This window comes from Schistocerca nitens, chromosome 8, assembly GCF_023898315.1.
Source record: "Schistocerca nitens isolate TAMUIC-IGC-003100 chromosome 8, iqSchNite1.1, whole genome shotgun sequence".
In the NCBI taxonomy this organism is placed as follows: domain Eukaryota; kingdom Metazoa; phylum Arthropoda; class Insecta; order Orthoptera; family Acrididae; genus Schistocerca; species Schistocerca nitens.
Genome location: NC_064621.1, coordinates 32553657 through 32625745, shown reverse-complemented (window position 1 = coordinate 32625745; position 72089 = coordinate 32553657). Strand labels below are relative to the sequence as shown.

The following is a 72089-nucleotide window of genomic DNA, read 5'->3' as shown; positions in this document are numbered from 1 at the left end:
TATTTGGAAAAAAAGGGGTTGCTAATGTATGGTTTCGATCATACCTAGCAGTTAGGTTACAATGAGTAGAGATAACGCATACTTCAAAAAGGTCTAAACATTTAGTAAAACACTTACGAGAACCAAAATACATTAATATAGGGGTTACGCAAGGTAGCATATTAGGACCAATACTATTCCTGATATACATCAATGACTTTCCCAGTAGTGTTACTCATGGTGAAAAAATCCTTTTCGTTGATGACAGCAATATTATAGTCACTGAGAAAACAAGAGAACTCCTTGCAGAGAAAGCAAATGAAGCCCTTAAGGAAGTTTATGATTGGCCAATAAGCAATAGTGTCATTGAACATAAAGAAAACTAATACCATGATTTTCAGTTTGAAGAGGGAAAATTACAATGTTAAATTAAATGTAGATGGCACATCTATAGACTATGTAACAAATGTTAAATTTCTAGGAATGAATATTGATTCTCAGTTGAAGTGGTGTGAACACACAAAGGTACTTGCAAACAGAATGTATCAGCATGTTATTCCCTTAGAATCCTATCATCAGTATGTAACATGCAGTGTCTTTTAGTTACATACTATTCATATTTACAGTCAGTTCTTAGCTATGGCTTTCTTTTTTGGGGAAGAAATGCACAAAATATGAACACAATGTTCAAACTCCAGAAAAGAGCCATAAGAATCATAATCGAATATGGTAGTCGAGTTCATTGTAGAGTTCTGTTCAAAACACTTGGAATTTTAACTGTTCCATGTGAATACATTTACCAGTCAGTTGTACACATCAAAAAATAACACTGGTAATTACTGCACAAACAGTTCTTTCCTTGACCATGAAACAAGAGCTAGACTCAACTTACATTTGCTAAGAAAAAATAAGCATAAAACTCAAAACAGCATTTTCTACCAAGGAATAAAACTGTACAATAAATTACCAAGCACATAAAAGAAATTGCAAAAATACACTCATTTAAAAAGGCAGCTAAAAAGTACCTGTTATGCAGTACATTTTACACATTGAAGGATTACATAGGTAAAACAGAGTTGGGATATGGTAAAAAATACAAATAAATAATAATTATAAAACATCCAACATTCCACATACCACCTTCACACTATGTTTTTTTTTCCTTTTCTAGAAGTACTTACTCCCAAGCTATGCATTGCACAATACTAACACCCCTTCGTCTTTCTGAGCTCAACATCGCACTCATTATAGAGGGATGCTGACTCAGTTTTTCAGGATAGCAAATGAGAAGTTTATCAAAACAAGACATGGTTGTCTCACTGGGAATACCGCGATCGTTCATTAAGTAAAATATGGCGTTTCAGTCTTCGATCGCTATTCTTTATTTTCAATTACCGGTTTCGGGCTAGCTGCCCATCTTCAGATCTGTTAGACAATGTTAAAAATGTAATTAATAAGAGAGATACAGTTAGTGATAAAAATATCTTAGTTTACAAAAAGAAATTTTGGAACGTATTAAATGCCAACATACCATATGTTGTAGTTACAGAGTAACTTGTCCGTACAGAACACACAGTTCACTGTCATAAGTAAAGTAAATTTCAGTCTGTTAAAACATTATATCGCAGTATTTAAGAGTAACCTGATTGGTAACAGTAAAAAGTGCCCTCTACCTATAACAATTGTGCATCTGTTATTATTTCGCCGTATATATTAATGGCGAATATTCTTTTTAATAAAACAATTTTTTAAAGTAATAACATATGAATAATCATTTTGAGTGGACCATGAAACGAAAATTTTTACATTAATTTAAAATTTCTTTATAAAGAAAATAAAATATAATTAAAATGTAGATATTCTTCCGAAAATGTGCGTTTGCTCTTCCTTGTTTTTGATTGGTGGTGGAGTGGATTTCCCTACGTCAGAACGTATACAACGCCACGCCGAGTCGTCTTGCGCCGCGCCCAATTCACCTCGCCGCCAGTACGCTGAGGGCCGTTCCGCTGTAGCTGTTTCTTACTGGGGCGTGCTGTTGCATTCAAGAGTAAGCCTAAAACAGGTCTTTAAAAATCTCATAATAGATGTGCGTATATTTCAATCTCTTCTAACACGTTGAGATAGAGACTTTTTACTGTTACCAATCAGGTTACTCTTAAATACTGCGATATAATGTTTTAACAGACTGAAATTTACTTTACTTATGACAGTGAACTGTGTGTTCTGTACGGACAAGTTACTCTGTAACTACAACATATGGTATGTTGGCATTTAATACGTTCCAAAATTTCTTTTTGTAAACTAAGATATTTTTATCACTAACTGTATCTCTCTTATTAATTACATTTTTAACATTGTCTAACAGATCTGAAGATGGGCAGCTAGCCCGAAACCGGTAATTGAAAATAAAGAATAGCGATCGAAGACTGAAACGCCATATTTTACTAAATGAGAAGTTGTGGTACAGAAGATGACCCACGGACCACCAGTGTGTGTGTTTGTGAGGGAAGTGTTATGAAACAAAGTGTGTGCAGTGACTGATACTGAGATATGAGTGAACAGTGTGGCATTACATTATTTAATAAGTGATTTGTAAAAAAGGTATTGTATACCAGGAGCAAATCTAATGATTGTCTCTAACTAGACGTCTGTAAATGTATGTGTATACGAATTATCTCATTTTAAATTGGTCTAAACTTGTAAATACTTTGACATGTCCAATAGCCTTGTAAAAAGAGATCTACGGATGAATAAAGCTACTACTACTACTATTACAGCAGTATAAAGTCTTGCGTGTAAACTGGTGTCGAGCATCAAGGAGTGTGGTTGTGGAAAATGGCATGCAATCAGCGGAAGCTCCCTAGTGCTATCAGTTATCCAACCAATACAATGTCTGTGTGTAGGCAGTTTCAAAGAATGTGGTACAATGACCGCGCAGCTCCTCATAAGCCACACATTTCTTAACTGTCGCTCGAGCTGGTTTACAGAGCGACCCACTGGAAAGCAGAAAGAAGGTCACTGGAAACGAGTGATTTGGACTGATGAATCACGCAGTATCCTGTATGACAATGCATCTTTTCATAAACTTGCATCATAGAGGCAATGGTGATGAAGCAGAAGCACCCGCAAAAAATAGGACGGCTAAATGAAATTCAGAAAATTAGCGGTTCCAGTTAACGTAGTTGTGCATTCAGACACTAAGAGGTTTACAGTTAGTGTTGAACCAGTAACTCATCTACCCCAGTTTTTTAAGACATCCAACCCCACGTATAAACAACTTCAAATGTCTGATTACACACGAGTTAATGTGTTAAATGTTTCATGTTAAAGTTGTAGAATGTTTGTGCAGGTTGCCTATACAACGGCTTCCAAGGGCAACAAAGAAATATGATTTTGAGTACTTCATATAATTATTGACGGAAATTAAAATTTTTAAATACTGTCATGATATACTCATTAAGACGTATAATCTTACGTTTAAGGTTTAACATACTACGTCAAGTATTAAAGTTACGAACGGTGTATACGTCTTAAGGCAGCATAATTCTTAGGGTGCATTTAGCAAGACAATATTCATCCAGTATTTCAGGTTGAGGGCACTTAGCGACTTCGAACGAACTTGACACATAATTTCAAGTCTTTTAGAAACTTTATCTAGCAGGCACTCCCTCAGAAACAATGAAAGGAAAAAAAGGTTTTCGCTTACTACATTTTCGCTGTACATGAAGTAAAACTTCAGGCATGATGTTTTAATCTATTACTTCTTTACTGCAAACTCTATTCGCAACAAATTTTGTACAGAGTATCCACATGTAACACTTAATGAACTTGCAAAATTGTATCATTTTATGAGACAAAGGTCTCGAGATATGATGTCATAAACATTGAAACGTATGAAAATTAGCTTTTCATGAAACGGAACGCAAATTACTCTGGTTACACTCATCCAGTGAACAATATGAAACTAATAAAAGCAACACAATTGTGCCTTCAGAATAAAAGTTTTCTCTGGTTAACGTCAGATATTTAACACACTAACACATCTGCAAAGTAATCACACGTCTGAGACTGTTTTATGCATAGGAGATTGACTCTTTGATGAATTGGGGTTGTGGGAAGTTACTGCTTGAGCATCTAATTGCGATGTTCTTGTTCCCCTGATAATTTCTCTTCCCTGTGAAGTGTGGTGAACAGAGATGCGCGCTTGGGGGTGCCTTTGATATAACATATAACAAGGAGAACTTTTTCTAATAACTCCTTACAGCCCGCAACAGTCAGTTTCTTTTGTTCATTTTCCGCACTATCGTACAATTTAAGCCTTAGGTCATTTTAAAGTACCTTTGACGCTATGATCATACAACACTCTACTGATACTATGATTTTCTTGACAGTTGAAGGCCATATGGAATAATTCAAAAATTCTTAGCAACCATGTCCCTGTTCAAGAGGAATTGAGAAGGTGGTTTTTCTCCACGGGGGATGCCGGCGGTGGCACAGTTGTCTCTGAATGACGGTACTTACGGTATACCCTTGACATCGTACGTGAGACGGAATGGGCTATGAGTGGAGCACCCACGATCTGGCCGCGACCAAAAGTATCGATACTGCGTATCTTGCCAATTGTGCGATCTGCTGTCATCAAGTCGACGGCAATCACAGTGTCCCAACCCACTCACGTGACCAACCGAACTACTTCACTCGCCATGACGGGAAAAAAATACCCTAACATTTCCCTAAAACCTATTACTTCGAAACAGGGTAGTACGGACAAAAGCCCTGGAATGCCGTTATCGCGGCTAAGCAGACAATTGCATATCAAAAGGTACTTGCAGCATGCTCCGTCTCCCAAGAAACGTGTTTCACGGCCTGGTTTAATTTTAAATCATTTCGACTTTTCCCATCGCAAATGTTGTCGGCTTGGAAGGCTTGTTTATCACACTGCAGAAGTGTGACACGGTGGCTCAGCAGCAAGCAAAACCAACAACATAAAAGTGGTTGAGAGAAAGACTACGTATCCAGAGGTCTGGAGTTTGATCCTCGGTTAGTCTGTCACTTACCACTTCTTACATCCCCTGAAAGTGTCTGTTGATGTGAAAAATACAGTGATGAACTGTGTTTCGGAGTCCACGTTGAACTGTATAACCCCATAACCGGCTGGATAAGTAGGGGAAGGTAAGGGCACAGCACCAACAAGAGGGCCGTCACTAGTAAAGCACCGTGCTGCTCAAACCTGTCCCAGAGTCGATCACAGCTTTACTGTTTTTAAAAATTTTCGCTCATTATCACACAACGATATTTTAATGCGGCACTAAGCCGTTCCCAAACCCCTTTCGAGTAGTACATCAGATGTATAGGCACCAAAAGTTGGCGGACTCTGAGAAGAACCGCGGCACACATCTTAACCACACCCACCAGTGCCCAATCTTAAATCTACATCCTGGAAATCGGAAAAACTATTCACGTAAGAGCCCTACCTAATCCTGACAATAACCTCACCCTCCTCCAAGCTATCGCTATGTGTGTGTGTGTGTGTGTGTGTGTGTGTGTGTGTGTGTGTGTGAAGGATAGAAAACGTAGAAAGAGAAAAGCTTTTCTCGGCATCGAGGAAGCTCTTTATAAGGCCGACGTGGTAGTTCATTAACCAAGTGTGCCAGTTAAATATTCCAACACATGATGTGCAAAAGTAGCTCGATCTTGTTGGGAAGCCCAAACGTGCTATTAAGTTCCCATATCGTACATGCTCTTCGGCAACTAAGTTGGTTGGCACAGAGAGTTTGCTGCCCGCTGACGGCACAGATTTGTTTAAAAGTAGTTGTGACCTAAATTTTATTACTCGAAAGTTCCAGAAACATGTTGACGTTATCACAAATTGGTGCTAAATTTGTAGGTTCAAAACTGACCCCGACGAAAGCTTTGCTATCATATTCACTGTAAATCTGAGACCCCTGATTCAAAAATTCTGTTGGCACGCAAAAATTGGAATAGAGTGATTCCAGATTTATGAAGCTCCCTTCAGCTAGATAGGAAACTAACTTTTTGCAAGCATATTAACAAAGCGTAATCAGTTTCGCATTAACACATTAGAATATCTACTAAGTTACACAATGGATCTCTGTGAGTAACTAAACTTTACTCATAACCACCTAGTACGTCAAAGCTTGTCCACTCGAGATTATGTACAAAGAGAAACCTTCAATCAAGGCTGTGACATTTACCAAATATAACTGCGGTGCCATGGTTCTCCAGAACGTTTAAATACTGTACTCACATAATAAGCTACTAAATAATACCAAAATCTAATCATAATGCTCAAAATATTAAATGTAAAAAGTCACAACATAACCAAAGACAAATGAACTGACCAAGTACCAATTTAGTTGGGAAGAAGGTATTCCGATAGGATCTTTATTTCATTGAAACACTTCGCTCACCTATTTTCATAACACATGTAATACGAATGTAAACAAGGTCAAAGACAACGATGAAACGATGTTATACACACACACACAGATGAAACACCGACATCTCCTTTCACCACAGATCGCTGATAGTGCAAGAACATTAAATCTTTGCATCAAAGTACACTTATTCATCAAAATAAGAGAAGGTTTTGTGTACAACAAGACATACATCTCGTGAAATGAAAACCGCAGACAGCTGCATGTAAGATCCTTTACCTGGAACCACAACCAGTTTCGTTCGTTAAAGCCACATATTCAGGTGGGAGTCTGAACAAAAAAGGGAAATATCTATTTTAAAATGTGCAATATTCGCTATGATTATGTTGTAAGTAGCAGTTCGATTTTCGGGGAACGCTGATGGCACCACCCAGCCTATTTACAATTTGACAGTAAACTGGGATAGTGAATGTTGGCTCTTCTACCCATCCCCCCATTTGGGTGCCATATGACATAATACGCGTGAATACTTATTTGTCAGCATCGTTATTTGAGACTGGGGTAACACTGCAGTTTTCTAATAGATATTCCCCTTTTTCATTCAGATTCCCATATATGATCCCTAAAACATGACTGTGGACTCTCAAACTAAATGCCCCAGCCCCAATGCTATTTCGATACCTAAATTGTCACAAAAAAAGATCTTAAGCAGGTGGGAGACCCAGGATCTTTGCCTTACCTGGGCAAGCGGTCTAACTATTGAGCTACCCAAGCACGACACACGGCCCATCCTCACAGCTTAACTTCCACCTGTCTCTAATCTCGTACTTTACAAACTTCACAGAAGTTCTCCTGCATAACTGGCGGGACAAGCGCTCGTGGAGGAAAGGACATTATGAAGACATGGCTTAGCCACAGCCTGGTTGGTTATTTCCAGAATAAAATTCTCACGCTGTAGTGGAATGCGTTGTGATATGAAACTTTCTGGGAGATTAAAACTGTGTGTCAGACCGGGAGTCAGACTCAGGACCATTACCTTTCGCAGGAAAGTGCTCCACCGACTGCGCTACCCAAGCGCGACACACGATCTGTCCTCACAGTTTTATTTCGCCAGTACCAAATCTACTACGTTCCAAACTATTTACAAGTCCTCCTGCATAACTTGCGTGACTAGCACTCCTGCATGACAGGATATTGTAGAGAAATGGCGTAGTAATAGCGTGGGGGATTGTATTCAGAATGAATTTTTCACTCTGCAGCCGAGTGTGCACTGATATGAAATTACCTGGCAGATGAAAACGATGTACCAGTGGGACTCGAACCCAGGATGTGTGTGTGTGTGTGTGTGTGTGTGTGTGTGTGTGTGAGAGAGAGAGAGAGAGAGAGAGAGAGAGAGAGAGAGAGAAGAGAGTTTTTTGACAAACATCGTGTGTAACATAGAATAACTTATGTCGAAATACGTATTTTAGGATCCACTGTGATTTGAACCAAGTGTGATACAGAGATTGAACTATGGACATTCATAAGAGCTGCTTAATCTGCAAGTTAAATCACTAATACCAAGTTACACCAATACTGTCAATATCTTTACATATGTTTGTTACATAATCGAATATTTTTGAAGATGCTTTCAATTTACGAAAAATTAGGTGAAGATTACGTTTCTTTGACATGGAAATACTGCTGTAAAGGTATTACTTATTGTGCATCTGTGCAGTAAAAGTAGCGTCTGTTTGTAGATGACTTGCTGGATTTATTTATTCAATTGAGGTATCCACAGTTGTTCAACGCTATCACAACAGGTTATCCCTAGCGTTCCAATTCGCGAGTTGCTTTTATGACATTCTTTTTCTGGCTCACGTTTGAAAGATAAGGTGATTTAATCACTATTTGCAGTTTCCGCCACCATGACTTCTCTCTCACCATTCACAGCATCCTATTCAATGAAGTACCTCACTAAAATATCTTGAACTACCCTTCCATTGTACACCAACGTGGAAAATCGCACCTACTAACCAACCAACAAATAACCTACAATAAGTAGACTTAAACTATCAACCGGCCAGACATGTGGAATGAATCCCTCCACCATACTCCACATCTACAAAGCCTGTATCCATCAGTCCACTTTTATGCCAACGTCGCCTAAATTTCCGCTTCACCAAAATTTTACCATCGCCTGCAAAGTCTCAAACACTATGTAGCCTGCCTCATTGTCCATAACCGTCTACCCCTATCCACTAGCATTCCTCTCTTTTGCCACACTCAACACCCGATTTCCCACATTTGCCGCAAACTTAACACCAACGGCCCTACTGTTTCAACCCTGATCACCAATCTTCATATTCTGCTGTGCTTGTACCAACACATCTTCCCAACCTTACACTCAATCACTGTCCACATCCCATCCCAACAAAAGAGTAACCTCCTTCCCCCCGACCCTCCACCTAACCACAAGATCCACCCATAGAGCCTTTCAGCTTTAATGGAGTATTCCTTTCCTCGGTATTTCAGGGGTCTCTTTCCTTCCACGTTCATCCCTCACTTTCCGAAAACTTAGTTCGGTGCACTTCTTCCCACCTTTTCCACCCAACACCCTCTTTAGAACACCCTGCCTCTAACAGTCCTCTTCACCAACTGATCAGTCCCTCTAAGTCTCTCCGTTAAAGTAGAGTGCCCGTCTTTAAAAGGGTCATCATCAAGTTTGTTTCATTTAAAACACGTATATTTTATATTTTTCAGTTTTTTAGAAAATTGTATTTGAATATTTTACACACGCTCATAGTTGAAGAGGTGCGATGTATTACCGCCTGTCAACCCTCACGAATGGAGTAATTATAATGGGAAAAAAACTGGGAAGGATGTAGTCCTCGCTCGCAATTTGTAAACATTCTACCAGTTCAGTTACGCAAGAATAACTGTGTGCTGTGTTTTGAAATTAATGTTTGTACGTACGTTTTTCCTAGGTGTAGGAAACTTGATATTGACATTGGTGCAACTAAGATATGGCTATACGGAAAGCTGTTGAAGAGGATATTTTTTGTTGCTCCGCGAAAATTGCCATGCTCATTCTGCACAAGACACAGTCACACATGCTGCTCCTTTAGGCTATCAGATTTTACCTCAGATTCCTGTAGTCTCCTGACATGGCACCCAGCGACATCTCCCTCTTTCCTCTGGTGAAGAGACTATAGGGTAGCAGACATTTACAGGATGATACAGAGATGATTTTCGAGGTAGAACTTTCCCCGAACAGGCAAAATGCAGACTTTTCAAGTCATCCATCGCTGGGAAAAATGTGTGGCATTAAAGGGTTAATATGTACCAAGTTTCACGGTCCCAGTTTGATTTTTTTCGAGGTGATAACTGAAACTTTATGACTACCTCCTGTATATACATTATCTGATCAAAAGCACCCAGACACCTACTAGCGGACATTAATATCGGCCGTGTCCATCCTTCACCTTTATGATCGATGGGACTCTATTGGGGACATATTCAATGAGGGGCAAATGCCAGGATGATTCCTTTAAAAAGGCACGGCTGACTTCCTTCTCCATCCTTCCAGAATGAGATTTTCACTCTGCAGCGGAGTCTGCGCTGATATGAAACTTCCTGACAGATTAAAACTGTGTGCGGGACCGAGACTCGAACTCAGGACCATCGCCTTTCACGGGTAAGTGCTCTACCATCTGAGCTATGCAAGCACGACTCACGACCAGTCCTCACAGCTCCAATTCTGCAAGTACCTCGTCTCCTGCCATACAAAGTTCACAGAAGCTCTTCTATATACCTTACAGTACTAGCACTCCTGGAAGAAAGGATATTGCGGAGACCTTAGCCACAGCCTGGGGATGTGTCAGGAATGAGATTGTCACTCTGCAGCGGAGTGTGCGCTGATATGAAACTTCAAATGGTTCAAATGGCTCTGAGCACTATGGGACTTAACATCTAAGGTCATCAGTCCACTAGACTTAGAACTACTTAAATCTAACTAACCTAATGACATCACATACATCCAGGATTCGAGCCTGCGACCGTAGTAGCAGCGAGGTTCTGGACTGAAGCGCCTAGAACCGCTCGGCCACAGCGGCTGGCTATGAAACTTCCTGACAGATTAAAACTGTGTGCCAGACCGAGACTCGAACTCAGGACCTTTGCCTTTCAAGGGTAAGTGCTCTCCATCCTTGCCTACTCCGAGGGGACTGATGACCTAGCTGTTTGGTTCCTTCCCCCAAATCAACAAACCAACCAACCATTCAATGGGGTGCCTGAATGTCTGTGAAGAAATGGCAGCTCTTTCCTCCTCAAGAGCCAAAACTAGACACGGTAGTGACGTCGGACGGCGTTCTAACTCGTCCCAAAGATATTCCATTGGGTTCAAGTTGGATCTCTGGACAGGTCATTCCATTTCAGGAATGTTACTGTGCACAAACGAACGTCTCACAGATAATGCTTTATGACAAAGTACAATGACATGTTGATACCAACCAACACCATCTCCGTACTGCTCCTGTATTATACACAGCACATAATGCTGTGAAACCTGTTCGTGTCCATCCGAATTTAGCGTTTTCTTAAGAGCAATAAGGGGACAACATCATAACCACGAGAAAAAACCTTCACACCGTAACACCACCGCCTCCAGACTTCAATACTGGTACTGCACATACTGACATATAGCGTTCTCCAGGCATTTGCCAAACTCCAGTCCTTTCATTGGATTGTCACAAGGGTATAGCGTGATTCATCAGTCCAAATCACATATTTCCTGTCATCTGCTGTACAGTGGTGTCGCACTTTACACCATCTCAAGCGTGCCTTCACATTTTTTATAGAAATTTGTAGCTTATGAGGATCTCCTCGACCATTGTACACAATTCTTCGTAACTCCCTATGCACATTCACCTAGCTGGACTGTTGCCAGCACTTTGGAACTCACGAGTGATTCCTTGGACTAATTTCACGCGATTTTTATAGCCATCGTCCGCAATTCTCGACGGTGACTGACCGTCAGAACATGAGATCTGTCTCGGTTTAGCTGTGATTTTTGCTTTGCGTTTCCACTTTACAATCACATCACAAACAGTCAACTTAGGCAGCTATATTGTCCCTTATGGATCTGTTACTCTTGTGACATCCAGTGACTAGTCCACGTTCGAAGTCACTGAGCTATCCTGACCGACTCATTTCGCTGTTACTGCTTCTGTACTACCAACACAATACTGTCTGCTTAATTTTATACTGGCGGGTCAGTCTCTCGTGATATCTAATGGTTAATTTCCCAGCATATACAGAGTGCCGGAATACTTTAGGCCAGAGAGTGTAATAGCGTAAAAATCAGTTACAGTATGCTAGCAAGTTTATTTCAGAGCATCTTCATCGCAGCGAAACAGAAAGAGAGAGAGAGAGAGGCAGAGAGAAGGGGACGGGGAAGGAGAGGGATTTGTCACAGGGCCATTCCGCCGCACAGTCGAAGTTCCTGAGTCACAAAGGCGGAGAGTGTCAGAGATGAGAATATGTTCTATAAGCGTGGCGGCCGACAAATGAGCTGCATTTGGGCGTGCCGGTGCAGCGGCCGCACCTGCAGCGCCGTCGCTCTCGCCCTCCAAAATATCGGCGTCAGCGAAGGCGTCGGCGGCGGCGTCCCGGCGTGGTCCGCGCGGAGGCGGCGGCGGCGGCGGCCGAGTCGTCTATTCCTGGCGGCCGGGGGCGCGCCCCACCGCCGCCGCCGCCGCCGTGGTGCCGTGTGCAACCGGGGAAAGACTAGGCCGGCCGCGCGCCCGCCGCCTCCATTCGAATACGCGCGGTAGTCCAGTGACTGGAAAGCAGCCCCCTCGCTAGTTTCCGGCCTCGCCTACCAACGAAAGCCGAACAGGTACGTGCGCCCCGGCGCCCTACTAACCAGCCACCAGCCGCGGCGCGCTAGCCGTAGCCGACTGCAGACTCCGGCCGCCGCGACGCCGGCGCCCTTCGCAGGAGTTGCCGCTTTCTCGTGAATCCGACACCGACCGCGAGGACAGCCCTGGTGCTCCGACCGCCCTCGGCTACGCAGCGTCCGCGGCACACCAGTGTCTCGTCTGTTCCTTTTATTTTTTGGATGAGAATGGAAATCAGCACCTCTAACTCGACGAGCGGCAAAAGTGGTGACGGCGAAATCATTTTTTAATATTGCCGGTTTTTTTTAGACACTGCACTGTGGGGTGTGTGGAGGACATCAACGTTTTTTGTGTGTCTCGCTTGTGGGCTGCGAGGGAGGAGTAGCGGTGTGGGGAGATGAGTGACTCTATATACGCAGCAACGTCACAGCTGTTACCAGTCTGTGTTCCACGAATAGTCTGCTCGTTTCGTCCGCTCCTCCCATTGGTCGCCTAGAACTGGATAGCGCTCGAACTTCCCCCCCCCCCCTCTCCCCTCTTTTCCCCTCTCCCTGACACTCTACCCAAATCTCGCAAAAAAAGCGCCACCAACACTCTTTCTTGCCAACCATGGGGTTGGCCTAACTTCCGTAATTATTCCATGCACACAGCTCTTGCTTAAGATGTCGCCACCCTTGAATAACGTTCTTCATTTGCAGTCAGACTGATGTTAACAATAAACGTACGGAATACTTAAATTTTCTCAGTGCATTTTCCAGAAGATGTACGGGATAATTCTGTATAGTTCGATGAAATCTTGTCATTTTCAGAATAGCTGAATACGTAGTCCAGAATTACTGGTGCAGAGAACGTCACTTAAGTTATTTTTGAGTAATAGGAAACGGTAGACACACACGCCGGTTGGGATGTGCTGCAAAGAGAGAGCCCTCTAGCTATTTCTACGTGTTAGGTTCTCTACTTACTTGAGCCTTCGCGTAAGACAGCACAAATGCAGAATTGTTACAGAGCTGACTCTGGATGGAAGTCTGAAGTTATAAAGTGAAACAGAATAATACACCATTAGCAATCTCGACAAGAGAACGAAAGGGAAAAATAAACTTTGTAAGGGAAATATTCAGCAGAGTTTCTAACGTAGTGTTTACGCAGTGTGCAGCCTATGGTCTTTCCATAAACAGTTCTTCCTCTCGTTTTTGTTTCTCGCTGTCAGATTTATCCGTAGAGAAGTCGTGTAGTCTCCTCTCCTTTCACAGCATCACAGAAAGAAATAGCCACCACATACAGTGATCTAAAGGGTTCTCCACGGTCGTTTCTTCGTGCACCTTGCGAACCGGTTCTGTTTGCAGGGCGGCAGTGTTCGGATGAAGTCCATCCGAACAATCACACATCAAAATTGCCTATTCCATATTCAACACTTACTACTACGAATCTACAGGGCAAGATCGGTTCGATTTGTCATTTATTGGTTGCAATAATTTTCGTCTATTACACTTCCTTTCCCTCTAGAACACCCGTTTCTCTCTCACACACACTTCCATTTGTGCTACTGCCTTCCTTCCAAAATTTTATTCAGTATAGAGCAAATGTGCCGTCTGGGGAAAACGTTCACCATGTCTTACCTGTTTCTTTGCTCTACTACACTTCACGATGGCATACCCTAGCTATCTGAAGACATCGCTCTTATATTCGCAAAACACTGGACACTTCACGAAGGGAATAACATTAACCGATAAAGGTAGTGCAGTGTTTAGACAACACAAGCTTTCAGGGCAGCGGAGTCCAAATTCCCCTCTGACCATCATTATCCAGGCTTGCCATGGTTTCCTTATATCAGTTCACATAAATACCTATTCAACTACTTCTCTAAGCCGTTTCAGATATCTTTACCCATCTCTACCCATTACCAACTAACTTTCCATCTCTACTGTCCTCAATTTTGACAGAAACTTAACACAGCATATTCCTTCTGAAACAACAGCCCCGCCAGAAGTATAACTAGAGTAGTTTAGTTTCTGGAGACCGATTAGTAAAGCTCCATAACAGTGAACAGCAATCTCAGCCTCGAAAATACTAACTTCGATTATGACTAATTTGCGGCAGAGGTAGACCGCAGATTCAACATTATACTTATTTTCAGTAAGAGTCTACCGATAACCTGTAATAACTTTCACTTTTCTTTTAATAAAGACTTAGCAACACCTTAACAAGTGCAGGGCAGCCAATAATGGTAACTACTGGATTCGTTTCGACTTGTGAAGAATCTTGTGAACGCCTCCATCAGTAATTTGTTATTCAATGGGAACATACTACGTGGAAGTGCATTATTAGGTACTTCTAACGCTGACGAGATAGTGTCAATATTTATCTTTGAAGACTTGCTGCACTGCTACAGCAAAGTGGATTGTTGTTACGAATGGAAATGTAAAGTTCTTTTTACAACGTAGAATTTTCACGGAGAGGTCCCCAGGACACGCTGCTTCTGTAGCGCAGTGTTGCCTAACCTCCAGCACCCGTATCACATAACCGAAACCCTTAGACCGGGAGCATTGCTGAAACTCTGTAACAGCTAGCCAGCTGGTAATACACGACGTACAGAATACAGCGCTCTTAGAGGACTCGGTAGGAGGTGGTAATGTGTGATTTACTCAGCACGTTGCGGTAAAATGACAATGCCACGCCGAATATAACTACACACACTAAACACTTTCGTAAGCAACTTCTAAATGTAAAATATTTATGAGTCGGAGGGAAATTCTGGGAACGAAATGTTCGTTGCATCATAGGTGTAAAGTAAGAACACCTACGCGAGGAAGCAAGAGAAAGTACAGACACGTCGGGCAATAAGAAACAGTGTCCTATTTACGATTTCGGTTGTGGTTATCTACCAAGTCGTGGACAAACAAAGACGTTACATCTCATTGTTTCTGCTGCCTGCCTATGTATTAAACTGGATATTTTTGCTCTTATTCCGCATAGTTAAAAGAGATCGCTGTGATCTGCTGATATTCGTACTCAAAAAGTTTATATTACAATTCGTTAATAATTATAATATATTGCAATTAAAGATGAGTCTGCCTGGTACGAAATATTCATCGGGAACCGCGACTTGAGGAATAATTGAATGTCTCAGCTGCCTATTACTGGCTAGTCCTCTTGCTCCTTGAATCCAGGATAAAACGACTTTCAAATTTGCATTTGAAGAGGGTATCACTCCAAAATCATCAGAGATCAATTTCAGTATGTTTAAACAAGGGTGGAAATCGGTTATGGCGTGACATCCTTTCACATAGTGGTAATCATGAGATGATGAAACTATTTTACCAGAGGTGTTACGTCGTTTGTGACAAGAGAGCGGCAATTAGCTCAAAGAAAAAGTGAAGAAGTTCAGTACTTGGCAAGGGAAGAGTCGGTCGTGATTATCTAGTGGTACAACTCGGGATAAATATAGCTCGCAGAATTTATCACGTAAAAAACATCGTGCCTAGTGAACAACAGCTGTAAGCGAATATGAGTCAAAGCCTTGGCTACAGAACTCTGCGAGACTTGGCTCGCGAAGAAAAAACGTCGCAATGTACACAATAATGATTGCAAAAATCAGGTCCTCGTGTAAGTTCTTACTAGCGTCTACAAGTATATCAATGTATATATGTATATATCAATGGATATATATCAATGTATATATACAAGTATATCTATGTAATGAATAGCGGAAAGCACCCTGTATCTTTATTCGTTGCTTCCAGCCCCCTACGGATCGCTCGGTCCTCTTCAGCCCGAGTACGCAGCAGCATCCGAAAATGACGATATGCCACCGTAAACCTCTTTTCTAAATTTACACAACGAGGCTTCGCGAAGTGAGCGTCGTTTTCCTTCCACAGATTCCCATTTCGGGTCCCTGAGCACTTTTGCAATATATCCATCACGTTCCTCAGCTTATTCGATCAGATCATTAAATACTAAGCGAGTGAAACAGCGAAGAAGTTAAGACAACGAATCAAGAGCGTACCCAGGATCTTAGCAGTGGGGAGCGGGATACATAGTACACATGGTCCGAAAAATATTTCATATACCTTGAGCACATCCAAATTACATCATCCACCCTGGGAGCTAAAGAGGTAAGTTGGGTTGCCTACCTCAAAGTAAATGAAATATTTTCTGGGCCAGGTTTACTTTACCCACCCTCTACCTACAACGTACTTAAACGGGAGGTGGAGTTTGCATGAGATTTCAATATATTATTTTGCCGTCAGGCACCGAACTATCACGTACACGTGAATACTTTCCATTTCCATCTTTTAGTAGGTTTTGTGCAATCGCTGGTAACACGAGGAAAAACATTGTGAATTGAAAGTATAATGTTACTGTAACCTTTTAGAACTCCTTTTCAGTCAGAAGGATAATAGCTGCGAACGGCGAAATAATTTTGAAATTTCTTGACAAATGTCGCCATGTCCATTTGCTGTTCGTCGGAATCTATCAAGTTTGGCGTTCTTCAAACAGATATTGATTTCATATGTCTGTCCATGTGGTGTAGCAGGACGAAGCTTTCTCTAGCGCATTTTTTTTTTTTTGTTCGATGGAAAAAGGGGGCAATTGCCCACCCCTCCTCGTCGTTGGGCACGCACTGAACCCATATGTGGGAGCAACTAGGTCCACAGCATGGTCCGGTCGGGGTAAACTTGTGTTTCCGTGCTTTCCTTGTCATTGCAGCCAGACGCTTTCCGCACCCGCACTTTCCACCCTCATCCACTCCTTCTTTTCTCCTGTCCCTACCATAATCGAGCTAGTGCCCCGTCTCTAATGACCTCGCCGTCGACTGCACATCAAGCTGTAACCTTCCTTCCTCCTTCTAACAGATAGCACGAGAATCTTTGTCGGTGTGATGTGTTTTCCAAAATTTTCCTACAAAGGAAACTCTTCTTTTAGCTCTTGCTACAACCAGTTTTAGTACCTGGTTGCACATCACATTCTTTTGTATCAAAACACGCAGGTGTATAATTCATGTGTCAGAGTTCCTACTTGGAACTTTCATCTTCTAATTTATAGGGTGCCCAAAAATAGACTGGTCCAGAAAATATTTCATGCACCTTATGACAGGGTCCGCTTTCGTAACTGAGTAGGCAGCGTGGTTGACAGCCATGCAGGGGACCATGGTTCGATTTCCGGTATGGTCAGAAATTTTTCTTTCGTGGGAGGACTGGTACAGGATGCATTCAGCCTCATGATGCCATCTGAAGAGCTGCTCGACCGATTAGCAGCGGTTACAGCGTCAAGAAACCCGACAGCAACCGGGAGATCGATGTGGTGACGACATTCCCCTCCATGTCGGATTCAATGACGCCATTGGCATCGGATGACACAACGGTCGGTCGGTTTCGACTGGCCCGTCTAGGGCCAGAATTTGGAACGTTACCTTACCATTCCTTAAGATAGGCAACCCAAGTTACTTCATCTGCACACGGGGCGGATGATGTAAAATGGGTTGCCTATCGTACAGAGCACAAAATACGTTATGTGTCAGGTTTACTTTGCCCACCTTGTATTTTCAATATATTTCTATTTACCGAATGTAAGATATACCACCATTAACACATTTACAAATGCAGCCAGGTGGAAATTTAGCGGGTTTTTTGCAATCAATGTGAAAACCAACTTTTAATGTCAGAATGTTCTACATTGATCCCGTCCGTTAAATATACAGTATTCTGTACATGGTGCGAGAGACTGAAAAAGACGGGAGTGAAATGATTGAAAGTTGGACACCCTTAGCGCTTTGCTTTATAGATGGTGTTGTTTGTGAATTTTCATCAATCGAATCAATTGAGGTGAAATCTAAGGGAAGAAGGTTATAAAAAAATCTGCAAAAAACTAACGATACCCGAATAAGCCACACTTCTCTCACTCTTTTTTTTCATTACGTGCACATAAATGGACTTAATCAGTGCCCGGAAGTCAGATCCGAAGGTCGTCTCAATGGCTAGTGTCAGAAAGAGTCATAAAACACATAATATTTTGGCAATAAATTGCAGTCAAAACACGGGAAATTAATATAAAAGCATTTGCGTGGATCGTTAGTTTGGAAAGAAAAGATATGGGTGTCTGAAAATTTACGTTAATAACAGTATTCACTTATTTCATGTTGAAATTCATTTTCTACCATCGTAGAACCTTAAGATTAAATTATTAACACTAAGATTGTCCTTGAGCGATCTAAAGTCAATATTTTACTAATTTCAGAGCCATACAAGTTACAGAATTCCTGACGGTCTCAACAGATGGTTATCGTTTTATAAAGTAAAACTTTTAATTTTAACGGAGATGTAGTGTAACGTTTCATTTAGACGAGGAAAGCTGACAAGATGCAAATAAATAATTCAAAAGGCAGAGTCACGAACATGAAATAACTGCTTTCGAAGTTTACTCCACGCCACCTCGCAAGGAACGACGCAAACGTCATTTAAGCTTCCAAATCAACGTCATGCCACTACGCATCGTGTGCCCTATTTGAAGTGTGGAAGCGCAAAAAGATCAGTGTATTCTGCAACACGCCATATTAAAAGGTTATTAACGTCTCTCTAACCTGTAACGTCTTATAACCTGAAAATTATGCCGAGATTTGTCGTAACGTGACAGAATACAGATGAGTTCATAGAATGACGGTTGTGATGGCTATAAGACGCCCTCTCGGACGAATAGCTAAGGAGGGTGGCGGGGGGGGGGGGGGGGGGGGTGACAGAAGGATAGGTGGTCATATTTACTGCAACATGTCAAGAAAGCTTTTTAATGTTGTGCCATACACGGCAGTTGGTGTTTTGTAGCAATAAATGAAGAGTTTCCCATAAAATAAAGTGTTTACAATTGTGTTGTGTGTTTCGACAGGAACCTAAGGAATGTTCTATATGAAATAGGTAATAAAAACAGGAACTTACGGAATATTCTACATGAAATAGGTAATACTGAGATACTAGTACCACCGCTGGGGAAAAAAGTACCAGTTGCCATAATTTTTAAAAATGAAATATCTGGAGATGACGGTGCGCGGCGGAAAACTGCCAAGTGCTCTTTAGATTAACTTATTTCGGCCTTTACACGAAATACCTCCACGGCCAATAGGAAACGTAAACGACGTCTTAAATAAATCTGTTTTTTAAATAACTAATGCACTACCGCACTGCGACGCGATGACATGGTCTGGCAATTGTCTATGATCGAAAACGGGAAAGAAAATTAGGATTTAACGCCCGGTCACCTTAATCTATTTAGGGCAACTACTAAAAACCTAAATCATAAGTCGTCGGAAGCGGTTGTGGAGCCCACTGCTCAAAAATGCCGATTTAGCGGGCCAACCACTACGGCCACCTCGCTGTTATATGTGCAGTTTGCAGTTATAAAGAAGGTGAGTGCCAGCTAAGAGGGATCACGTTGCTAGACTGCGCTAGAATGCTAGGAATACTACATGTTAGTCTTAACGACTGAAGCATGCAGTATTTTATAACTGAGGTGCGTTCATTCGAAACAGTCGAGTAATCAATCACTGTGTGTTCCATGCTTCAACCCTATAAATGACATAATACTGCCGTCGACTACTGCGTTAAGTTTGTCAACCCTGAAGTATTCTTCGGGTTTTACGTGAAGTGTGCATACTTCCCTCTCAGCGAGAAGAATTTCCTTTTGCTCGTCTTTATGGTTGTTAAATATAAACATGATGTTCTCCGACAGATACAGATCCCCTTACCTCGTAAAGATTTACGCTACCTGCACGTGTTCATAGGAGACAGCGTCAACAAAACTAAATCACTCCTCAAATCGAAGTCAGAGCTTCACTAACACATCTCCTATACAAGAGAGCCTTCTTCCAATCTGAGAAGCACAGTTATGAAGAATTTACTTCGCCCTAAAATCCCAAAAGACAACAAAATATTTCTAGAGCCACAAAAATTTTAGCACTAACCGGGCATCGAAACCGGACACTGTCCCAACACAACCGTGGACGACACGCGATGTCGTATACTTTAAAAATAAATGCTGCTGCAACTTAATGAATTTGAGAGAATTTTTAATACCTGTGACCGTCCTCCAGCTGGTTCCAGTTGCGTAATCTGTGGTTAATAACTGAAATTTAATGAAACCTTCAGCCTTAATCTTGGTTTTAAAACCGTGATTTACTGTGTGTTGGAGGTACATTCTCTGAACTTACGACCAACCAGTATAACGACATGCAGTTGAAAACGCTGTCCAAGCCACAGCGTGTCTTGAAATTTTCAGATGTTATTTAATCATCAAAGCAATGTAGCTATCCACTTGAAGCATTTCAGCACTTGTTAAAGGTAAATTTACCACACTGTTACTGAGCGATGAAAGAACAATAGGATACCTGCTGATGTCGAATACCTTTGACAATAGCGCTCTTAGTCAAGACGTTCCTTAAACATTTATGACGGTAACCACGTTGACAATGCCTTGTGAGTTTTATACCACAATTTCTTACGAGAACGCAGTTTCTATCCATTTGTCTCAAACGAAAATAGGAAAATGAGGTTCGCCATGAATGGAAAATTACACGAAGTTTTAGACAGTGTTCAATACAAATTGTATTACGAGTAATTAAAAATTAGTTCTAACTACAGGATAAATGACTTCTCTGCGAAATTAAGAAGTTATGGCTGGAATTCCACTCAGCTTCTCGGAGAAAATCTTATCACCAGCAATTAATAGTGTATTATGCTAATATTTTAGTTATGGAAACGAGAAGTGATCGAAACAATTGTAAACTGAATACGATTTAGAAAAAACACGCGTAGATCAATGAACCCAAGAGCAGATATGGGATGTCGACATACAGCAACATAAAAAAGAGATGGCGAAAAAATTTGCCTTTGATTGCTGAGCTGGTATTAATGATGATTGATTTTGGATCTTTTCTAGACATGCATAAAAAAAGTCGTCACCGCAACTAACAGTTCTTAACAGTTCTACAAAAATAAACTAGCGCGATCTGTTTGGAAAAATGTGCCTTGCGTGAACGTCTCAACGAAGGACCACGCCCACTTCGTCGGCCTATTTATATGGGTCGCTTGGCCGTCTCGCACAATATCGTGGAAAGCGCTGTAACCTTACCTGCGGCGCGCCAAATTTGGACCGCGCCGATGGGTGGGGAACAGCCTGAGAACAGTGGTGGGGGAAGGGCCAGCCTGGCACGTGGCCGTCGCTTGCGTAACTCTGAAGCTCAGTTTCAAGTTTCCAACTGGCCATCTCGCGTTCCAATGTGTCCTTGCGACCAAATGGTTTCTCATCGTCCGAGGAATCGTGCTGTAATGGTTCACTGTAACAAAGCTTTACAAATAGAAAAACAAAATTCCCTCCATCCACTGATCGAGCTGTCATGACACTCTAATATCGCATGGAAAAGGGAAAAAAAGAATAATGTTCACTGCACATATTATGTATTGTACTTAACAAAAAAATTTCTGAATTTCATTGTTTTCACCTACGCAGTCTTTACGTAGCAACTAGGTTATAAATAAACTAACCCGCTATACCCCATTCTAGCATACACTTCACACCCTGTGCTTACTACCCAACACTTGTTTACGTTTCTGCGTGTTCTCAGTGGGTGGCAGCATCGACTCGAATAAAGTAAAAAAGAAAGATAATTTATCGATAAATCGCCAAACTGAGTATGATACAACCGGCCTTTGGCTGAAATCAGTTGATTTGGTTGCTATAACGAACACATTCAGTGTAGCCCGAGGCCTGGATTAAGTTGAAAGGTGGTAATTTGCTTGAGAGTTGGGAAAACAAACGAAGGTTGCGTCGGCAGCTGTGCTTGTGGCGTTGCCTTTGTTTACTTTCTATATTTAATAAGACAATTTCTGCAGAACACAATTGTACCGTACTCATTTTGGTTGCTCATGTTTATCGCAGTACTAGCATTTCTTCGAGAAATAAAATTAATTTTTGTTTTTTAGTAATTTAGTACTAGACTGTGTTTAGAATATGCTAATGTATCAAATACCCTTCTCTAATGAATATATAATTGCTTATTTCAACACAACAATACGATATATTTTTTCGATTTCGCACTGGCTTTGATCAGCCATGACCTATATTTTCACACTCCAGTGGCATTGTTTTCGAAATTTTGTAATGAAAGTATGGTTCTTCCACTTATTTACTGCTGTCTTGTCATATGCAATATGCTACTTCCACGATCTTGACAAATCTCTGTTCGTGTGTTTAATACACGTAAGCTCGAGGCTGTACAGGAAGTCGTGTGGTAGGTAACCTATTCCAATCTCCTTGGAGTTCACTCCCACCACATTGATGGAGTCAGGAATGCGTTTTATTATTTAAACAATTATTTCAGTAATACTTATGTGAGTAGCAATGCCATTAATCAGGATATAATAGAAAACTATATCCTCTGCGTAAACAAGGGCAAGCACAAACAGTGTAACGCGTACACTAGTATTTATTTACTTGGCTACTTATGGACGAACAACGTTTGGCTCGGCAACTATTAAGTGCATATAATGAAATTTTCACTCTACAGCGGAGTGTGCGCTGATATGAAACTTCCTGGCAGATTAAAACTGTGTGCCAGTCCGAGACTCGAACCCGGGACCTTTGCCTATTAAGTGCATGTTTTGTTGGGTACACACTTACCTTATTCTGCTGCAATAAAAACCATAAAAGCTTCTAGCAACAAAACCAAAGCACCGAATAAGACTAAGGCCACCTTTTATTGTAAACATTCGTTTATTTTGTGACGTCAACGCCAGCGGGATATTTGAAAGATAGCCCAAGAGGGTGTAATTATGGCATTATTGTTTCGGTAGCTGGTAGGTGAATCAGAATTTCAGAAAATTATTATTATTTGTGTTACAAGAGATAGTACAGAGAATGTTCTTTTTCCCACAAGTTAAATCTGCCGTCCGTTACGGTACTTACAGTATATGTACTTCTCAAATAGAAATGTCGAAGGCTAGGCTGTTTGACGCTCCTCCTAGAGCAGCAGCGACAATTTAGTATTTCGAGGTTATACAATGCCCTTTTCTTCCTTATACTTCAAGAAGAATTTTTAATTGTTAAATAGTGCTAACAGAGCACAGCAATTTAATATTATCTTACCGATTCTTGTTTGTTGATACTGGCTACAGAGGTGGTTCCAAAAATATACTTTTCTTCTCTTTTATAAATGTTCACAAGGTATCCAAAAAATTCGTCTCACGTGAGATTTGCAGCAAAAAGCTATATAATGAACTTGATACTTGCATTAGAAAGTCACTTGCATTGACTGTAGGAATTCAAATAAAAAAGCGATAATATAAAATGCCCTCTAACAAAATTAGGTTAACACTCTCTTTGCGAGGTCTTAAACAGTGTGTGATGATAAACATGATTAAACGTACAGTGAAAGAAATCTTATTTCAAACAGCACCAACCGAAATGTAACGATGTGTCCCGCAATTTAGTTATGTAAGTTTTCATAACTTTTTCCTTAAATAGCTTATTTAAATAACATTTTTTCGTAAATAAAACAATGCGAAGCAGATTTATATGCATGTATTATAATAGCACTCCCAGAAATCAAGCTTATATGCAGCATATCAGGAGGGGATGGAAATTTTGTGATTCCCAAGCATAAATGTGAATTAGAAGGCTGTTATGTAGAAAGTTGTATCATTTCATTAACTCTGTGTAGGAAGCACAAGTGACATGTCATTTTGTGTCCGCCTCCCCCTCCTCGTTTTCAGAAATTAGTTGCCTCTCCTTGGTTACATGATTAAAAATAAATCTAAATCCATTGATCATGGAAACGGTTTCCGTTTCCTTTTAAAATAAGTTCTAAATAGGCATTCCTCTGTAACAGAAATAAATTTCTGTTTCTTATTCCAGTGCCGAATATTAAAAGAAGAAAATTCATTTATATGTAAGATATTTCCTGAGATCTTTAAAATCTTTTAGTGAAAATTGAAAGAACTAAACCTATTGTATTATCCTAGTTTCAGTACTATGTGCTGTCGATTAAACTGAGTGAAAAGGATGAAAGAACAAAATTTCTTTGTTTTACTCTAATAAAATTTTTTAATCTTATGATTTGTAAATTATTTCACTTTCTATCAGTAAAAGTGGGACATAAGTACAAAAATATCACCTAAATTTGTGTTGAGGTATTAAAGATAAAACACTGTTTAACTGTGTGAGTTTTGTGTGTAGAAAACTCATCAGTAAGTAGTTAAATTTGAGAAAATTTATCATGGAATTTCCCCTTTCATAAAAACACCATATAGACATTTTTATAACCTTTAACTCAGTAAAATTTCTCATAATAGGATCTGAACCTACTGACATGAAGGCTTCACTTTCAGCAGCTAAAGTTGTCAGTCCACACAACTGTTCTATAAAAAAGTATTAACTTAATGTATACATTGAGTTTTGAAAAATTCCTCTCACTATCATTTACAGATGTAGGTAAAGTCAATAGAATTCAGAACCTTACAAAAATATTAGGAAATTTGTCAGTTAAAATTGCTTTTTGTAATATAAGATAATAAGCTATGTGAAGAACTTCTAGCAAAAAGCCTAGATCCAAACTTCTTCTGTTAGTGAAATTTGAAATCCATTAAATGGGACCTTAATCAAAAAAGTTACTTTTCAAATACATTTGTACTAACTAGGAAAATATTTGATATCGAAATTAGTGATGGCTCATAACCACACATCCACAGTTATCTCACAAATGACTTATTTGCAGATTCATGCATACTGGAAAAATTTTGCTTATATTACTGAATATTTTCACCCCTGTCAGTTTTCACTGTTAATTATTTTTCACCCAGTATACAAATTTTGCCCCAAGCAGCTGTTTATGTCATTTGGACCTTAAATTGGCCTGGGGTACTGTAGCACAAACCAGTGCCTAGTACTAGTCAACAGAACAGTGCATTTGAACTATAATTTTCACACAGAAAATTCGACACTTGTAGCCCGTACAAGCAATTTTTTGGAAATTATTTATAGGTAAATTTAAGGAAATTAGGTATCACTAAACTAATATGAATGGTACAGCAATATAATAATATTTTAGTTGTGAGATCTTCTTGGGACAAGCATAAAAATTCAGTTCATAAAATTTCCTGTTTATGACAGTTGTTTTTGATTTTAGTTTTTTCACTGTATGGTGTTAATAGGCAGCTCCTACTGGACAACTCAAATTCACTTGCCATATCAGCAGATGTATATGCAGCTAATGCTCACGTAATAATATTGGACTAGGCTGATAACCATTCACCCAATGGTATATTTTGCTTCTGAACTGATAACTGATGACTGCTCATAGATTTCCAACTACATTGCAGAGAACATGTGAATTAGAAAAACATTAAACTTATTTGACTTTATTTGTAGCAAATATCTTTCAATTAAAATGATTTTTTAATTGTTACAGGTTACGTGAGTGATACCCGGCCAGCAAAATGCCTTTCAAGCCTATCGAGAACCCAAAGTGCCCTAAATGTGGCAAATCTGTGTACGCTGCTGAAGAGAGAGTAGCTGGTGGGCTGAAATGGCACAAAATGTGCTTCAAGTGTGGTGAGTATTGTGAAATGGCCTCAGCTTGTCACTCGCCATTGTTTCCTGTTCAAGGGCTCCCACTTTCATCTCTCAGCTTTATTGGCCTAAAGTTTTCATTTTCATCTTTTATAAACATTCTAAGAAATACAAAATTATTGTGGCTTTTATGGCTGCTTGTTGCCATGTTGGTTGTTGGTTTCTGACTTGGATTCTTAAGCCAATGTTTGACAGTTTTTCTGGCATTTTGTCAGCACAAGTGCCTGAAAGTGGCAAAGCTTCAGTCTCCTTTGTAAAAAAAAATCTAAAAATATTTGTGTCATTGTGAGAAAGAAGTTCCCTGTAAAAAGGGAATTGCAAAAATTGCAGCAGTTAAATGTCAAAGCGAACATATCTCAATCCCTTAGGCTGTGATGGATGCCATAATAAGCCATATTACCATTCTTAAGAATGAAGACATTTACTGTGATTTAATCAAAATTCGAAGATTACTATATTCACCTGATTGGAAGTGTGAGATGAACATGGGACTGTAGGTATGAAAACAGAAACTTTTTATGGATAAAAATAAATGTTAAGTTATTTCTTTGAGTGACATTGGTGAGGCTGTGTATTATATCTGTTGCTGGTAGTGGACACTATTCAAATATTCTGTAAGCAGGAAACAAACAATCATTATCGTGTTAACAACACAGGAGATTAACCTTGTACAGTCAAAAGTGTTGTGCTTTTTATAGCTGACAATTAAGTCAGAAAGTTATCAGGCATATTTGAGGACATAACATTTGCTATCCAACTGTCGATCTCGACCATATGATCATAATAAATATGTTACTGTCATGCTTTCTATCTGGCTTATGATTTTTTGTGTACTGTATGACTTGGACACTGTTCATGCTCACTTGATGTTGGGACTAGTGGCTATATTTATGCCTGTGTGGAAATTTACATTTGAGACTTATGCCTGAAGCTGAGTCGTATTACTCACATCTGCAATTTCAATCAATAAGAAATAAATTATTTGATATCTGTTAGTAGAAACAAACATACTTAAGAATATAATAGTTGCATGAGTAAAGTTAGCCAAATTTTTGACCAAGCTCCTTTTAACTTGAATTTTATGGCATACTAAACCCATTTTTATGTGTGATAAGTACCTTATTTAAATAATGAGGGAAAATGAGATTCAGATAAAAGCAGATAATATTCTCTGAATGCAGCTGTAATTTCAGATCGAACTCACTTAGCATTCTGATATAAAAAGAACTAAGGACTTCAGACAGAAGCAACCTGTAAGCAACAAACAGAATATTCTACCATCCTTATGGGTGGTTGAACTTTCATTTTCTAAGAACTTGGCACACAGCGACAAGAGAAAATTTACTCTCAATATGAACTGTCCAATGCATAATATCTTACTTTATGCTTTTTATAAGTACAAAAACTTTACTGGGGCATCTTTATAAAGAACTTGAAGGATGAGTATTTGAGTTGGAAGTAAATGCAGCAACAAAGAGAAGGGTTTGGCACAGTATTTGTTTGTGATGTTGATAAAATTGTGTATTTGCCATCTGAGTGTCCAGCCCATACAACAAGGATAAGACATACATTTGATCATAGCCATATCATAATTGCTAGACACATGGGGCAGTTCATTTCTAATTCTATGCAGCCATGATGTCAAATGTCAAGCAATAATACTTTGCTTGGGTAAAATCATAATGTGTGGGTCAGTTGACATAATCAACAATATACTGACATCAGTTTGACTGTAATGATAGACAGATGAACCACAGTTCAGCAAAACACTGTTGCTAGACAACAGTAAAATTAGCAACCATTTAATTAGGAATTAATTCTACACTGAGGGGTACACAAGCCACTATCCTGTATGAGTAACTCTGTTGATGTGCATCACAGGTGCAGAGATATTATCATAGATATTATCATAGACTAAATAGGGATGGTTTGTCTTAGTAATGTCCAGTGTCAGGATATGACTGGGCCATAAGGCATGTGAGGCACTGGGTCAGTCTTGCCAGCAGGGCACATTTCAGACTAATGATGTTATCTTTAGGAAGAATGCATATGTAAGTGGGAAAATGAACTGCAGCATATCTGCCACCACTCATCACAGACAAATAATACAAAGGCCTGTTAGCGTGTTATGTGAACCCATTAATTTCCCTGCAACGCCCTATGTGCTCTGTGCATCACCCTACCCTGTAGTCGAGATATTTATAGAAGTATGAGAGCATTTGCCTGACCTAACAGATTACGTGACTGTTCAGCCTCAACTGTCACTGATCAGATCAAGTCACTTTTCCAGAAAACTCCTCAATTTCACTGAACATGCCTACAAGTCACCTACAATACTAAAGCCACTGATTACCATTCACAGGGTTAAAATGTACACTTCCATTTTACATCCATACACTTTCAGTACACTTGTCATTGGGTTCCATAGACTTTTTCAGACTTTATGTAAAGTTTTGTACCCCGGCAGCTGAAGTTGTTAGTGCATGCTTACACTACAACCTTTCTGCCCAATAATGGAACAAGCTCAGTGAGTCTTGCCAATGCACATAATCTCGAGTATCATTGCTGACCACATTGAGTCTGCACCAGGTGAGGATATCAAGCTGGTTTGTGTTTCGAGCACTGTTTCCTGAAACTTGGTCTGTGACTGACTTCTTTAAGATCAGTCTAACCAATCCATTGTTAACAGAACTGTTCTCATTATTTGTTTCCTTTGGTCATCATACAAACACATTAGGGGTTGTTATGAGCTTTCCAGATAACTTCAAGAGAGAGAACTGTTAATGGCTATTTCAACCCTTTTTTATCACAAAGCAGTCTTGAGCAAAGGCGTACAGAACGTCACAATTGTTCCCTATAGGGTAGTACATAGGTGTAACAATTCTTGTAAACTTATTTTTATTTGGTAAAATATCAGAACAAAAATCTAGTTGTGACATACATAGTACACGAGCCAGACATAGATAAAACCTGACAAATATTACCTCAAAGTGTGTACCAATCACTCTTACACAAAAAATGCATTCACAGTGTCAGGGTGAACATGTTTGTGGTTCAGTAATACATACAGTGTATCATAAAGTTTGTTGCAATATCTTTAACTGTCTGAAAAAAGTGCTGTTGATAGAACTTGTAGAAATATCTATAGTGTGCACTTTCTACTCTGAAAAGGTGTGCTCCATACTTCCATTTCCCACACCAACAACTACATTTTTGTGGTGAACGAATGAGATACACTCTTGTCAAATGATACAGAGCACATAATTTTCACTTCACACCACTGCACTTAATCCACTGAATTAGCAGTACTAACAGCTGCATGGTAAATGATCCCAACGAGCAAGCTGCACGAACAGCGATGTGCCTGTGTGAGCAGCAATATGCTAACAGTGAGACTACAGTGTGAATATACCTTTACTATTTATAGTTGTGAGCTATTTAATTGTTAGTATCTTGAATAGTACTACTGACTTCAAATGAATCCTAAATATGGGCATATGTGTCTTCTACCATTGTGCTAATTTTCCATACTTCCAGTACCACTCCAAAACAGTCTTGCATTGTACAAAGTAAAAGACACTTACTTCAACCACTCTTACTGCACTAATTCTGGTCACATGAAACACATATGGTAACCAGATTAAACACATATGGTAATTAATTTCATCTTCACTATTAGTTAAGAACTTGCCCTACTGCGCACCAGGGATAACTACATTTCATTTTGCTTCACAAAATTGGCTGTCAAATATTGAGAACATTCCTCTCCTTCCCTCCACCTGTATTGTCTTCTTTTTAATATAAGATTTCACAATAACGTTAATAATAAAGAGAATAGTCTCATATCAGATGTCATAAACACACTCTTCCAAACAGTTATTGGTTCAGTCTAGATAACACATAGTAAATTTAATATCAAAATGAGTGAAAACTCAAGGAAAACAGATCGTAAGACAATGTGAGCACCATGTTTGAAAATAAATATTTAGGTAATTGCTAGACAAGTGACCAAAAATATTGAAATCAGATAATCTTTTCTACTTGATTTTTTACTTCTTGAATATTGTTTCTCACAGGGGATAATACCTGATAAAAACTGTTTATTTTGGACATGGAAGTCACTGAAATTTACACACACCACCAATAGTAGAAAAATTATTTTGTAACAGATTAATGTTGTCCTTATCACTTGCACATAATCTAGATATATTAGGCTGTTATCAAGGTGCTAAAACAGAAATATTTTTTGTAATAATAATAAGAAAGCAAGGAAACCAAAACGTTTGGGAAAGTCTGTAAGACAAATAAATACTGTTGTGACTCATGCGAAGTTAATTAGTAATTGTATTAGTTTTGTTTAATGGTGCAGTGTTCTGACATCTTACTCGACTGCATGACAGGAATGTGTAACAAGCTGCTCGACTCCACCAACTGCTCCGAGCACGAGGGGGAGCTTTACTGCAAGGTGTGCCATGCCCGCAAGTTTGGCCCCAAGGGCTATGGATTTGGTGGTGGTGCTGGCTGCCTTAGCATGGACACCGGAGACCACCTGCAGAAAGATGCTGAACAGTAAGTTTCTCGTTTACTCTGCATGTGCATGTAGCAATAAATACCACACATATTTAATTGTGAGGCTGTCTTTCCAATTCATTATAACAGTGCTGGTACTTTTGAGAGTAAGCAGTTTTTTCCTTCTTATTCAGATATCTGTTGAATAGCTCTGTGAGACATCACAATGCTACATAGTTCTTGATTGTCTAAATGTAATGCTTCTTATTTTATATACAAAAAATTGATTTCATTCAGTTATTGAAATATTGTAGACAAGCAAAATATGCATGCCTGTCATAAGTTTCAAATACTCATCTACACACACACACACACACACACACACACACAGAATATTCTCAGCAATTTGCCATTTTTAGCTCCTACTCCCAAATTATCTTGTGACTGAAACACATCAGATTTAATTGCAAGTGAAGCACTATATAAATCACCCCATTAAGTAAGGTGTGTTGTGTCATCTACATATGTTTTTCTATGCAGCAATTTCAATATTCCCATGAAGCCAAATGTATTGTGAGAATTTTGTGCCCATTAACATGGTATTGTAAACAATGCCAGCTGAATTGAGACCATATTTTGTGCAATCAAATAAGCAAACACAGCCAATTTTTGACATAGGAAAAATAACTTTCAAATATATGATGAACATAAGAAGTATTACATTTAATTTATGTCACTGAACTCTTTGTTCTTCAAAAAAATATATAAAGTGTAAGTACAATGGTCAGTGACCTAAAAAGTGCTGTATTTAAGTTATGATATTAAGATGTTTACTGTTACAAGATATTTATTATGTACAGTTGACCGATACATGTATATATGTTTCTAAAGTGAAAGAGTAACAAAACTAACAAATTTACTTTGTAGGCTATTAATGAACTCATTTTTTTAAATGCTATATGCACTATGATTTATGCAGTGTTGTAAATTTAGAAGATTTATGTCATCAATTTGCACTGAGATATTCAAAATGCATGTTGTATAACAAATCAAAGTTTGCAGATCACAGATATTAAACAATATAAGAATAAAACCATGGGCAGTCATAAAATAAATATAAATTGCAGGGATTCAAATATTCCAGAAAGAATTTAGCAAATAGAGCATCCTAACACCTAAACTTCACATCAGAAATGAAGTTTTCTTGCAGTTCTCTTATGACTTCCTATGAATATACTGTATTACAAAGCAAAGGGATAAGATTTGAGTTTGTATGACTTTTTCAGTTTGAGGCAAAAATAGAGGGTTCTGGGATTGTATGTGTTTTAGAATGGAGTAATTTGAGGGCGCTTCCTTATCATTAACTTACTCATTTTTATTAATTGTCATTTTATATGGTTTATGAATTATTACTTGTTTTCATTACATGTATGAAAAGAGGACACTGGTTGCCACATAACTGCATCAACTTGAATAAAATGTAGCCTGGCATCAATATCAATTGTTAGAGGCTTTGAACAGCAACACTAGTTGGCTAAATGTTTCATGTGGCTACCTATGATCTCTTTATAATTTTTACTTCTTAAGTATCTGTAATAACCAACTTAGAACAAACAAAATTAACTAGTCAATGGCGGTACAAAATTTTATCTTTCTCTTTTAAGGACAACGAGAAACGTTTTTCCTTTGTTCCTTTTAAGTGTATATTTTGGGGAGAGTCATGCAAAAATTACTGCTGCTGTGGTATTGTTAGTAATTTATACAAAAAGTGGACCGTAAGAGTAAAAATTAAACCAGTTATGTGAATTTGTACTGCTGTTGTGCTTAAAGAGAGGTTTCTTTTTTGTCTTAAGGAGCCCTTTCTACAGCATGCCTCATTTTAACGTTGTGATTGGAAAATATGCAGTTAGATTCTCCAGTTTTGCCAATTTTTGTAAATAATGTATTTATTCATCTAGTATTTGTGAGAGAATTAACTTTCCTTAAACTGATTTGCAACTCTTATGGGCAGAATGTAAGTAGCACTAGTTTTTGCATGGCCCTCCATCATGTAAGAGACCCTGCCATTACTGTATCCTCCAGTTTTCACTTGCAGAGTTGACCAAACACCCTCCACTGTCTTTTTTTTCTCACGAACAGAAACTAAGTGCCCAAGTGCACTGTGGCAAGCAAGCGCCCACATCATGGAGGTCGGACCGTTCCTGTGAGCCGTGGGTCACCACAGTTGAAACTACACAAAAGAATGAACACAGACCCCCTAGAACCAGTAGCCTACAATCAGATCAAATGTTCCTTCATTATCAATTTTGTGACAACATTCCTAAAGATTACTGCAGTCTATGTCGTTGTACCTGTAGGTATACTGTACCTCCTGGTTTGGGATGAGACTGTGGAATATAATGAAATGTTCCTTTCTTGTGAACTTCAGGAACCATCTACAAGTCACTACAAATTAAGATGGATTCATATTTTAACATGTTCAGTTGGCCAAATCTATTGGCTTCCCTTAGTTTGTAATGTCTCTGGAACATTTGATCTAGTACAAATATGCCAGAACCTATTTCCTCTCTCATCAGTGGCAGAATCATTCTTAGATAGGAATAATAATGTAAGGAAAAAATATTTTAAAATCATTGACTGTATGTGTAATTTTCATATTTTTGGCATTTACACTGTCATAAGCAGTGCTGTACAAAGTCATGTGGAAACTTCTAAAGTTTTTGTGTCACATTCTGAAAGTAGTCTCTGCTTGTAGGCTAATTTCCACCAAACGAATTAACTTCATTTATTCCTAAATTTTAGTACAGTCGTCTGAGTTTTAACAAATTAAATATGAATTCATCACTAATTCCATAAATTTATATTTATAGATGAATATAATAATTTGTATTATTCTGTATAAAATGATGAAATTAATAAAATTAAGAAAAGAAACTGAAACTGAGTTAAATTTGATCAAGCTATTCATAAGTCCACTCCATCCTTTCATTTATAAAAAGAAATAAATGTATACTGACCAAATAAAGCAAGGTGCATTTGGCAGCTTGTTATTTCATTGTGCTGGCAAAAAGCCCTGTGCTGAAGCACCAGTGTCCCGTACTAGCTTCCAGTGTCCCATATTAGCTTCCCTCTACACACATAATAGCCAAAACTGCTAAATCATGCTTATCTGTTGAGAAGTACAGTACACGACTAACATTAAATTTTATTTGTGTATATTTCTTTGGGCAGAAATGGAAATTTGGAATCAGTATGATTGAATCTGAATGAAGATTGCAACCGTGAACTGATGACTTTTTCTTGTTTTCACTGCTCTGTGTCCATCGCATAATTCTCATTCTATTATTTCACTTCTTTGACATTCACAGGAAACTGACACAGAGCAAAATATGAGACAATATTTCACAATATTCTTACATAATCATACCTTAAAAATAAATGTTTATTAGTAATGTTTCAGTGTCATTATTTCATTTCATTAGTAATCATATAAGCTGAAGAATTGTCTGTTAACATCATACTGTCCCTTAGTATTCACAAATGGCTAAGCATGGTTTAGCTTCCTTGTCTGCAAATTCCTACACACACATATCCCATGTTACACATAGATAGGGACGGTGCTTTACCATCATAGCAGTTTCTGCAGTCAAAAGCCGGCCTTCGAGAATTGGTGAGGACACTATGGCATTGTTTGGTTGGTGCATGGACCAGAGCAATTGTTTTATCTCTACTTCTGTCAAACTTTATAACATCACTTTTCCATTTTTTTCTCTAATTTAGCAAAGCATCGAACAACTTAGATCGTGCAACACTTATTCATCACTTTATCTTGCTTTTTTTGTCTTATTTTTAAAATACTAAATTGCTTTTCCCTCCAAAGATTTGTTTCAGCAACATACTAATTCAGGCCAGCAAATGATTTTTGTTTTTTGCAGTATAATTATTTTTGTTGAGTAGCATTAGCAGTCATTTCTATAGATGATTTAGCTGTCATATGTTATTAACTTTTTGATTTTTGAAACCATTTTAATAAATGTGGTTTTTTTCCATTGACAGCATACATTTTTTACTCTGTCTATTGTTTAAGTTTCTATGCTTCAAAAATTAATGGCACTTCCAGGTTATGACCAATGGGTCGTACTTTTGCAGCTGAGTTAAGTGTTGCACATTATGAGTTACTGATATGGGAGATATAAAGGCTTGCTTGTATTAACATACTGTTATCTACACCTTCACCCATGCTGAAAAGTAATGGGATAAGGAAAGTGCCCTCAAAAGATGTAGTCATTTTGTTGACTTTTAAGTGGGGTAATCTTTGATAGCTGTCCAGTTTGCAGAACCAAAACTGTGAGATAATACGTGCGCTGTCCTAGTCCAAATAGCTATGCCTAGCAAAGCTGTACAGGCTCAAACCTTCTCCCATTGCTTTCACTACAGAGCTAATTTTCTTTCAGGTTGCATCCAGATGTGGTGGACATCCAGTCCTATTCTAATGCATTTCTCCAGATACAGCACTACTAATGTCATTAACAGCAGACGCAGAGTTCAAACAAGTGCTTAAACTAATACTGCTTTGTGTATTTGCAGGAGATGTGACAAAACTCACCTTAACTTTTGAATTCTAGCAGTTATTAACAAAAGTGCTATATAGTTATACTAAAGTCTGCTTGACTAAATAAGTATTCCTATAAGAAAATCTGGCTGAAGTGCTGTTGTTGGATATTTTTATTTACTGCATGCCTAGTTCATGTTTACTTACTTTCAAAGTAGGATAAATCCATAAATAAATAAGCAAATAAAATCAAAAATCTAAATTTATAATTTTCATAAAACTGTTTCTGAAGATTTTCAGTTAAATTTGGATCACTTATTTACAATCAGAAATTCTGCTGTTCCTTTTTTGTTTGTAATTCAAGAATTATGATGCAATATAGTAGGACTCATTATTATATTTACAGTTGTGACATGTCAGTTTAATTGTTTCTCAGGGCTGTGAGTAATGCAGTATATGCATTGAAAAACATAGCTAAGGCTCCAGAAGGGGAAGGCTGTCCAAGATGTGGTGGCTATGTTTATGCTGCAGAACAAATGCTGGCCAGGGGAAGGGTGAGTTACATACTGTGTGATGCTGTTATGCAGTTCTCTTACATAAAATTGAGTTGCTTGTGTAATTATATAGAGGAGAGACCAACAAAAGATAAAACTGAAAGGTGGTGCAAAATCCTTTACAACTCTTGCTGATAGATAAAAAATCTAGTATTGTCAGCACAATTTAGACTGACTTAGTATAAATGAGTACCCGTATGTCATTATAAGAACAACAACACTTCACTTTCCAACAGATCTGTGCATGAGACACTACTTTCTAACTAAAGCAAATTACTTTAGATTTACAACCTGTCTGTCAAACAACATGTCTTATAATACATGAGACATGTGTGCTATAAAATCTTTATGGGCTCAGTGGCAAGAGATTGTGGATTTTTTTCAGGCTTTTAACCAAAGCCTTTTGAAATAGAAGCTTGCATTTTTAGGTCATATAGCTAGAGTAAAAATTCCATTTGTATGCTTAATAGTTATGTTAGTTGTTTAAATACTGCTCATAAAAATTGACTTATGAGTGAAGCTTTAGACCTAAAAATATATTTGTTATAGAGAAATCTTCAGAGGTCTGTTGAGTTTTTTCTGGCTGAATTGTACTTTGATCAGTTTGCTACCATAGTGTTGCTCATACTGTATTTATAGAGCAGACTATTCGCAATCATACATATTTCAAATTAGCAGGCTATAGTCACTGCATTTACTTTTGCTGATAATTGTCCAAAATATAGATTTGACCTAAAGTAAAAATATTGCTGGAAACTTTCAATTTCATCTTTTGATGTATGTGCCCTATATTAGAGACAAGAATGAATAATGCAGTTCAATTTTCTCCTCCATTTTGCATATTTGTGTCAAATGAAGGACAACATTTGTATGGTACATTGTAAATTTGACAGCACATTATGTAAATAGGAAAGATTAGTCTAGACTAATCTATAAAATGACACTGTAGGCTTACTGTGTCCATTATGTAGCCACTGATCAAACCAGAGTGTACTAATTCATTGCTCAAAGTAAGTGTGCTGATTTTGAAGTATTAAATATTTGCATACAATGCTGTAAAAAAATTCCTGTCTGAAAACTTTTAGATGTGGAGTAACTGGAGTGACATCACACTCACAAAAATATTGTAAAACTATGAATCTGTATAAATGTAAATTCAGTAGGTGTATATGTAAGTCAGAAAATTAATTATATGTGGGACAAAAGAATACTTATACAGAGGAAAATAAGAATATTTATTTACACACTGTTAGAATCAGAGCAAGACTAGCAGACATCAGACTGAAAACAGCGTTAATTCTTGAACTTTGGAAACTGGCAGTTCCTTCATCAGGAAAAAAAGAAGATGTGGGAAGAGAAAAAGTTGGCAGAAGTCACAAGCTACACATAGAGCAAAATGTCACAAATAAGTTGACACAAGTATGCAAAAGTAATGATTAATGACATTGTGATTAGTTCCATTTCATTACAAGCCACTTACATCTCTCGAGCATAACGTTCTGGGCAACTTCCATTTATACGTTAAGTGATAATATGTTTTAAATCTTACTGTTCCCTCTCTTGTTCTGCTCTCTCATCACAGGAAGCCCCAGTTTCAAAAGCTCGGTACCTGATAGCTTCCCCTATTTATATTTCTTACAACGTCATTCTGGTTATTGCACTTTCAGCAAATGGAAACCATGCACTCTTATTGTGTACAATGCAGTGTTCCTTATTTTACACTGTATATTTATGTTATTTAATCACTTCTGTGTTATTAAGAGAAAGAAAACTCTGGAAACATTTGCTCTGTTAATAGGAAAACCATACATAACAAAGACAACGTGATGTTCATATACGTGTAAATCACATAAGATGTAAAGTGAACATTTGGTACCTAAAAGAATATACACCACAAATTTTGATAAGGCTTATGTCTTATATGCACTACGGTCTTGTGGGAGCAGTCCTCTGACACAGATATATACATACTACTAGCCAGTTTATTGTAGATAAAACACAAATATTGGTAATGGATGAATGTCAACAGAATATTACTTCTTGCACTGTAGTAATATGGTTTTCCTGATAATGTCTTAAATAGAAGAAGGAAACATAGTACAAACAGTTTTAACTGAATAGCAGAACATCTTACCTGCAAATACTCATAATGAGGACAGCACATCTCTAACTTATACACATACTATGTTTCATTTACTAGCTGTTGATCAGTCTTTAATCTTAATTAATTAATAGTCAGCTTACCCATGTATGGATTCAGATAACACTCAACCAAATAATTATTATGGTGTCAACTGTTAGAAAATTTTATAGTTCGCATTATTTGTAGGCCTATTATCATAATGTACCAGTAATTCGTAAAAAGAACCTACAGCTATTCCCAATTAGGAAGCCCAATGCTTAACAAAAGAGTTCAAAGAACCTGCTAGGTAGCAGCCAAGGTTGAGGCACAGAGAGTGCTGAGAGTTACACGAGCCTAAGATGTCCTTATCCAAAGTGAACATGGAAGGAAGGCAGATTTCTGAATGGATTGATATTATTTGCGTTGATCCATTGAGGATGGTACAATTATCACCAAAGTGGAGATTGAACAGTTGAATACAGCATATGAGATTCAAATTTCTGATGTCTTAATATTTATGTAGTTTCCAGTCTTGCCCAGCTTGTATATCCTCTACTTGGAAATTTTCTTATCTTCGGGTGTCAATTTCAAGAGTCTGATCTTGAGAGCAAAAGCTGTCTTTGGAAATAGAGTGTCCTAATGTGAATCATATTTGTAATTCTGAACAAAGAGCTTTTTCTATTGTGCAGTTCAACTTCAGAACTTTCTAGCAGCTTGAATAGTATTTTCCTGTGTTTAATCTATACTGTTTTTGTGTAATTCTTTGCAAGAAGTTGCTACAAGCATCTACATCTACATCCCTACTCCGCAAGCCACCTGGCGGTGTGTGGCGGAGGGTACTTTGAGTACCTCTATCGGTTCTCCCTTCTATTCCAGTCTCGTATTGTTCGTGGAAAGAAAGATTGTCGGTATGCCTCTGTGTGGGCTCTGATTTCTCTGATTTTATCCTCATGGTCTCTTCACGAGATATACTCCTCGGTAAAGGTATGTTCTCGAAACTTCAACAAAAGCCCATACCGAGCTACTGAGCGTCTCTCCTGCAAAGTCTTCCACTGGGGTTTATCTATCATCTCCATAACGCTTTCGCGATTACCAAGTGATCCTGTAACGAAGCGCGCTGCTCTCCGTTGGATCTTCTCTATCTCCTCTATCAACCCCATCTGGTACGGATCCCACACTGGTGAGCAATATTCAAGCAGTGGGCGAACAAGCATACTGTAACCTACTTCCTTCATTTTCGGATTGCATTTCCTTAGAACTCTTCCAACGAATCTCAGTCTGGCATCTGCTTTACCGACGATCAACTTTATTTGATCATTCCATTTTAAATCATGCCTACTCCCAGATAATTTATGGAATTAACTGCTTCCAGTTGCTGACCTGCTACATTGTAGCTAAATGATAAAGGATCTTTCTTTCTATGTATTCGCAGCTCATTACACTTGTCTACATTGAGATTCAATTGCCATTCCCTGCACCATGCGTCAATTCGTTCCCGATCCTCCTGCATTTCAATACAATTTTCCATTGTTACAACCTCTCGATATACCACAGCATCATGTGCAAAAAGCCTCAGTGAACTTCCAATGTCATCCACACAGCCATTTATGTATATTGTGAATAGCAACGGTCCTACAACACTCCCCTGCAGCACACCTGAAATCACTCTTACTTCGGAAGACCTCTCTCCATTGAGAATGACATGCTGCATTCTGTTATCTAGGAACTCTTCAATCCAATCACACAATTGGTCTGGTAGTCCATATGCTCTTACTTTATTCATTAGACGACTGTGGGGAACTATATCGAACGCTTTGCGGAAGTCAAGAAACGCGGCATCTACTTGGGAGCCCGTGTCTATGGCCCTCTGAGTCTTGTGGACGAATAGCGCGAGTTGTGTTTCACACGATCGTCTTTTTCAAAACCCATGCTGATTCATACAGAGTAGATTTCTAGTCTCTAGAAAAGTCATTGTACTCGAACATAATACGTGTTCCAAAATTCTACAACTGATCGATGTTAGAGATATAGGTCTATCGTTCTGCACATCTGTTCGATGTCCCTTCTTAGAAATGGGGATGATCTGTGCCCTTTCCCAATCCTTTGGAACGCTACCTCTTCTAGAGACCTACGGTACACCGCTGCAATTTCGAATTCATTGCACGCCTCTCGCATAGCCCTCCTCACATTACATTTCGCTTCGCGTAATTTTTGTTTGTCTGCAGGGCTTTGGCTATGTTTATGTTTGCTGTGAAATTCCCTTTGCTTCCGCAGCAGTTTTCTAACTCGGTAGTTATACCATGGGGGCTCTTTTCCATCACTTACGATATTGCTTGGCACATACTCATCTCATGCATATTGTACAATGGTTTTGAACTTTGTCCACTGATCCTCAACACTATCTGTACTTGAGACAAAACTTTTGTGTTGAGCCATCAAGTACTCTGAAATCTGCTTTTTGTCACTTTTGCTAAACAGAAAAATCTTCCTGCCTTTTTTAATATTTTTATTTACGGCTGAAATCATCGATGCAGTAACCACTTTATGATCACTAATTCCCTGTTCTGCGTTAACTGTTTCAAATAGTTCATGTCTGTTTGTCACCAGAAGGTCTAATATGTTATCGCCACGAGTCAGTTCTTGCTCAAGGTAGTTTTCAGGTAATGCACTTAAAAAGATTTCACTGGATTCTTTGGCCCTGCCACCCACTATAAGCGTTTGAGTCTCCCAGTCTATATACGGCAAATTAAAATCCCCACCCAGACCTATAACATGGTCAGGAAATCTACTCAAAATATTTTCCAAATTTTCCTTCAGGTGCTCTGCCACAACAGCTGCTGAGCCAGGGTGCCTATAGAGACATCCAATTACCATGTTTGAGCCTGCTTTAACCGTGACTTTCACCCAAATTATTTCACATTTGGGATCTCCTTCAATTTCCTTAGATACTATTGTACTTTTTATCGCTATAAACATGCCTCCCCCTTCGCTGTCCAGTCTGTCTCTGCAGCATACATTCCAATGGTGGAATCCATCTTCATACTATATTTTATTGCTTTCTGCTCCTGTCACATTCTGCCTTTTCCAATCCAACTCTGTGAGAACAAAATACTGATTTTGGAGAGTGGAAAATATTCAACCATTTTTCTTAAGTAAATGCCTATACCACAGTGGTAAGAAGATTTACATTCCTTAACAGAACAAAATACTGATTTTGGAGAGTGGAAAATATTCAACCATTTTTCTTAAGTAAATGCCTATACCACAGTGGTAAGAAGATTTACATTCCTTAACAGTTGCATCAGTATTCATACTTAAGTACTTTTTCCTATTTCATGCTATCCTATTTTATATTATGCTTCCCATGTTTACAGCTCCTTTCATATTCAATTCATTCTTGAATGCTTCTCTGTTAAGGAAAATTATTTACAGCTAATCATAAATTTCGTACATTTGGTCCTTTAGTAAAGTAAACATTGTTGTCTTAAAACCAAGAAAAAAACATGATTCTTTATCTTCCCCAAAGGAATATATTTTTACTACTTATGCTTGTATCTTGTAATTCTGTGCTATTATGTAAATGTCATTCAATGAATTTTAGGGTTACTCACATTTGTTCCAATTTTTTACTACCATTAGTAATATCAGGTGAAGAGTAGAATTACAAAATATCCAAAAATGTCTCTTCAACTTTAAGAACTGTTTTTTTCTGTAATTTTAAATACAGAGCAGAGGAAGGCTGTAATCATGTAATTTGAGAATTTCCAGTGTGTGAAGTGCTGCAAGTGTTGTTCATTATGTGCAATATAGATGTGAATGTCCCCCCACACAACAGGGCTGGCATAAGACCTGCTTCAAGTGCATTCAATGCAGCCGTGCCTTGGACTCCACCACGCACAATGATGGCCCAGACAAAGAGATTTACTGTAAAGGTAGGCTGCAGTCTGTGGCCTGTAATAAGCTGACTCAGGATACAGGTTGCTATAGAAAACACTTTGCGTGTTGCACATCATCAATGCTCTCATCAAACAGATAAAAAGTTGTTGATTCAGTTTCATGGCAAACATTCAACCATGTCATTTTTATGATGCATTTAATATTTCATGCCACTCAGACACATAATTTTTACTAATGTCAAACTCCTTTCCTGGAAGAGTTTCTATATTATCTTACAAACAAATTTGTTGCCTCAACAGCAACTCTTCATTTTTATGTTTCTACTTTTCATGTGTGAAAGTGGTGTTAGTATTTGTTTCCCAGTGTTTCACTTTACAGTTCTGAGACTGCTATCATTATACCATTCTAAATAAATATTGCAATCACATTTCAAGACTTCATATGCTGTACTTTTTATATCTCTTGGAACACCCTGTATATAAAAGAATGGCTTCCTTTGTCTCATCTGAAATTATGAGAGCAGGATATGTTTGCAAATACATTCACATTTTCTGGAATCACAAAAACTGAAGAAAAGAGTGTTTAGATACAATTTATTTGTGCTAAAATATTACTGCAAGCCATCTGTATCCTGACCAGCAGTGAACTGAAATTTTGGCTTGACACTGCATTCTTTATGCTTTGTGGTTTTTTTTAATTGAATGTTTTCCACTGAGGATTTAGCTGTATACCATTAAACTGTATCACAGCTTAGCTACAGTTTTTACACGTGAATGTTGTTTTTGTGTGTGCCACATAACTTTTTCCTTAAATTTTCTGCACATATTTCAGATTAAAAATAAGCTGGAGTATTCACATGAACCAGCCACAGATTTTATAACAGGGTGCTGATGCTTTTCTAATGAGTTCTTCTTCTTCTTCTTCTTTTCACTGTATTTTGGCCAGTATTCTAGGAGACAGGAAAATCAAGAAAGGAGATGACATACATGAAGAACTCATCTTACAAGTACATCATAACTTTCTATTTATTTAGAAAAAATTCAACAGGACAGTATTGGCTTTCCATTACACCTTTCCCTTTGAATTTATTGCATTACAGTGTGATTACCAGAAAAGTAATCAAACTGATTATATCTTGGCCACAACATAAAATTATCATTCCTGAATTCATTATTTTCAAGGGTTGGCACAGGGAATGCTTCAAATGTGCAGAATGTTCGAAACGACTGGACTCTGTCAATTGTTGTGAAGGACCTGATAAGGACATTTACTGCAAAGGTGTGTAAGGAGTAGGAGCTGTGATTCCCACAATCAATGTAAACTCTTTGTTCAGTGCTGAAATGACCTAATATTTTCATCTAGTGAAGAGTGTTGCTGTGCATTGTAACTACTAGGACCTAGAACTGTACATAGATTACTTGTGGGTGTTGTAGCTAATATTATTTACTTAATTGTGTAACGTAGTTCTGCAACTATCACACATCACTTTAATGAATGTAAAAGATGTGTTCACAAAACGAACATTGCTTCATATTTTTGACTAAATTAACAGAAATGTGTGATTTAATGTAGTAAGGCTACAATTGAGAACACAGCAGAGTGTAAAATCATTGTTGGTGTGCTGTTTGTATGATGTGCTTTTGTTGTTCTGTTTACAGTTTCATAACACTGGCTTCTGTGAAACTAACAGTTTGATATACACATTCTTTTAAATGGGTAGTCTGTTGCCTGCATTTAATTTGTTTTTGTAACAACAATATTTAAAGATATTATAAGAAGGAAAGTTGCTACTCATCATATAGCGGAGATGCTTACTCGCAGATAGGCCGACAAAAAACTCTCACAATTAAAGCTTTGGCCATTAAGCATCAACAATACAAACACACACACACACACACACACACACACACACACACACACACACACACACACACACACACACGCCATTTGTGTGTGTGTGTGTGTGTGTGTGTGTGTGTGTGTGTGTGTGTGTGTGTGTGTGTGTGTGTGTGTGCGCGTGTGTGTGTGTGTGGGAGAGGGGGGCGGGGGGGGGAGGGGGGGCGCATGCTTATGTATGTCTATTGTTGATGGCCTTAATGGCCAAAAGCTTTAACTGTGAGACTCAGCATCTCCACTATATGATGAGTAGCAACTTTCCTTCTCATAACATTGTTACATTCCATGCTGGATTTTCCATTGTTCAGTATTTGAAGATTAGTGATATGTACAAAAGTGTTACATTTTAGTGTCCAGAAGAACTTATTAATAATGTTAAACATCTAAAGCATAAATGCAGACTTATGAAAGGCCTGCTTTCGTGTTTTAAGTAAGTGCTTACAAATCTGTTCATAATTCTGCATGAAGTTTACTGTATAAAGGAATATCAGTGTATTAATTGGTTCTAATGTACATCATGTTGTCCTGCAGTCTGCTATGGTAAGAGATTCGGCCCCAAGGGTTATGGATATGGCCAAGGAGGTGGTGCTCTACAGAGCGATGCTGTAGCTAATGGGTATGTAGCAAGTAAGAGTGAAAAGTCCTTCACGGCTCAGAAGAAGATGACTCCAGCTGGGTAGCTCATACTTTTAATATTCAAACTTTCAGTTTCTGGAAACACGTGTTTGCAATAATTTCATCATTAATCATACACAACACTGAAGTTATGGCTGGAATGATCTAATCTGAACCTGAAGGCAGTTTTATTGCCAGTTATATTACAGTGCAGATTTTCTCTTTTTTGTCACACAGTTTGCTATGGGAAACGCTTTGGTCCACGAGGGGTCGGGCATGGAGGAGGGTTTACAATTGGTCTTACATCAGACATAACAGATGAGAGGTAGCTCATGTGATAAAATCCCCTAAAGGAACTTGTAGAAGCTGCATGGATGCAACATCACGATCTTCTCTGTAGATACAGCATTACTGAGACCCTGTGGTGCGTGCTATCAGAAGCACAAAATCACAGAAATTTTTGCTGTCAATACCTCTGATTGGTTTTCATTTTCAGTTTTGTTTTTGTGTATCATAGACCTCATGTTTTTATGAAGTTGGGCATTTTGTATGGTGCACAATTTTTCTTAGCATGCAGCCATTCCTTTTGCATTTTGCACTTCTCTTGTTATTTCCTCCCCTTTTAGTGTGTGGTAGTTTTTTGTATATATGGTGTACATTCATGTTTTCCCTATGGTAGCCATAAATTTTAATGATTTTTAGGACTTTTCACCTAAAATATATATATATATTTTTAAATTTCGCAACATACATCAACTTTCTTTTGTGATATAGTCATTATGAAATGTTTACTTATGTTTATAAATCATATTCTGTAATTTTAAAACTAACATTTTTGTAATTATATGTACATAAGAAACATTGTCCTCTTGAAAACTATTTTTGCAGTGTTAATCTCAGCTATTTCCAATTTATTATATTATATTTGCAAAGAATATATAAAGCAATGTTGAAATTTCATTAGAAATAGATAACATGATTTGCTTATGAAAATATTATGTAGCAAATGCAACTCTGGCAGTGCAGAAATTCTGAAATGTTAAACTACTAGAATCATATCTTCTAGTTGTAAAGATTAAGACTGAAATACCACACATTATTTCACAGATTAGAAAGCAGTCTATCACTTTTGATCAGTTTCCAAGTTAGATTATCAATGAATGTATTAGTGTAATTCGTACATGAGTTTCCTCAAGTGGCTTTCTAACATGAAGTTCTTCATATATAGTACCCCAAAACTGCATCCAATGCAATCCAACATATAGGCACATACTCAGAAAATTCAAACATATATGATTAGTCAGATTGATACTTTTCATACATTTCATATTTTGATACTTTATACATTTCGTATTATGCGTGACTATGATGCAGCAGAATAGAGTCTGTACCACCCAGTATAAGTATTATGTTTGTTGAACATTATTCAGTGACTATGCCAATTAAAAACTTGTTTGCTTACATTTCCAGTGAAATAACTGCACCTAAGACCACTGTGATTGATACTGCTGTGATCAAGGCACCTCCAGGAAAAGGTTGCCCTCGTTGTGGTGGTGTTGTTTACGCAGCTGAACAAGTGCTTGCGAAGGGCCGTGTAAGTATTGTACCATGGCATTATTACTATACTCACCTTAGAAAAAGCAGTTCAAATGGGAAGGAAAGAATGGGTGTAATAGTCAGAGGGAAAAAGAGTAGGAAACACACTATAATTTGTACTGGGACTGTATGTTTGCGCAATAGATTTATTCAAACCATTATAGGCAAAATTTGGCTGTATAGCCATTTTCATGAATATATGTCATGTTGCACTCAAACAACAACCAGGGCATTTACTTGTGCAATATATCTCTATTTAAGCACATGACTAAATCAGTAGCAGTGCAAGAACAATATGGCGTTCAAGTCAAATAATAAAATAATGAATATCACACAAAATTTTGTGCATGTCAAGTCATAAAATAAAATAATGACTGGTCACCATCACACAGTCCTCTGGGCCTAATTGGGAAGTTATGCTCACATACAATCTCAATGGAAACATTGTAGTCTTTCAAAGAAATTTCAACTTACTATGGAACCAAATCTGAAAAGAACTAATAGTAAAGTCACACAGTGCAGTTACAGTACAAAAAAAAGCTGAAGGTCACTTTCAAAATTTAGAGAATAACTGCTATATTGTATATCATCTATTTCCAAGGACATGAGTCTATAGTTAACTTTTTTACCAATAATTCATCTGATTTGTTTCTTTCTTAAAATATCAGGCGGGCTACAATGGTTTTGTGACAATCAAGTTCCAGAATCTATGAAATTCAAACATGAACATTTTTGCACAATATCTTTGATGTGTTTGAGAATAAAAGTTTTCTAAATTTTTGCTGATAGCATTAGGCAGATCTTAGCTCTTTCGTTTTTTGGGGGGGAGGGGGGAGGAATCAGTTACTTGACTGAGAGTATACTGGAGATATTTCCTGATAATGATTATTGTCCACCAGTTGTGTAATGACTGCTACTGATAAAAGTACACTTTTAGACTGAATAAGACTAATTTTCACAGTATGTACAGCAAATCCAGTTCCTTCTTGAGCCTGATTAATAGCATTTTGTGAGATTATACACCATCTAACCCCAGAACAAAAATGGAATTCTGGTATCGAATGTAAGAAAAGTTTGATTCTAGGTAGTCAAAATACATATTTAATTTCGTAGCATGGAAAGCAATCATTTGTTTGGAGCTTCCTCATCAAGATTCCTTTAACAAAAACTCATTGTTCAAGGATTCCCACAATTTTTCAAGGATAGTATTGCAACTGCTGTGTATTAATATAAATCATAACTAATATGATGTGTTGTGGACTGCTTGGGAGAAGTCATATTCAAATCCCTGTACAGCTGTTCTCATTTAGATCTTTTCCAATTTTATTAAATAACTTCAGGAAAGTGCTGGAATGGTTCATTCATTAGAATACAAGTGTAACTGAGATAATGCTTGAGCTTGAACTGTCTTGATTTAAAAAAAATTAAACACTAAAAATGAAAGAATATATCAAATGATTGCTATTTATTCATTGCTAAATGTCAGTTATACTGTCTTGTAACTAATAAACTAATGTTTCATTTTCTTTATTCAGGAATGGCACCGGAAGTGTTTTAAATGTCGTGACTGCACTAAAACCTTGGACTCCATCCTGGCCTGTGATGGGCCAGACCGTGATGTCTACTGTAAGACCTGTTATGGAAAAAAGTTTGGTCCCCATGGTTATGGATTTGCTTGTGGCTCTGGATTTTTGCAGACTGATGGTTTAACGTAAGCATTAATGATTTATTATATGAGGCACATTGAGAAAGTAAGTTTCCTGATGTTGTTCCCTTTAAAGCAGACGTATTTAGCTAGGAAAATTGGGCGTGTGCAACAGATCTATGACGTGACAATCAGATGCCCGTTGGGCACGTGCCACCTGGTGCCAGTAGCAGAGCAGCAGTGCCCTGAAATGGTGTCTGTTATTCCTTCTCTCACTGCCTTTGAGATTCGGTCAGTGATAAGGTTCCTTAATGCATAAAACATAGTGCCCATTGAAATTCATCATCAGGTCTATGGGTAGAACATCATGAGCAAACAGATGGTGTGTCTCTGTTGTAGGGTTTTTTTCTGAGGGTCATCAAACTGTTCATAGTGAAAAGTACAGTAAATAACATTCCTTCATCAATGATCACACGGCTGAGCTGGTGTGGCAGTGCAACCTGGAGCTCACTTCATGATAACAGAGCTCAGCAGCCATTTTCCACATATGTCATGACCCTTGTTGCTTGAAATTGTCATTCAGCACCTGCTGTTCAAGAAACTGTGTGCCAGAGGGGTGCCAAAAAGCACAAAACGAAACACTTTGGAGCAGCACTGACATTTCTGCAGCAGTATCATGATGACATGATGAGTTCCTCAACAGGATCGTCACAGGCAATGATATGTGGATTTCTCACTTGATCCCAGAAACCGAGCAGCAGTCAATGCATTGGCATCATAGTGGATCTCTGGTCAAAATGAAATTCAAACAGACTGTTTTAGTGCAGGAAATGATGTGCACAGGGTTCTGGGACAGGAAGGTCATTCTGCACTCATAGACTTCCTACCCAGAGGTGAAACAGTGAATGCTGACTATTACTGTGAAAACTGTGAAGTGTCATTCAGAACAAGAGGCATGCTTGCTGCAGGTGTTGTGTTGCTACATGACAATGCTCATCCCCATACAGATCAGTGTACAGCAGTTGTTTTCCAGAAGTTCAACTGGGAAGTGTTTGATCATCCAGTCCTGATCTTGCTCCCAGTTATTTCCATCTTGTCTTATACCTCAATAAATTTCTATCCTCTGGCCAGCATTTCGACAATTATAAAGAGCTGAAGATGATTGTCGCATGCTGGTTCCATTTACAGGTGGTAGACTTCTATGACACATGAATAAAAAATTGAAAATTTGTGGTAAGGTCATATGGGACCAAACTGCTGAGGTCATCGGACCATAAGCCTACACACTACTTAATCGAACTTAAACTAACTTACACCATGGACCACACACACACACAAACTCATGCCCAGTGAAGGACTCAAACCTCCGACGGGGGGGAGCCGCACGGGCTGACAAGGCACCTCAGACCTCGCGGCTACCCTGCACAGCTATGACACAGGAATACAAAAGTTGATCCCACACTATGACAAGTGTCTCAATTCTTTTGGTGACTATGTCAAAAAATAGCACAAACATTGCTGTACCTGTTTCCAATAAAGTTTCTCATGTAACTATGTTGTCTTTGTTTTAAAAAAATATGGAAACTTACTTTCTGGACATGCCTTGCACTTTATGTGTAGTATATCTGTGCAGGGGATATAACGCAATAAACAAAACTGCTACTTGTAAGGTAACAGCAAGCTTAGGCATGTACATGCGTGCGTGTGCACGTGCGTGCATGGTCGCACCCACACACGCACATGCGCACACACACACACACACACACACACACACACACACACACACACACACACACACACACACACACACAAGAAAGTGATGGAAATGATAATTTTTCAAACTAGGGGTTCCTTCTTCAGCATGTTGTTGTTCTTTTATATTCTCTCTACTTTGGCCATTGTCAATTTTTTGCTGCCCACATAGGAAAACTCATAAACTACTTTTAGTGTCTCATTTTGTAACCTGATTACCACAGCATTGTCAGATTTAATTTGACTGTATTCCATTGCCTTTGTTTTAATTTTGTTGATGTTGATCTAATTACATCTTTTCAAGACAGTATCTACTATGTTCAATTTTTTTTACAAGTCATTTGCCGTCTGAATGGAAGTACAATCTCATCGGTAAAAATCAAAGTTTTCATTTCTTCTTCACGAACTTTAATTCCCTTTCCAGTTATCTGCTTGGTTTCCTTTACTATTTTCTCAGTGTAGAGACTGAATAATGCTGGGGATAAAGTACAATCCTGTCTGACTCTCTTCTCAACAAGTGCTTCCCTTTCATGTCCTTCAACTCCTATAACTGCCATCTGGTTTTTGTATAAGCTGTGGATGATCTTTCACTTCTTGTATTTTATTCCTGCTACATTCAGAATTTTGAATAGAACATTCTAGTCAAGATTGTCAAAATCTTTCTCTAGATTTACACATGCTTTAAATATTGTTTTACCTTTCTTCAACATATCTTCTAAGGTAAGTCACAGAAACAATACTGCCTTTGTGTTCCTATATTTCTCTGGAACTAAGGTTGGCTTCTACTAGTAATTCCATTCTTCTGTAAATAATTCATGTCAGTATTTTGCAACCATGACTTATTAAACTGATCATTTGTTAGTATTCACACCTGTCAGCACTTCCTTCTTTGGTATTGGTATTATTACTTCTTGAAGTCTGAGGATATTTCGCCTATGTCATATACCTTCACACCAGGTGGAATAGTTTTTTTGTGGCTGGCTCTCCTAAGGATCGCAATAATTCTAAAGGAATGTCATCTACTCAAGAGGCTTACTTCCACTTAGGTCTTTAAGTGCTCTGTTAAATTCTTCTTGCAGCATCTTATCCCCCGTCTCATCACCATTTACTTTTCCAGCATTCAAGAAGGGAAAATTGGATGAATGAGACTATAAATGGATTAAAATGGATTGTAATAGAATAGGACAAGTTAGAAAGCAACAATGAAATCGTGTTTCTCAGTTTTATTTGCGAACAGTTAGTGTCTTACAGCCAGCTTATCATAGGAATAAAATACTAATTTGATGGATTTGTTGCAGGATATTACTGTTATACTTGTTTTTCACACATGTGCATTCTGTAAGACTGTTGTCTGTGGGTCATGTTTTATTTTTGTTAACTACAAGTATTTTTCCACAACAGGGAAGAGGAGATTTCTGCGTCAAGGCCATTCTACAACCCAGACACAACTTCAATAAAGGCTCCAGCTGGCCAAGGCTGTCCAAGGTGTGGAGGTGCAGTATTTGCCGCTGAACAACAACTGGCAAAGGGAACGGTATGCAACATGTTTTGAATTGAGATGTTTGTTGTCACTCAGTAACCATGATACAAATTTTAATCTGATGCTCAGATCCAGTGATATAACACCGTAGTAGTTTCAGAAGTTCCTGAACCCAACATTACTTGGAAAATATGTCAGATAAATTTTCATGAAAAACATTTTATTTCTATTTGATGTATGCATGTCAAAACACATTTCAAATGAAAATATTTTGTCAGAAAATATTAATTATATACATATAATTGAAAGAGTAAAGGCAACTGCTTGAGTCATTGAGTGTTTATTGTTGTTCTTGTTGTTGTGGTCTTCAGTCCAAAGACTAGTTTGATGCAGGTCTCCATACTACTCTATCCTGTGCGAGGCTCTTCATCTCCAAATAGCTATTGCAACCTACATCCTTTTGAATCTGCTTACTGTAAAACTTAGCGACCCTTTGATGTCTCAGAATGTGTCCTATCAACTGACCCCTTCTTTTGGTCAAGTCGTGCCACAAACTTCTTGTCTCCTCAATTCTATTCAGTACCTCCTCATTAGTTATGTGATCTACCCATCTAACCTTTGGCATTCTTCTGCAGCCTTAGCAAATTTCTCTTCTTCAGAAATGCTTTCCATGCTATTTCCAGCCTACGTTTCATATCCTCCCTACTTCAACTATCATCTGTTATTTTGCTGCCCAAATAGCAAAATTCATCTACTACTTTAAGTGCCTCATTTCCTAGTCTAATTCCCTTAGCATCACCTGATTTAATTTGACTATGTTCTATTATCCATGTTTTGCTTTTGTTGATGTTCATCTTACATCCTCCTTCCAAGACAATGTCTATTCCGTTCAACTGCTCTTCCAAGTTCTTTGCTATGTCTGACAGCATTACAATGTCCTCAGCAAACCTCAGAGTTTTTATTTCTTTTCCCTGAACTTTAATTCGTACTCCAAACTTTTCTTTGGTTTCCTTTACCTCTTGTTCAACATTCAGATTGAACAGCATCAAGGATAAACTACAACCCTGTCTCATTCCCTTCTCAACCACTGCTTCCCTTTTGTGCCCCTTGACTCTTATTACTGCTGTCTGTTTTCTGTACAGTTCGTAAATTCCCTAAGTCTACAAATGCTGTAAATGTAGGTTTGCCTTTCCTTAACCTATCTTCTAAGATATGTCGTAGGAACAGTGTTGCCTTGCATGTTCCTACATTTCTCCAGAATCCAAACTGGTCTTCTACAAGGCTTGTACCAGTTTTTCCATTCTTCTGTAAAGAATTTGTGTTAGTATTTTGCCACCATGACTTATTAAACTGATAGTTTGTTATTTTTCACACCTGACAGTAATTGTTTTCTTTGAAATTTGAATTATTACATTCTTCTTGAAGTTGGAGGGTATTTTGCCTGCCTCATACATCTTGTACACCAGATGTAATAGTTTTGTCAAGGCTGGCTCTCCCAAGGCTGCCAGTAGTTCAGACAGAATATTGTCTACTCCTAGGGCCTTGTTTCAACTTAGATCTTTCAGAGCTATGTGAAATTCTTCTCGCAGTATCATATCTCCCATCTCATTTTCATCTATATCCACTTCCCTTTCTATAATACTGCCTTCAAGTTTGTTTCAACCTCTGTATACCCCTTCCACCTTCCAGCTTTCCCTTCCTTGCTCAGGACTGGTCTCCTATCTGAGCTCTTGAAATTCATAGAGCTATTCTCTTTTCCCCAAAGGCCACCTTAGTTTTCCTATTGTGATATCTATCTTTCACCTAATGAAACATGTTTTTAAATCCTTACATTTGTCCTCTAACCATCCCTCCTGAGCCATTTTACGCTTGCTGTCAATCTGATATTTTAAATGTTTGTATTCTGTTTTGCCTGCTTCATTTGCTGAATTTTTATATTTTCTCCTTTCATCAGTTAAATTTAATATATCTTGTGTTACCCAAGGATTTCTACTATACCTTGTATTTTTACCTATTTGATCCTCCACTGCCTTCCCTATTTCATCTCTTACAGCTACCCATGTGACTTTTACTGTATTCCTTTCCCATGTTCTAGTCAACCATTGTCTAATTGCTCTCTCTGAAACTCTCAACAACCTCTGGTTTTTTCTACATCCATACTCTGCAAGCCACCTAACGGTGTGTGGCAGAGGGTACCTTGAGTACCTCTATCTTTCAGCATATCCAGGCCCCATCTCATTAATTTCTGACCTTTTTCCAATTTCTTCAGTTTTAATCTACAGTTAATAAGCAATAAGTTGTGGTCAGTTACACAACCTTCTTTTGTGAATCTTAAACCAAGTGTTAGCAATAACAACAATATGCGAATTGTGGGTCCACCTCAATGCAAAACAATTTTGTCATTTATTTAGACCCCAAACTAGTTTCAGCAACAAATATCACCATCATCAGTGGGTTCTTTAATTCTAAAACATGCAGAAATAACATAATTATACAACATTTTAAAACATTATTACATGTGTAGTGTCTGTTTTTTTCTGCAAATACTTTCATAATACATTATTTACTATACATCACAGCATGGTTTTAAAATTGTTGTCACTGTCTGAGACATATTTTCTGTAATTTTCTGTTGCCCCTTTTCTCGGCATACGTCATGTCATCTGCAACTTTGAGAGTGACTTTTAGTAAACAAATACAAGAAGGTGAACTTATGTATGTCAGTGTTATACACTTTGGATTGCAGTAGTGTTGCGGATACAGTTTTGGTGTGTACTAGGTTGTTACACAGTTTTTATGTGCTCATGTTCATTGGACAGTTTGCCACTACTTTTATATACAAAAAAACATAACTTTTGCATTTCGTTCATAATCCAAAACATTACAAGATCTTGCTGTTCGCATGTGTCGCAAGAAATGTATCGCATGTTGTAAGAAGGCTATGAAAATTGTAACGAGAGTTCTAATGACTTCTGCCCCTTATATATGCCTCTCTGTGTGATGGGGGAGTTTTCTGTTCTGTTTCATGTGTCAGTTCTCTCAGAATAGTAAATAGTATGTTATTGTAAAGTGTTGTGTTTGTGATTATTACATTTTTCCCTCCCACTATAGCCTTTTGTATGTAATAATTTTCTTCTATTGTTAGGTGTTGGTATAAACTGTTATTGCATTTCAGAATGTGTAGATCACTTTCTATATTAGTGGGGTTATTGTTTTTGTTCATTAGGAGTTCTGTGGAAGTGGAATGTGTGCTGTCACTCTTTAGAGCTCTCTTGTGCTCTGTGTACCTCTTTCAGGAATTTTTGCTTCTACACTCCTGGAAATGGAAAAAAGAACACATTGACACCGGTGTGTCAGACCCACCATACTTGCTCCGGACACTGCGAGAGGGCTGTACAAGCAATGATCACACGCACGGCACAGCAGACACACCAGGAACCGCGGTGTTGGCCGTCGAATGGCGCTAGCTGCGCAGCATTTGTGCACCGCCGCCGTCAGTGTCAGCCAGTTTGCCGTGGCATATGGAGCTCCATCGCAGTCTTTAACACTGGTAGCATGCCGCGACAGCATGGACGTGAACCGTATGTGCAGTTGACGGACTTTGAGCGAGGGCGTATAGTGGGCATGCGGGAGGCCGGGTGGACGTACCGCCGAATTGCTCAACACGTGGGGTGTGAGGTCTCCACAGTACATCGATGTTGTCGCCAGTGGTCAGCGGAAGGTGCACATGCCCGTCGACCTGGGACCGGACCGCAGCGATGCACGGATGCACGCCAAGACCGTAGGATCCTACGCAGTGCCTTAGGGGACCGCACCGCCACTTCCCAGCAAATTAGGGACACTGTTGCTCCTGGGGTATCGGCGAGGACCATTCGCAACCGTCTCCATGAAGCTGGGCTACGGTCCCACACACCGTTAGGCCGTCTTCCGCTCACGCCCCAACATCGTGCAGCCCGCCTCCAGTGGTGTCGCGACAGGCGTGAATGGAGGGACAAATGGAGACGTGTCGTCTTCAGCGATGAGAGTCGCTTCTGCCTTGGTGCCAGTGATGGTCGTATGCGTGTTTGGCACCGTGCAGGTGAGCACCACAATCAGGACTGCATACGACCGAGGCACACAGGGCCAACACCTGGCATCATGGTGTGGGGAGCGATCTCCTACACTGGCCGTACACCACTGGTGATCGTCGAGGGGACACTGAATAGTGCACAGTACATCCAAACCGTCATCGAACCCATCGTTCTACCATTCCTAGACCGGCAAGGGAACTTGCTGTTCCAACAGGACAATGCACGTCCGCATGTATCCCGTGCCACCCAACGTGCTCTAGAAGGTGTAAGTCAACTACCCTGGCCAGCAAGATCTCCGGATCTGTCCCCCATTGAGCATGTTTGGGACTGGATGAAGCGTCGTCTCATGCGGTCTGCACGTCCAGCACGAACGCTGGTCCAACTGAGGCGCCAGGTGGAAATGGCATGGCAAGCCGTTCCACAGGACTACATCCAGCATCTCTACGATCGTCTCCATGGGAGAATAGCAGCCTGCATTGCTGCGAAAGGTGGATATACACTGTACTAGTGCCGACATTGTGCATGCTCTGTTGCCTGTGTCTATGTGCCTGTGGTTCTGTCAGTGTGATCATGTGATGTATCTGACCCCAGGAATGTGTCAATAAAGTTTCCCCTTCCTGGGACAATGAATTCACGGTGTTCTTATTTCAATTTCCAGGAGTGTATGTCCTATGTATTTGGCTTGACAGGAGATACATGTAAGTTGGTATATTCCAGCATTGCTGAATTTGTCTGAGGTTCTTTTGTCTGATCTTAGCCTTTTTTTTAACTGTTTGTTCTGAATGTTACTGGGATCTCTTGCTTCTTCAAGATGTTTTGACTTTCTAATTCTATGAGATGTTTTATTATTGTATATCAGTGTGTACTTGTTCAGAGTTATCAAACAGAGACACAAACATATGTACACTTCCATTTTCGGTGTCATTGTGCTGAAATCTGACTACAGTGAGGGTGGTATCAGAGAGAATGAATATGAGCAACAAGGTAGTGGGGATGGGAAGGAAGCAGAGTGGAGGGCAGGGGTCAAGGAAGGGTGGCAGAGAGCTAGGAGAGGGACAGAAATTTTGGGAACTGGGCAGGAGTGTGGCACTAATGATCTATTGAAGAAGTGTCTCCTTCAGAGTTCCAAGAAAGAAGGATTCATTTGTGGAGTGTCAGTTCTGTTCCCATTGTCAGGTTCAACAACAGGAAGGAGGATACTAACAAATTGTGTTAAATGTGCAATGTTTACTCCTATCAGTTATTCAAAGAGTATTAGACAACATGCTAGTAAAATTGCTTAAAAGCAAATAATCTCTATTATCAGATGTAAAATAGTACTGTCATTAATATTACAATGAAATGCTGATGAAAGCACGTAATTGAAAAATGGAAACTGATAGTTATGGATAAGGAGTAAATTAACAAAACTGAGTAACTGTATGAGAGAAAAAAATAAATTAAGTAACAACAAAGAAGAGGTTAAGCTATCATCAAACTGGAGGTTGATTTGAACATCAAAGTGTGTATTAAGGGCAGATGGAAGTGATGAGCAAAATTGGTACTTGCAGTCTCAACCATAGAACATGTTGCCATTTTTTTAGACATACACAAGATTCTGAATCAGTGAACCTCATATTAAATGCTAGAAAAATCTCAGGATAAACTGCAGTTTGAACCCAAATCCTAAGATTTCCTTTACTGGCATGCCATGTCAATCACCTCAGTTTTACTGTGTCCAACCAGAATGTTATTCCCTTAATTGAGTACCAAGAGACATACAGTCAATATTTGCTGAAGAACTCTAGCACTTTCAAAAGTGGCAACTCAACTGCTTTCTCATGACCAAGACAACAGGAAATAATTACTTCTTGAATGCTGCTAGAGGAAGTGTCTTTTTTGGGAACTCAGTTTTGGGTGGTTGCTGTTAACAATTTCAGAGAGAAAAAGTCTTATTACAATATAGAAGGTGATACTGAGCCCCATCTATTTAGAAATATATACCACAAATTTCTTTAAAAATAAAAGAGAAGAGTGAAGACAAAAGCCAAGTTCCGGCTTCTTGTCTGCCACCTTTTTATCTTTGGAGACTTCTATTTGTGAAAAGGCTAATTTTGAACAATCTGTATGATACATTAAGTTGGTTTAAAGGCCAGAAATTTATTTTCCAATTTCATAATCTATCTGTATAACTTACAGTAAAATTTTGAATTTTATTTGTCTGGGCCCTGGTGTTTTACAGAGATTTTGTTTGTTAAGTGCCAGTGAAGGGTAAACCATTGAAGAATTTATTAATTTAAGATTTCATAGAAAATGGTAGTCTGCCTATAGCATCTGCTAAAATGACTGCAGAATCAATCTCTCTGCCACTCAAATTGCTCAGATTTTGGCAGCAGTACATAAATGATCTCTCTCTTTTCACTTCAATGACATGAATGCCTGGATGGGAACAATAAATTAAAATCAGGAAAAGCAACCAGATGTTGATGCCTGGAAGCTTTTAAGTTACTACTCTTCAAATTCATATTTTCTTACGAACAGCCACAGTGATACCCAAAGAACTGACCTGTAGGTGTTTGAGTGACTGTGTGGCCATTTTCATAAAGTGTGTGCATAAAGAGTAATAGCTCAAAGCTAATTAAGTCTTTGTACTGCTATGCTTTTCCTCATTTTTATTTATCATTGTTATGCTTCATAAAAACATTACTTTGTGCAGGAAGAGTATAATTACAATGAAACGATTCATCTCTAAAAGCTGACACACCACAAAGATCCTTATGCATGGACCTTGGAAGTGACTGATCAGAGATGGAACATATCCGCCAACTAGTGTATTCTATTCAGTTAACATGCATTCTCTTCTTTGAGTTACACAGTTATCTATATTTTCTAAAACTATGCTAATTTCATAATATACACCAATGGATTAAATGATATCCATTTTTTGTACACAACAGAAAGAATGACATATTCTTTCCTTAAGAAACATGTGTAGGCTGGAGAAATGCTAAAATTCTATCAATAACAGATGTACAGACTTGAGAAAGATGATTTTATTTTCGGGTGTTTAAATAGTCCTATAGAGATAAATTTATTTCTCCTAACAGATGTGGCACAAGAAATGTTTCAACTGTAATGCTTGCCATCGACCTCTGGACTCTGTACTGGCATGTGATGGACCAGATCGAGAAATCTATTGCAGAGCTTGTTATGGAAAGAAATTTGGTCCTAAGGGCTTTGGCTATGGTCATGCACCAACACTGGTGTCCGATGGAGAAATTACAACACCATAGTAAGTCACCGCTCATGTCATGCATCATCTAGTCTATATTTGTAGAATTTTAGAACTGTGCAGATGAATGAGATGTTGGTACTTACACTTCAAAAGAGAATCATAAGAAATGTGTTTAAAAAATTAAATCCTCTGTCTTAACCATTGTGTCACCTCATTTAATACTCATATACGAGACACAAAAGGAAGATAAAAATATGTTGTCTTGGACCCATCAGTGTTCATTGTGTATTTTATTGCCTCATTATCTCAGATGTAACAATTGCAGGAATAAAATTGCCACAGTAAACACAATTGGCGTAACCGTCTAAAGTAGCAACTATAAAGTAATCACAAATTTGTTTCAACAGCACAGTGATACGAAATAACTTGAGCTAGTGAATGATATTTAAAGTCTTCTCTCACATTTTCTCTGTTGGAAATATGAATAATAAATGCATTCAATATCATTTTCAAAAATGAAGCTTGTATCAGACCTTGGTAACAAAGATAAGGCACAATTGCAACAGGTTAAGTGTCATTTATCACCAACTTAGTTGACAGATTGCAAAATACGTATCTTGACAAAGTCCTACAGTATTAGGAAGTAGAAGAAACAATGATTCTAAGTCATGAAAGACAATGTGTTTGCAATAGAACTGCTTTATATATTTTTTCAGACTCAGGTACACTTGTCCAAATGATGCTCTTGTGACAAAAAATAGAGAATTTTCGAGTTCTCCCTTTTCTTCTTTTTTAGATAATGATTTGTTGTTTTACATATGAGAATGGTGGCCTGCCTGGTTGGCCCTGCGGTCTAACACACGGCTTTCCAGGCGGGAAGGAGCGCCGATCCCCGGCATGAATCCGCCCAGCGGATTTGTGGCGAGGTCCAGTGAGCCAGCCAGTCTGTGGATGGTTTTTAGGTGGTTTTCCATGTGCCTCAGCGAATGCGGGCTGGTTTCCCTTATTCCGCCTAAGCTACACTATGTCAGCGATTGGTGCGCAAACAAGTTCCCCACGTACGCGTACACCACCATTACTCTACCACGCAAACATACGGGTTACCTCGTCTGGTGTGAGACATTCCCTGGGGGGTCCACTGGGGGCCAAACCGCACAATAACCCTGAGTTCGGTGTGGGGTGGTGGAGGGGTGAAGTGGATTGCGATAGTCATCGTGGGGTTGCAGACCACTGCAGCTGTGGCGGGGACGGAGCCCCTCCGTCATTTCTTGGTCCCCGGTTAACATAACATAGCATAACATAACATGAGAATGGTGTATATTTCTTTCAAATTTGTTTGCTTTTAAAGATGTTCTTTTCTTGAGTTCAAATTAAAAAGTATCTCCATTACAAAATGAAATAATTTTGGCTATGTTCAGCAATTTGTTTGACAATTGGTGTTTACAGATAATAAATGACAAATATAATTTCAAACCGTAGCAGTGTTATTGTTCTACAGGAAAAACATACCTGTAGACAACAAGCTGATTAATAATACTGACATCTTTAAGTTGTATCTGCACTTATAATCTTAGAAATACATGGATGTAATTGTGGGTAGCTAACTGAATGCAAGGCAACAACCAAATATTTATACATAACTTGCATTTTTCCAAACCACAAAACATCTTCATTCCCAACATTTATAGCCAAATAAAAATAAAAGATGTAGGCTGTTTAAAAAGTAACAAATTTACAATACTAACAAAAAAACTGACAGTTTCATTAACTTTGGGAAACATGAAATTCTTGAAAGAAGGATAATGGAACATTGCCAGGATTACGAGGGAAATATTTTTAAGGCATCTTCTCAAATGCCACAGACAACAGAAGATTGACAATGACATCCCAGCTGTTGCTCATTTCATCTCAGTGGTAATTTTCTTGTTACTCTCTCTTTTTACATCTTTCTTGACCTTTGGTTCTGGACAACTTTTCTACCTTACAGTCCAGAAATTTTGAATGATTTAGCTAACCAGGATTTTTGTAAAATAATGTTTTGCTATGAATTTCATTATGTGTAATTATTTTTAGCTTTGATGCCAAACCAACATCTGGACCTAAAGCAGCTGAAGGGAAAGGGTGTCCGAGATGTGGCTATGCTGTGTTTGCTGCTGAACAGATGATTAGTAAAAACAGAGTAAGTATAATATCAAATATTCTATTTACTATGACCGAAATTTTATAGCATATGATATACACTGCCTGACGAAAAAAGTGAATCACAAAGAAGGGGAGGAGGAAATGACATGACACTTCATGGGTGTAGAGGATATATGATGTTACTTCAGTGATTACAAAATCAAGTCAAATTTACAAGGAACTTGTCAGTGTGAGCTCACTTATCTGTATGACACTGCAGTTCCTCCAGCCTGGATGCATGCATCAATCTGATTTGGGTGGATGTCATAAAGACTTTGTATCTTCACCTCAGGCAAGCTGATCCACAACTGCTGTAAGTGGTCCACAATATCCTGTACACTGGCACTGAAACTGAGTTGAGAACCAATGGGAACAGAACTGGAGTACCTGAACATCTTGCAAACAGTTCATGGAGACATGCCATGTGTGGACACACATTGTCCTGTTAAAAAATTGCACCACAATATTGTGGGGTAGCGCAGGAGGACACAGCAGGACCATGATGTACCATTGTACTATCACAGTTCCCTCAATTCTTACTAGCTATGACCTTAAGTCATACCCAGTGGCTACCATGATGCCGAGAGAAAGACTGCTATGCCTCTCCAAAACATTAGAAAAATTGGACCTTCTCCCCAGGTCACTGCATGCTTACTAACGTGGTCATCTGAGGTAATATAGAACCACTATTCTTTGCTGAACCATTCACCAGCAGTCCGTGCTTCCTGGTATGCCATCACTCCAAATGCAGCCATTTGTGCTGTGTTGTTAATGGCAGGCTGCACATGGGGCAGTAATTCCGTAGCCTGACTACTGCTGGTCTCTGACAAATGGTGTGGGGTCGCACAGAATGTTACAGGGAGTCCATTACTTGTTCAAAAACTGCAGGCACATATATGAAGAATATCATCCTTTGTGATGATTGCATGTGGTCGACCAGAACCTTGATGATGAGTATGTCAGCCCTCAAGTTCCCGTGCAGTTCCAACATTCAGTCACAGTCACATCCAAATTCTCTACACATCTGGATATTGCACAATTTGGCCAGCCATCTAAATGGAGACCTACAATGACACCACTTTTAAACTCTCTCAAGTAGTATTAATACTGTCTCACACAAATACACAGGATGTTCAGGTCCTTCACAATTGGCATTCGACATCTGAAGCTGTTTGCGCCCCTTATATACCCTGTCAGGCCTGCTAAGAACAGTAAACATGAACAATATTAATGCACACTGGTGACCATTCTACCTGTCAGAGAAAATTGCAACTCTGATCATTTACATACCTGCAGATGGTGCATACATGTACAAACTTACATCATCTCTTCTGACTGCTTCATTTCTTTTGTCAGGCAATGTAAATGATTACTTCGCCTCAGTCCAGTTCCACACAAGCCTAAAATTTATTTAGAATTTAGTGGCCATAGTTGAACTATTGATAGTTCTTCACTGGAAGGTTAGGTTTGAATCTGAGCTGGTTGTGCATTACTACTTCTGAGTGTTTCCCTCAAATCTCACCTTTTCCTGTCATATTTCTTGTAGTTCCTTTTTCCTAATGAGGGAACTTAAAAAAAGCTAGAGACTCAATCGCAATCTTTAATTTGTGTGTCTAGTGGCCCTGAGCCATTCATTCGTGTGTCTGCAGTTTATAAGTAGATACCCCTCCTTAATTTGTAAGCTGAATGCAAGATGTTGTTGTTGTTGTTGTTGTTGTTGCTGTTGTTGTGGTCTTCAGCCTGAAGATTGGTTTGATGCAGCTGTCCATGCTACTCTTCATCTCCGAATAACTGCTGCAACCAACATCTTTCTGAATCTCCTTACTGTATTCATCTGTTGATCTGCCTCTATGATTTTTACCCCCCCCCCATACTTCCCTCCAATACTACATTGGTGATCTCTTGAAGTCTCAGAATATGTCCTATCAACTGATGCCTTCTTTTGATCAAGTTGTGCAAAAATTTCTTGTCTCCCAAATTCAATTCAGTACTCCCTCATTAGTTGCATGATCAACCTGTCTAATCTTGAGTATTCTTCTGTAGCTGTAGCATCACATTTCAAAAGCTTCTATTCTCTTTTTGTCTAAACTGTTTATTGTCCATGTTTCACTTCCATACATGGCTACACTCCGGCTTACACCTTCAGAAAAGACTTCTTAACACTTAAATCTGTGTTCAGTGTTAACAAATTTCTCTTCATGAATGCTTTTCATGCCATTGCCAGTCCACATATCATATTGTCTTAACTTCAGCCATCATCAGTTTTTTGCTACCCAAATAGCAAAACTCATCTACTACTTTAAGTGTCTCTTTCCTAAACTGATTCCCTTAGCATCACCTGATTTAATTTAACTACATTCCATTATCATAGTTTTGCTTTTGTTGATGTTCATTTTATATCTGCCACACAAGACACTGTCTATTCTGTTCAAATACTCTGATAAGTTCTTAGCTGTCTGACAGAATAACAGTGTCATCAGCAAATGTCAAAGTTTATATTTCTTCTCACTGAACTTTTAATTCCTAATCCAAATTTTTATAGCTAAGCAAAAAATTGTTATTTATGAGCAAAGGTAAAAAATCCAATCACCAAATAGTAGAGGCATGAATCATCGAGAGTCTCGCCCCCCCCCCCCTCTCCACCCTCTCTCTCTCTATCTATCTATCTATCTATCTATCTTTTTCTTTGTCACACACACACACACACACATACACACATGCACATGCACACTTTGTACAGCTTCTGCAGCTTGCTTGTGATGTGACTATGTGCTGGGTGGAGTGGAGAGGGCAGGACAGAGGTGCCAAGAGGGACGGCTGGGGAAGGGTAGCTGACAGCTTGGAGGCTGTCAGTAGGTCCACAGGATAGAAATGCAACATGGGCACTGACACAAGTGAGTCTGTGCAGCACACAATGCCGATTACATTGGGAGGGCATAACAGAAGAGAGGAAGGAGAGGGTGCAGAAGGAAAGAAGTTAGGAACTTAGGGGGGGGGGGGGGGGGGGGGAATCAGGGGCCAGCAGAGACAGATGGAAAGGACTGCAGTAAAGAAGGGTGTGTCACAAGGATAACTCCTATCTACATAATAAAGAAGGGAGTGAGTCTGTGGTGGAGGGCTGGGGGGGGGGGGGGGGAAATCAGGTGGAATGGGTTGTGAAGCAGCCATTTAAATTGCACCTGGTGCACTCAGTAGCGTTTTCTGCCCCTGGGTTGTGAACTTCACTCTTGGCCACAATTTAAGCCATTCACTTGGTGGCTAGCCAGCCGATTGGTGGTCACAATCACATAAAATGCTGTGCTGAAATTGGAGCAGTGCTAGTATATGACATGGCTGCTATCACAGGTGGCCCACATTTGATGGAATAGTAGAACCCTTTAGAGGAACTTGAGTAAGGTGTGCCGGGTGGGTGTACTGGACAGGCCGTGCATCTGCATCTTCCACAGGGTTGAGACCCATGTACAAGGGGTTGGAAGCAAGGGTGGCATGAGGACGTACCGAGGTATCTCATAGACTGGACACATGGTAGAGGGGTGGAACAGATTGTGGGTACCTGTTCCTCATTTTTGTGCATGATGATAAATACTCAAAACACTGGCAAGGATATGGTTTAGCTGTTTGAGTCCTGGATGATTTTGGGTGGCGAACAGTGTGCTTCTTTGTAGTTGGTTCATAGGGCTGGAGGAAGGTTTAGGGGTCTGTGAGGGTGTGGTGTGGGGTTTGTCCAAAAGCTAGCAAATTTTCAATCTCATTTAAGTGCCTGTCAGTGATTTCACACTTCTACTATGCGGTGAGTTGTTACCTATGCTCCTAAATTATTTACACTCTACAATTACTTTCCATTACTGAAAAATTGTGATTATTACTGTTAATGTTTACTGGTAAAGCTTAATAAGGAATATTTTTTACAGATTTGGCATCGGCGTTGCTTCAGCTGCGGCGAGTGTCGTCGTTCTCTTGATTCAACCAACCTCAATGATGGCCCTGATGGAGATATCTATTGCCGTGGGTGCTATGGAAGGAAGTTTGGACCTAAAGGGGTGGGATTTGGAATGGGTGCTGGTACTCTGACCATGGCTTGAGGCTTCCAGAGTTCCTATGTATGCACCAGTACACCATCCCGGCGTAATATTTCATACTCTATCATTTGAAGACTACAGGGAATAACAGGGAACTGTTTGTGCAGTTACTATGCTTGTGATTTACTGTTCCAGTTTTATTATACACACTGAATTTGAAAGTGTGATTGCTTAATTTTCATTTTGAAAAACATTACAGTCTTCCTTTGTATTAAATACCTAATGGAATACTGACATGTTTCACACGCTTTCAGTTACTTAAACAGAACCTACTCTGCTTTACCACGGTGGTCAGAAGACTTGAATCTGTACGAAAAATGCCGGGATGTTGCTGTTTCTTTTTTCCTTTTTTGTGTTTGTGAATGATTTCTAGGTGAAAGTTAAAAACTGTGGATGAATGTGAAAGCTTAATTGACTGTTTTTGTAAACTGGTGACTGTATGCTTAAAGTATTCCAGGATTTTTGAATAGAAGTTTTTGTATATTTTTCTTATTTTTACAGTAGTTTTGGGGCAGGTTGTATTGTATGATGGTTCGTGCATTCCGAAAATTCAGTTTCCCTGACCACCATGTTCTAAGCGTTAAAACTCTCTCTCTCTCTCTCTCTCTCTCTCTCTCTCTCTCTCTCTCTCTCTCTCACACACACACACACACACACACACACACACACACACACACACACACACACAGATATACTGGGTATAATTATGCACTTATGCATCTACGCATACATAATCACATTGCAATTCATATTCAGTAGGATTAGAATGTGAGTCCTAGTTCTTAACAACAGATTCCAGATAGATATCAAATGAAAAAATATGCAGAACAATTCCAAACAGTCAGTTTTATATGAATTCCTGCCACTAATACTGTTCATGCAGTACTGTGTTATTGCATCAGCCAATCAGGAAATTATATGGACTGGGGTATTTAACATTTACAGCCATACTGTGTAACTTAAATACATCATGACAGCATTAGAGCACATACTATAAGACAATAATAATTTACAAATCCAGACTTCATCAGTGACACTTTTCGCCATAAGCACATGCACTGTAACTTAGCATAAATATATTAATGCATTGTTGTGGATTTTTTAAGAATACTAACAAAAATATACTTTTCATTTAAGAATAGGAGCCATATCTAATATTGTTGAAATATATGCACATTTTCTGTCTGTTAACTGACTATCAAAGAGTTTTGCAGCTGTTAGGTACACTTTTACAGATCATTGTAGTAGTGGCAAATTTTGCAAAACAAAATGACTGAGACTGCCCCAACTCAATACAATTGTGATTGCTACCCAGTCCAAGCCAGGAGCTTAAAAATCAGTGTTTTTGTTTTTACTCAAGGTAAGCAAAATAGTGGGGTACCTATAGTTACAGCTGTATCTGCAGAAAGCCTGGATGACCCTTACCAAAAAAAAAAAAAAAAAAAAAAAAAAAAAATCAATCCAGCCCAACTTTCACCTACAAATGTACTTGCATCCAACACATTGTCAAGACCATAGACATTTTACAAGCTCTTTATGATGGAAGCCAGAGGTCTGAGGATTATGTGTATGGCATATACAACAGCAGCCACACTTGTCAAGAAATGTCACTGCCATTGAGAGTGCAAATTTATGCTTTAAAAAATATAACTGAAAATAATGTTTTGGGCATATAGTTATATAGAAACTGTGGAAGCTGTTATGGGAACAAACTATTTTATAAACATACTTTCTATTTTTCTACTTCCATGAGTCCTCGAGATATTAAAAATGTGTACAACGAACGACCAAACTCTATCAAAGAGTTTGAGGATGACGTATGTTGTTTCACAGACCAGTGGTTCTACAAACAACATTTTGATAAAATTCTTCCCACAGTATTTTTAATCATCTTTTCACTGATGCTTTTTGCTTCACACACTCAACAAATATTGGAGATTTGCTACATTGCTTCTTGCATTTGTTATTGTACTGTTTATTGTAAGCCTTGTTATTTAGACTGTAAATAATTGTAAAGTGACATGTATATGTATATATATTTACACAAGTGAATAAAACAGATTTTCTGGAGTATGAAAAATTCTTCATATTGTTCAACAGAGATCATACTAACATTGGAAGAATGTATGTGCAGTTTGATGAAGCATAAAAAGTATTGCCACACAGCTTTGTCTGTTTTATAGCCACTAAATGTAATCTAAAATTGTGCTTAGACAGGGCTGTCATTCACATAAAAGGGATTTATTAAGACAAAGGCAAGAGAGGAAAGCTTTTAACTCATTTATACCATCACTTCAGACAAACTGTGAAACCAGTGGGTAGTTTCCTTGGAGAATAGTGCACTGTATTAGATGTAGTGTTTGCTCTACACTATTTGATCACAAGTATCTGGTCGCTATTACACAATGCAGAAATGACCAATAGATGTCCTGAGAGGTAGACCCACCAGTATAAAAGCAGTTGGGGGGTATTTTGTTGCCAATAGAGAAGCAGTAACAGCAAAATGGGTCAGTCAGGAGAGCTCGGTGCCATCGAATGTGGACTAATATTTGGATGTCATCTGACTAATAAATCCATCAAGAATATTTTAACTTCTCTAAAACTGCCCAGGTTGACTGATGGTGATGTAATTGTGAAGAGGTGACATGAAGGAACAACTATAGTTAAACCAAGACCAGACAGTCCTCATGTAGTGAGGACTGCAGACGACAGTTGTAAAAAATCACATGAAATCAGTGAGTTGCATAGGGTGACTAGCTGTCCAGCTAGTATGATGACTGTGTGCAGGGAATTAAAAAGAATGGGATACAGTGGTTGAGCACCTCCTCATAAGTCATACATTTTTATCATTAGTACTAAGTGATGCTTGAGGTGGTGTTAAGAGTGATGCCTCTGGACAGTGGATGGCTTGAAATGTGAGATTTGGAGTGATGAATCACACTATACCCCAAGGCAATCCAATCAAAGTGTAGTGCCAAAAGTGAGTACGGAGGAGGTAGTGTTACAGTTGTTGTTGTTGTTGTTGTGGTCTTCAGTCCTGAGACTGGTTTGATGCAGCTCTCCATGCTACTCTATCCTGTGCAAGATTCTTCATCTCCCAGTACCTACTGCAATCTACATCCTTCTGAATCTGCTTGGTGTATTCATCTCTTGGTCTCCCTCTACGATTTTTACCCTCCATGCTGCCCTCCGATGCTAAATTTGTGATCCCTTGATGCCTCAGAACATGTCCTACCAACTGGTCCCTTCTTCTAGTCAAGTTGTGCCACAAACTTCTCTTTTCCCCAATCCTATTTAATACCTCCTCATTAGTTGTATGATCTACCCATCTAATCTTCAGCATTCTTCTGTAGCACCACATTTCGAAAGCTTCTATTCTCTTCTTGTCTAAACTATTTATCATCCATGTTTCACTTCCATACATGGCTACACTCCATACAAATACTTTCAGAAACGACTTCCTGACACTTAAATCTATACTCGATGCTAACAAATTTTTTTCTTCAGAAACACTTTCCTTCTCATTGCCAGTCTACATTTTATATCCTCTCTACTTAGACCATCATCAGTTATTTTGCTCCCCAAATAGCAAAACTCCTTTACTACTGTAAGTGTCTCATTTCCTAATCTAATACCCTCAGCATCACCCGACTTAATTCGGCTACATTCCATTATCCTCGTTATGCTTTTGTTGATGTTCATCTTATATCCTCCTTTCAAGACACTGTCCATTCCATTCAACTGCTCTTCCAAGTCCTTTGCTGTCTCTGACAGAATTACAATTTCATCTGCGAACCTCAAAGGTTTTATTTCTTCTCCATGGTTTTTAATACCTACTCCGAATTTTTCTTTTGTTTCCTTCACTGCTTGCTCAATATACAGATTGAATAACATCAGGGAGAGGCTACAACCCTGTCTCACTCCCTTCCCAACCACTGCTTCCCTTTCATGCCCCTCAACTCTTATAACTGCCATCTGGTTTCTGTACAAATTGTAAATAGCCTTTCGCTCCCTGTATTTTACCCCTGCCACCTTTAGAATTTGAAAGAGAGTATTTCAGTCAACATTGTCAAAAGCTTTCTCTAAGTCTACAAATGCTAGAAACGTAGGTTTGCCTTTCCTTAATCTATCTTCTAAGATAAGTCGTAGGGTCAGTATTGCCTCACGTGTTCCAATATTTCTACGGAATCCAAACTGATCTTCCCCTAGGTCAGCTTCTACTAGTTTTTCCATTCATCTGTAAAGAATTCGTGTTAGTATTTTGCAGCCGTGACTTATTAAACTGATAGTTCGGTAATTTTCACATCTGTCAACACCTGCTTTCATTGGGATTGGAATTATTATATTCTTCTTGAAGTCTGAGGGTATTTCGCCTGTCTCATACATCTTGCTCACCAGATGGTAGAGTTTTGTCAGGACTGGCTCTCCCAAGGCCGTCAGTAGTTCTAATGGAATGTTGTCTACTCCCGGGGCCTTGTTTCGACTCAGGTCTTTCAGTGCTCTGTCAAACTCTTCACGCAGTATCATATCTCCCATTTCATCTTCATCTACATCCTCTTCCATTTCCATAATATTGTCCTGAAGTACATCGCCCTTGTATAGACCCTCTATATACTCCCTCCACCTTTCTGCTTTCCCTTCTTTGCTTAGAACTGGGTTTCCATCTGAGCTCTTAATATTCATACAAGTGGTTCTCTTTTCTCCAAAGGTCTCTTTAATTATCCTGTAGGCAGTATCTACCTTAACTAGTGAGATAAGCCTCTACATCCTTACATTTATCCTCTAGCCATCCCTGCTTAGCCATTTTGCACTTCCTGTCAATCTCATTTTTGAGACGTTTGTATTCCTTTTTGCCTGCTTCATTTACTACATTTTTATATTTTCTCCTTTCATCAATTAAATTCATTATTTCTTCTGTTACCCAAGGATTTCTACTAGCCCGTGTCTTTTTACCTACTTGGTCCTCTGTTGCCTTCACTACTTCATCCCTCAAAGCTACCCATTATTCTTCTACTGTATTTCTTTCCCCCACTCCTGCCAATTGTTCCCTTACGCTCTCCCTGAAATTCTGTACAACCTCTGGTTCTTTCAGTTTATCCAGATCCCACCTCCTTAAATTCACACCTTTTTGCAGTTTCTTCAGTTTTAATCTATAGTTCATAACCAATAGATTGTGGTCAGAATTCACATATGCCCCTGGAAATGTCTTACAATTTAAAACCTGGTTCCTAAATCTCGGTCTTACCATTATATAATCTGTCTGAAATCTGTCAGTATCTCCAGGCTTCTTCCATGTATACAACCTTCTTTTATGATTCTTGAACCAAGTGTTAGTTATGATTAAGTTGTGCTCTGTGTAAAATTCTACCAGGCGGCTTCCTCTTTCATTTCTTACCCCCAATCCATATTCACCTACTATATTTCCTTCTCTCCCTTTTCCTACTACCGAATTCCTGTCACCCATGACTATTAAATTTTTGTCTCCCTTCACTATCTGAATAGTTTCTTTTATTTCGTCATACATTTCTTCTATTTCTTCGTTATCTGCAGAGCTAGTTGGAATATAAACTTGTACTATTGTAGTAGGTGTGGGCTTCGTGTCTATCTTGGCCACAATAATGCTTTCACTATGCTGTTTGTAGTAGCTTACCCGCATTCCTATTTTTTTATTCATTATTAAACCTACTCCTGCATTACCCCTATTTGACTTTGTATTTATAACCCTGTATTCGCCTGACCAAAAGTCTTGTTCCTCCTGCCACCGAACTTCACTAATTCCCACTACATCTAACTTTAACCTATCCATTTCCCTTTTTAAATTTTCTAACCTACCTGCCAGATTAAGGGATCTGACATTCCACGCTCCGATCCGTAGAACGCCAGTGTTACAGTATGGGGGTGTTATTCGTGGTTGGGCCATGGTTCCCTTATTACAGTTAAGAAAATGCTGCCAGAGGTGATTGTATCAGCATGACAATACACCCTGTCATAAAGCTGAATATGTGAAGTAAATATTTGTGGATAATAAAACCAGTGGAAAAATATTCTTATAGGAGCACAGAAAAGGGGAATATGCTCCTGTTTAAAAGACTCTGACTGAAAAGTGGGTTACCAGCTGCCTCATTCTATCTTCCTGCACACCTTTAAAAGTTTTCCCACCAATTTTGGCGTTTGAACATACCTGAACCTTTTTAACATGCAACACAATCCTCAGTCCCAGAAGCTCCCTTAATTTTAATTCGCTCACACCCACTAGTCTGTCATTGTAAGTTGCTCCATTCAGTCCAATTCACTGGCATTATCTCCTTATGTCTCTAACTGTCACTGTCTCCCATCTCATAATTACAGTCTCCTTCACTCTGTACAACTACTTACATCTCCTCTCACTGTCGCTGTCTCCCTCTTGCTCTTTCTTATTGCTACTGTTTCTTTCTTTCCTTCCCACTGCTGCTGTCTCTGCCTCATTATCATTATCATAGACTCTGTCTCTCATTATCACTGGCTCTCACCCACTTCCACTCCTTCTCTTTATTCCTCTCCCACTGGCATTGTCCCCTTTTCCTAGCACTGTTTTGTCACTGTCAACTATGTTCCACCACTACTGTGTCCCTCTGTTTCTCTCTGCCATACTCTGCTTCACGATTTCTATACCCAACCACTGTTTACTATCTTCCAGTATCTTTCCCACTGCTGCTGTCTCCTTCTCTCTCATAAAAAGTGTGAATATGTTTGCATGCCAAAATTTTGGGAAAATTTTTAAAATTGCTGAGGTAGGTAGAATGACGCAGCTGGCACCCCATTTTTCAGTCAGTCCTTTAAACAGGAGAATATTCACCTTTTTGTACTCTTGACAGAAGCATTTTTCCTCTGCTTCCCTTCTTTTCCTTGTTACAGCAGGGCATATCACTCACATGAAATAAACTTTATGGGGGAGTAAAATTTTGATAGTTTACTTATGTGAAACTGAAATGCAAAACTAATTTTACACCTCAGACTTTATTTTATGTGCACAATAATTTTGTTTGTGCTTTGCTTCTAAAATATGCAGTTCTTGGAATCCTTCTGATGATAACTGAGACACTGTGCAGCATATTTGTCCATGCTATGTTACTTTATGAACTATGCTTTTGCCTCTCCCTGGATTTCATATGCATATTTTACATGTACAAGTAACAGTAACTTTTACCCTCTATATCTCGGAAATGGATAAGGATATCAAGAAAATTTTCAATGTTGTATGGGATTGGGATCTTAGGAATATATCATAAAAGTTTAAGCCATTTGCTGTGCATAGCCATCTTGGAATCTGCAGCTTGGTTTTGGTATCCAAACACCATATTTTTGGATTGGCTCTTGATAACAGCCTTTTTTTTGCCCCCCCCCTCCCCCCTCCCCCAGAACATCGATTTCATGCCAGACTCTAGCATCCAACATTTCTACCTCATATTAATGTCCACTAATAGGTGTCCTAATACTTTTGATCATATAGCGCACTTTATTGGATAACAACAATGAATGGAGTGATGTACATACGAGTATATCTGCAAGTGCACTATTTGTTCTATGTCAGTATATGATTCAAAGCACAAACCTTTCCTTATGTTCAACCACAATATTCATCAATAGGTTACTCATGATCCACTGATAATTTACATTCTCAGTGTCCTCACAAGCTCTTAGGCTCCAGAATATTATTGGTTAACAGGTAAGTAATGTATTTAGCTCCTTCAATAAGGATTTAAATAACAAGTATTATTCAGGATTTGTGGACTAATATTGTAAATACAGTAAACACATTTGCTGCAGGGAGTGTGTCTTGTAGACTGTTGTCTTGGATCTAAGTTTACATGCTTCCTAGCAATAGCGAGTGATACTGCTTTTGTCAATGTGACTGACATGTCTCCCTGAGAATCCTAATTTATCCTTGGTGCTTAACAGTTCAGAATAAATACTTTTAACACATCCACGCAGTAACGATAACACACTGTCAAAAAAAAAAAAAAATGGCAGATCACCCTCAAAGACAAGCAATGTGACAAGTATTTCATCATTGTAGGAGTATA

At 38.7% G+C, this 72089-nt stretch overlaps 1 protein-coding gene across 4 annotated transcripts; it reads left to right on the top strand.

The window, feature by feature from the left end:
- Positions 1 to 12098: 12098 nt before the first annotated feature.
- Positions 12099 to 66106, top strand: LOC126199288 (muscle LIM protein Mlp84B-like). 4 transcript variants are annotated; one of them, XM_049936101.1, is made up of 12 exons: positions 12099 to 12255; positions 25704 to 25846; positions 30265 to 30433; positions 35362 to 35479; positions 42680 to 42776; positions 44247 to 44334; positions 45480 to 45603; positions 47141 to 47316; positions 50404 to 50536; positions 57639 to 57823; positions 59840 to 59945; positions 63859 to 66106. In XM_049936101.1, exons 2-12 carry the CDS (start codon positions 25732 to 25734, stop codon positions 64027 to 64029), a joined length of 1482 nt encoding a protein of 493 aa, XP_049792058.1. In that variant the 5' UTR covers positions 12099 to 12255; positions 25704 to 25731; the 3' UTR covers positions 64030 to 66106. The 4 variants fall into 4 exon arrangements, with proteins under 4 accessions (XP_049792058.1, XP_049792060.1, XP_049792059.1 ...); XM_049936103.1 differs by lacking the exon at positions 44247 to 44334 and adding an exon at positions 43926 to 44010; XM_049936102.1 differs by lacking the exon at positions 42680 to 42776 and adding an exon at positions 41437 to 41533.
- Positions 66107 to 72089: the final 5983 nt, after the last annotated feature.

Coding starts and splice junctions, on each gene's coding strand:
- LOC126199288 (XM_049936101.1), top strand. CDS start 25,732: ATGCCTTTCAAGCCTATCGAGAACCCAAAGTGCCCTAAATGTGGCAAA. Junction 30,434..35,361: donor CTGCAGAAAGATGCTGAACA/GTAAGTTTCTCG, acceptor ATTGTTTCTCAG/GGCTGTGAGTAATGCAGTAT. Junction 44,335..45,479: donor TCAGACATAACAGATGAGAG/GTAGCTCATGTG, acceptor TTACATTTCCAG/TGAAATAACTGCACCTAAGA.